We start from the raw sequence: 60,520 nt of genomic DNA, 5'->3' as shown, positions 1-60,520 counted from the left end.
CCACCACCGCCCTCAGTGCCATCACCGCCAACAGCAGCTGAGTGGGTCGCCTTCCTGGCGCCCGGCCCAGGCTCCTACAGACACAAGCTCCTCCTAAGCATTGACCGTGAGGTCACCTTCGTGTGGGGCAGCAGCCCAAACCCTCCCCCGTACCGGCCACGCGACACCCTCTGGGCCAGCATCCTCGGAACCTTAGGAAATCACGCTTCCTAAAACGAGCCGGGAGGAAGGGTCAAGAGTCACATGTCGCCCTGCGCTGAACGCGCTGCTCCCCACGCCGCAAGGGCCCCTCTCCGGTGGAACCACAGCCGCACGGCGGACCACAGGGCCCCACTTCGTCTCCTATTGGCTCAGCCCGTGGCAGGCGGGTGTGGCCCCTACTGAGCAGCCAAAACGCCTTTCTCCAGGGCGATCCCCGTGAGCAAAGGCCGGCGCATCGGCAGGCACCGACACTGTGGGGTTGAAACTCCCTCCTGCCTGCCCTCTCCTCCCCCCTCTGCGGGTTCCCCTAATCCCTGTCCTTGATGGTCTTTCTGAGCCCAACTCACGTTCGAGATGTTCTTGCACCATCTGGGGACACTGTCCACAGACAACGCGCGTTTGGGGTGCCCGTTGCTGCCTAAATGCCAAAGGGCCACGCCCCGGTCTACGTTCCAGACCTTTCTGAGCTCCTGGTCTACATTCCAGACCTTTCTGAGCCCCAAACAGAATGTCGGACTCCTCGCCGGCCGCCTCTGCGGTGGCGGGAGAAATCCCTCCACCCTCAGGGACCTGTCAGCTGGTTTAACAATGAAGTAGACGGGAGGCAGGTCAGCACCATGAAATAACCAGATTTAGTACCTGCGTGTGCCCGGGAACCCCGCGCACAGGGGAGAGACCCCGCATGAGAGGGGGAGACAGAGAGGAAGCAGGGCTTTATGAAGACGCACTGAGCGAGGGACGTGCTAGGTGGTCTGGGGCTGCACAGGGCCCGTGCGGGGTGATAAGACAGATGTTTGCTAACTGGGTCCAAGGAGGCCAGCTCTTGTGCTGGGCACGGACTCCAATTCCAGCTCTTCTTGGGAGTTAAGGGGGGGCGGAGGGATCGCAGCTAAAGTTGCCTTCAGCTCAGGGGAGTGGTGGGAGCCGGGGCTCTCAAACTCAGCGGGACTCGCTCTGTGAAATCCTTCCTGTGCTAAGTCCAGAGCCTCCGCACAGGCCGGCCCGAGGCAGACGGCTCCGGGGCCCCTGCCCAGTAGCGCTGGTGTCGCCGGGAGGACATCTTCCATCAGGGGGTTGAGCTCCTGCTTTCAGGAAGAGAGAGGGGCGGCCAGAGCACCCCTCACAAGGGCTGTTGTTTTTTTTTAAAAAATATATTTTATTGATTTTTTTACAGAGAGGAAGGGAGAGGGATAGAGAGTTAGAAACATCGATCAGCTGCCTCCTGCACACTCCCTACTGGGGATGTGCCCGCAACCAGGGTACATGCCCTTGACTGGAATCGAACCTGGGACCTTTCAGTCCGCACGCAGGCTGACGCTCTATCCACTGAGCCAAACCGGTTACGGCTTGTTTTTTAAGCGTCTTAAGCTCAAAGGAACCTGACGCCGAGGGCACATTTGGGAGTGGCGGGTCCTGGCACCGTTCCGCAGCGATTTCTAACACATTGTACAGAACACGGACTGTGACATGTTGGCAACAAAGCGAAACCGTCTGGTCCGCCCGCCCAGGGACGGTGGGAAGCGCTGAGCCCAGCTGCAGAGGCGCCGGGCAGGGGGGCCGGGCCTCGGGGCCTTGGGAGAACCAAGAGCCGGTCCCTCCAGCTGAGAACTGTGTCCCCGGAGAGGCAGTACTGCGGTGCTGGCCCTTGAGAGAGAGGACTGGGAAAGTAAATAAAGAGAGGCACGGCCCGTGTTGGACAGAGAAGCAGCCACGGCGCCCGAGGGGCCGTTATAAAGAGCAAAGGCGGGCAAAGGCGGGCGCTCCCATTCCATTCCCAAGCCCGATAGGATGAGCACAAGACGGGGGGCGAGGAAGCCCTGGCCCTCCCTGCCCCCCGCACCGCCCCCCCCAGCCCGGCCACCGCCCTCCCCTCCGGGCAGGGCCGCGCCGGGCTTGCACTCAAATGAGACTGAAGTTCTTCCCTTTACACGTCTCATTAAGGATGCGGATCTCAGTTCAGAACGCCCTGTGCTGTGCCGGGGACTCTGCTGCCTCAGGCTCCCCTCTTTGTATTTTGGGCAGGTGCTGGGGTCCAATCCCAGCAGGTCCAGGGGTCCCCAAAGGTGTGGACGGAGTCGGTGAAGAAGGAATGACACGAAGACAGCCTTCAGTTGATCAGCAGCCTAGTCAGGACCTATAGCCAGGATCTCCAGCCAAAGTTCTGGTCGGAGTTCTGGTTAGGATCTGATGAGGATCTGATGTTTATTGTCTTGTTACATCCGTATTTATACCAGCCGATTTTAATCCTGTCAATTTCTATTACAAAGGTTAAGGTGTTTCTCATCTCCATTCCAGGGAGTAAAGACCATGTAGCTTAACTACCCGCCTGGCACTTAATTAAGGGGTTGTATCCCCTCCCTAACCTCAGGGAAAGATCCCCACCTGGGGAAACAACCTTTCTCGGAGAGGTGACCTTGGTTAAAACACATGGCGCTAAAGGGAGCAAACATATTAAGAACAATATGCTATATATGCCAGGTCCATTGAAACATATGCTGTGTAGATGTTTCTTTCCTGCAGCGACTGTGTCAAGCAGCAAGGATGGACCGGCTTCCGGCAGGCAGGAGGCGGCCGACACCCTAAATCCGACGGGGCCCCTGTGAATGAACCCGGCGTGGCCAGCTCTGCACACCTGCCTCCGTAGGGGAGGAGAGGAGGCGAGTCCCCCAGGAGCTCTGCACCCCCCAGGCGGGCGGGAGGACAGCCCTGAGCACCCGGGACAGCACCGTTGGGTGCGGACCTGGTGCCACAGGGGCCCCGAGCAGCACCTGCTCTGCCTTCAGGCGAAGGAGGGACCCGCCTGGGCGCAGGGAGGCTCCTGTGCAGGCCGGGCTGGGGGAGGGGTTGGGGGAGGTGCTGGGAGGGGCTGGGGGAGGGTAAGTGAGTTGCTTGTTCTGCTTTCTGGCTGGAAGGCTGGGAAAGAACATAACCGTGTAGCAGGGCTGGGCCGGAATGACCAAGGGCTTCTTGGGCAATGACTGTGCGGGGAGTGACTCAGTCCCTATCTCAGCGCTATTTACACCCCGAAGGGTTATAAACCGAGGCAAAGAGCAGTAGGTGTTGCCCATAATTGCGGTAAATCATGATAAGGAACCGTGAGGATAAGCCAGCCGGGTGATAAGGCTGTGGCCGCAGCGGTGACAGCGCACAGAGGAGAAGCAGGGCCTCTGCTCATCCAAGGAGAACAGTGTCACCCGGACACACAGGGAGACGCAGCTCCTGCCGGCATGTGGGAGGGGCGGGGGCAGGGGCCGCCCTGCCTGCCTGGTCCCCGCACCTGCCGCTCCCCTCCCGGGTGCCCCCAGCAGAGAAAGGAGTGGGCGGCTGAGGCAGAGCTGGCTCCTGTGCCCCCAGCAGAGACCCTGGGCAGCAGCCTGCACGGCGGACCCGAGCCTGTAACATCACCGGGTTTCTTTCTGGAACACTCTCTTGCCTCCCTCTGTTCAGACGCTCAAACTCTTATTGTGGGGACAAGGCTAGGAGGATATTTTTCATCTACAGAAACCCCCATGGGGCCAGACCTGCACATCACCAGGTGCCCCCAGCTCCCTCTGGCTCAGCCTCAGCCTGGCCGCTCCCACGGGAGGTGGGGAGCCCGTGTTCTTTCTCATCCACGTGGCAGGGGCCAGTGTGGTATCAGCACAACCCGTCGCCCCGAGAGCCGCTGCTCACCTGCCCCTCGTCTCCCTCCCGCGCGTTCTCTCCCCTGGCCCGGCTGGAGGCCCAGGCATTCCGGCACCTTCCTTCTCGTTTGCTCTCCTCCCCTCGTCACCACCTACTCCCCGCGATCTGATCGATCACCAGTCTCCCTCCGCCTCAGCTCCCGCAGCCGCCGGTGAGAAATGTGGGCGCCTGGGGGCTACGGGCGCCGGCTGAGCGTTGCACCAGCCCCTCGGCTTGGCTGTGAGTCGGGATGTTTCTAAACCAGAAAGTGAAATTGAACAAAAGAGAAATAACTCTTCTCAGATTGGTCCCTCTGCTCCGCCACTTCTAACCCAGACGCCCAGCACCTCTCGCCAGGATGTCTCCTCTGCAGGCCCTTCACCCCCTGGCCCTGCCCCCCAGGACTCCGAGCCTCCGTCCGCTCCGACCAACCGCCTGCAGCCTCACAGCCGTTCCCCCTCGGCGCTGGATGCAGATGGCGGCAAGGTTTCCTCCGGCTCACAACAGTGCACATGGCTTTTCACGGAAGGAGCTCTAGGATGTGGGACACAGAGGGGCACTCGGCCGAGCCTGCCTCAGCCAGGGCTGGGGGGCACCTGGCTCTTGTCCTAGCGCCGCTTCCCTGCGAGCCAGCCAGGCGGGAGGGCAGGTCCGTGAGAAGGAAATACACAGAAGGGCGCCAGCCCTGGGCCCGTGCCTTCCCTTCCAGGGAGATCTGAACACCAGGACCCCTTTGCTCGAGTCTCCAAACAGACCCGGGGGCCCAGGGAGGGCGTGTTGGCCCGTTGTTCCACCCCGTTCCCGGGCGGCAGTGGAATGAGCACCGTGCCCGTCCCCCTCCCCGGGGAAGGCTGACACACGTCTGGCTCCAGCAGATCACCGACCTGATCGCCACGGGCTCGAGTCTGACGCACGTGCCAACGCCAACGCCGCGGAGACGCGAGAAGCTGTGCCGGAGAAAGGCGGGCGCGGGTGCCGCCGACGCAGGAGGATGTGTGTTTAGGGGGCGTCTTTGGAGCCGTGCGACGGAAAAGGACGGGCTCCTGGGAACAGCAGCCTGAAGCTGGCAGAGGCGAGCTGCTCCGCCCCAAGAGATTCTTAGTAGGAAGAGGAAGTCAGGGGAGCGGCTGCAGAAAACACTTGTTCGCTATCAGGAGCAGCAAAAAGAGCCTTTCTCTCTGCATCCTTCCCATGGCCCTGATGGACAGGGGGCCCTCTTCCTTGGCCCGCGGCCCCTCCTCCACCTTCAGGGCCAGCAATGGTGGGCAGTCTTCCCCCTCACCCCCCTCGTCTGTCCCCACCGTCACGTTGGGCCCCTGGGGAAGGTCAGTAGATAGCCCACCTTTTTCTTACGAACACACTTGAATTCCTTTTATTCTAAACACTGACTTTGGTTACACGGTGCGCGAGACACATACTTCCGTCTGCGGCTTCTCTCTTCTGCTTCGTTGATGATGTCTTTGGAAACACGGGATTTTTACATTCCAAAGCCAACTCCATCAACCTTTTATTTTATGTGTTTTGAAGCGAATGAAACCCTCCCGTATTCAAAGGTCTTCTACTCACGTACCCTTCTATGTTTTTAAGAGCATGTTAAAGGCTTGCTGTACGTTTAAATGCCTAATTCCCTGGGGTTTATGTTCCATGTTCGGTGCAGGCCGGGTGTCTCTCTGGCCCTGTGTGCGAGTCTCTCGCCGGCAGGGTGCACGCAGAGGAGCCTCGGAGCTTTGAGAAAACAACACGATTTCTGGGCCTCCAATAGGGGAGAGGGTCAGCAAACTGGTGCGCTGGAACGTTATTTATAAATCATTTATGGAGCCTTATTTGGTGATAAAAACATCTGAGCGATCCAGCTACAAAAAGACCCAGAGGAACAGTAAATACCACTTAGAGGCTTCGCACGGTACGATCCCAACTACGCGACTTTCTGGAAAAGGCAAAAACCACGGAGACAGTAACAAGCGCAGCGGTTGGAGGGGCTGGGCAGGTGGAGGGCTGAGCAGGGAGCGCGGTGGGCGGGTGGGCGGTGAGGCTGCGACAGGGCACCGTGCGTCTGCCGAGGGCAGGGCGTGAACCTGGCCCGGGGAGAACACTCCAGCCCGGGCAGGTGCGCAGCGACGGTGGATTTCATTAACATCTAATCCCAGTCCTTCCAGACTTCCGCATCTTCTTCCCCGTGGCCGTGCTGGCCTGTAATAGCCCCCTGCTGGCAGTTCCGGAACTTCTGCCATCCTCAACAAGGCTACAACGGACACCCTTGCACATGAATCTCCCATCACTTCTCAATGGATTTCTGTGCATTATATTCTGTGCCATGTGGAGGTGAAATGTTAGGTCCCAGAGTCCAGAAATTAAATGCTTTTATGCTTCCAAACAGCCAGCCAAAAGGCCAGGTTAAGCTCAGGCAAGGCTGCAGGAGCTTCTGGTCCCGGAGAACAGACGGAGCCTTTCCGAGCAGCCAGGACAACGGCACCCCCTGCTGGCCGGAGCGCAGCCTGCTAGCACCAGCTTCCTAGGCCGTGGAGGCGTTATTTCCACATTTAGGAATCTCTTCTCAGAAAACAAAGTGAACAAAAGTCATTTACAAAATCATATTCTTCACAGTGTCGTTCGTGTGCGAGTAAAGCAGCATTACGATGCTGCTTATGAAAAACTTCTCATGACTTGGGGAATGGTATATACGCTATAATTTCTTTAAAACTTTTTTGGTGCGGGCCGGTTTGGTCAGTGGTTAGAGCGTCGGCCCACATACCGAAGGGCTGAGGTTCGATCCCGGGTTGGGATGGGGACTGGAGGCAGCCACTGATATGTCTCTCTCACGCTGACATCTCTCTCTCTCTTCCCCTCTTCCCCTCCCCTTCTTCCACTCTCTAAAAAAGATCAATGGGGAAAAAAAATCCTCATGTGAGAATTTCCAAAAAACATACAAACTTTCATGAAAACAGGGAGAACACAAATCTATACACAACATATAATATATGTCAACAACCAACAGGTGAGTATATACATCAACATGTATAAACTCATGTCCACAAAAAAACAGAAAAAAAGGAAGGCGTCCCAAATGTGAACTCCGCTGAGCAGGACTGTATCTTTACTTCCTTAAATTTCTCTCTATTTTTATATTTCAGCCGCGTGTGTCAACTATTTCCTTTCCTGCTCAAGAGAAAATACGAATTCTTTGATGATGGAGGAGCGAGCTGCGTGCAATGGTGTCCGAGGGAGTCGGAAGAGCCGGGGGTTCCACTGGAACAAAGGGTCTGTGAAGTCGCAGTCCGGAGGCCAGGACCCCGGCCCCCCGTCGCCCACCGTGCAGCCGTCACCAGCTGCCAGGCGTTCCTGTCTTTGGGAACCCAGCTCAGGTCACTTCCTACATAGACCTTCTCCGTCGCTCCCGCACCTGGATGGCTGCTCCCTTCCTTGACCTTTTCCCTCTGGTGCCAGTTTAGCTGTGTTTGCGTTTTTTTGTTTTTTGTTTTTTTTTATCCTTTTGGAGTGTAAGGTTCTAGATGTTGCAGTAGGAACTGCATCTTACGTGGCTTGCATCCCTTGTAGCATCTTAAACAAAGTAAGCATTCATTCATTCATTCATTCACTCATTCATTCATTCAAGTGAAATTGGCCGACGGGCTGCTCTGTGCCTGGTGCTGCTGTAGGTGTTCGGGGTATGGAATGAAAGTCTCTGTTTTTATTGAGCTCTTTTGGTGTTAGAATTGCTGCTTTTTTGATTAATGTATTGATTTTAAAAAACAAGTCTAAATTTGGCCTTTCTATTTCACTAGCCAGTGTTACGTGAACTCTATATCTCTGCCTCGCCTCAGGACAAATTGTGTTAATAAAAAGCATGGGGTCCTGAGACCAGGAGGTCTGAGATCTTAGTTCCCTTTAAACTAGGCTCCTCTGACCCCCAAATGCCGTTCAAAATGATGCTTTGTCTCTGGACTCCTATCTAATGTACGCACAGCCTTCTCCAGATTGCTGAACCCTTCCCGATGCTGGAACAAGAACCCCGGCAGCACTTCCGTCTGCGACGTTGCTGTCTGGGGTTCCAGGTGCTGCTTTCTCTCCTGAAATCAAGCAGAGTCACACGCTCTCAACAACGTGGTCACATCACCGTCGCCCCCCTGCCCCCAATCTGTCAGCCGCCCCCGACCCAGCCTGCTCTCTCTGCAGGGGGGTCGCCAGGGCCCCAACCCGCTGAGGGGCTCAGCCTGCTTCTGCTTCTGCCGGGTCAGGCCCACCCCACCTCCTCCGGGTGCTCCTGCCTGCTCCTTAGAGCTGCTGGCCAGGTGGGTGGCCACTGTCCAGCGTTTAGGCTTGGCCACCCCAGGTTCTGTCTGTGCTGATGTTGATGTTGTGACTAAATTCTTCTCACGTGTGCACACAGCCAACAAAGGGGTGCACCAAGAGTGTCCACCTCAGGTAACTGGGGAGGCTGAGCCACTGGGCCCTATAGGACACCTAGCACAGAAAGCCACTCTATCGACACAGCGAAGCATAAAAAAATGCGGAGACAAAGAAACAGGACACAAATGACAGAAATGGAGGAAAGCAAACTACTGGATATAGAGCTCAAAACCACAGTTCTAAGGTTTTTCAAGAATTTTCTAGAAACAGCCGATAAATTTAGTAAGACCCTCAATAAGTCTAGTGAGACCCTCGAGGATATGAAAAACGACCAACTAGAAATTAAGCACACACTGACTGAAATAAAGAATAGTATACAGAGATCCAACAGCAGACTAGAGGATCGCAAGAATCAAGTCAAAGATTTGAAGTATGAAGAAGTAAAAACACCCAACCGGAAAAGCAAAAAGAAAAAAGAATCCAAATATGAAGATAGTGTCAGGAGCCTCTGGGACAACTTCAAGCGTACCAACATCCGAATTATAGGGGTGCCAGAAGAAGAGAGAGAGCAAGATATTGAAAACCTATTTGAAGAAATAATGACAGAAAACTTCCCCTACCTGGTGAAAGAAATAGACTTCCAAGTCCAAGAAGCGCAGAGAACCCCAAACAAAAGGAATCCAAAGAGGACCATGAAAGGGCGAGGGCTAGGCCCTCCACCTTGCCCCAGGGTAAGGGCTAGGCCCTCCACCTTGCCCCAGGGTAAGGGCTACGCCCTCCACCTTGCCCCAGGGTAAGTGCTCCATCTTACCTTGGCCACATGCTTGGCAAGGAGCTTCTTCCCGGAAGTCTAAGCCTCTGCTAGCCACACCCAGGAACAAGACACAGACTTGTGCCTGGCCAGTCGGCAGAGCACAGTCCTTTCTCCTCCCCTTCCTCCAACTCCCCCTATATAACCCGTCTCCACACAGAGTTATCTCTCTCTGCTTCCTGCTGCTGTGTTGGCAAGGTGGGGGAGCCGAGCTAGCTCGAATAAAGACTCTTATGCTTTTGCATCGGACATGGCTGGCTCCCTGATGTGGTTTTTTGGGGATCCTGAAATCTGGGCATAACAGACCACACCAAGACACATCATAATTAAAATGCCAAGAGCAAAAGACAAAGAGAGAATCTTAAAAGCAGCAAGAGAAAGAGACTCAATTACCTACAAGGGAATACCCATACGACTGTCAGCTGATTTCTCAACAGAAACGTTGCAGGCCAGAAGGGAGTGGCAAGAAATATTCAAAGTGATGAATAGCAAGGACCTACAACCAAGATTACTTTACCCAGCAAAGCTATCATTCAGAATTGAAGGTCAGATAAAGAGCTTCACAGATAAGAAAAAGCTAAAGGAGTTCATCACCATCAAACCAGGATTATATGAAATGCTGAAGGATATTCTTTAAGAAAAGGAGGAAGAAGAAAAAGGTAAAGATAAAAATTATGAACAACAAATACATATCTATCAACAAGTGAATCTAAAAATCAAGTGAAAAAAAATCTGATGAACAGAATAAACTGGTGAATATAATAGAATCAGGGGCATAGAACGGGAGTGGACTGACAATTCTGGGGGGGGGGGGAGGAGTGGGGGTGCAGGAAGACACTGGACAAAAATCGTACACCTATGGACGAGGACAGTGGGGGGCGGGTAAGGGCAGAGGGTGGGGTGGGAACTGGGTGGAGGGGAGTTATGAGGGGAAAAAAGAGGAAAAACTGTAATAATCTGAACAATAAAGATTAAAAAATAATAATAAAATAAAGTGGGTCTTCCGTAGATAGCATATGGTTTGATCATAGTTAAAAAAAAATAAATTCTGTCAATCTCTGCCTAAATAAAATAAATAAATAAATAAATATCTGATATGCAGGATGTATTTTCATTGTTACAAATTGAACATCATTAAAGCATGGTGATTAATCACAAACACAATATGTAATTATATATGTGTTTTCCGATGGTCTTAGGCGACCCCTGTGAAGGGTCATTGGATCCCCAAAGGGGTCGCGACCCACAGGTTGAGAACCGCTGCTCTATGGCCTCCAGGGAATGTCCGGCCAGGAGACCCCAGATCCTGCCCAGGACGGCAGCGCTCCATTCAGAGCCTTGGTTATGGGGTCATCCCCGGAGCTGGGAGAGCTGTTCTGTGGAGCCGGCAAGTTCAGGTCCGCCCTGGCCGGTGTGGCCCAGCGGGTAGCGCTTCGGCCCCGGCACCGAGGGCTCCGGGCTGATTCCGTCCCGGCAGGTGGCTGGGCTGCAGGTTTAATCAGCTGGGCACGTGTGGGAGGGTCCTCTCTCCCTCTCTCCCTCTCTCCCTCTCCCCCCCCCCCCCACTAAGAATCAATAGAAAAATGCCCTCAGGTGACGATTAACAACAAAACCACAACAACAACGAAGCCCAGGCTCAGTCTCATGGTGGGTTTACGCAAACAGGCTGGTTTTGTCTGGAAACAGAAACGGAACCGGGACCTCCAGGCCTGGGTCAAAGCAGAATTGGTTACCATGGCGACCCCAACGGAGTCCAAATCAGGGCCCAGAGGGGCTCCCAGTGAGAAGGTCCGGAGCCCCACGAAGCTCCGCCCCCAGGCCTCCCCGCCCCTCGCCCCGCCCCTCGCCCCGCCCCTCGCCCCGCCCCAGGCCAAGTGTCCTCCTCCCGGCACCCGCTCCGCTCCCGGGGCTGCAGCGCCCTCCGCCCGGCCTCCCTGGTCTCCGGCCCGGATTCCTGGAACCTGCCGGTTGGTGCCCTCCTGGCGCCTGGGGCTCCTTGGGGGGAGGCGGGGTCTCAGGAGGAGCCATGCTCTCCGCCCTGAGGGTGTGTTTGACTCATGAAAGGCCGTGGAGGAGGGTGGGGGCGAGGGGCAGAGAGACCAGGTGGAGCCCCTGCGCCCCACCCCCAGTCCCCTACCCCCTGCCCCCACCACAGCCCCCCACCCCCAGCCGCCTCCGCGGGTCCACAGGCCGGGGCTCCGGGTCGGGCTGGGCCCTGACTGCTGAGTGAGCTTGTTTGTCTCCTGGATATTCTGGGTTTTCCCCCCGTACAGTGGGGCCTTGACTTACGAGTTTAATTCGTTCTGTGACGGAGCTCATAGCTCAAATTACTCGTGTGTCAAATCATTAAAGTGAACGAGTGAGACACGTGATGCTGGGCTGATGTGGTGGCGTTCACTGTGACGTTCGCTGCGCCAGCCAGCGGTGGGGTATCTGAAGCTGGCTCGTAACCCGAATTTTACCTCGCAACTCAAAGCAAAAAATCGGCCGAGAGACGGCTCGTATCTCGAAAAACTCGTTAGTGGGGACACTCGTAAGTCAAGGCCCCACTGTATAAGGTGCCCTCACCTGCCAGCAGCGCTTTCCCTTGGCGATTCGCACGCCTTTCCGCTCTCCTTCCGGCCTTACCGACCGGCCGGCTGGGGCTTGGCCTTTTACGCAAGTGGGTGCGGTGCTTTGCGTGGGTCTTTGTTTAAAAGTAGACTTTTTACATTGGTTTTGAGAGAGTGGTGACCTAAAAACCACTGAAACCTGTAAGAATTTCTGTGAGTCTATTGGAGCCAACCTGTCGACACAGGCCGGGAAGCAGAACCTCAACGGATTGAGATAATGCTCCGGAGAGTGGGGGGTTCCACCCGTATTTATACATCCGATCAAAGGAAAGGGACGTGGGTGGGTTCCATGAAATCCATTGGTGATAGACTAGGGAGGCGGGAGAAAGCAAAGGGGGGACCCTGGGATTGGATAAAAGGTAAAATGATGGACACATGCTTAGGTGGGTGCAGGGACAGTAACATGATAATGAAGGAATCTGTGGTCTCTGTCCTCGCCCAGCACATTAGGTTGTGCCCCAGGGGCTCCAGAAAAAGGGAAGTTACATGTTACCCTGACATCTCCAGGCTGTGTTACCATAGACGCACAAAGACAGACAGGCTCAGTTACGGTAAACGCTGACCTTGTCAGTGAAGATCCTGGCCTAGAAGGTGACTGCCCACCATCACTGCTTTAGTTAAAGTTTAATTTCAGACCATCCTTTGTGGTGGCTTTAGGTCTCTGAATTTGCATGGCGGCCACGCAGGCCTCCCCTGAGCTGTCAGGTCAGCATGTGGCCCCTTTCGTCCACACATCCCCCTTTTGGCCATAAATCAATCCAAAGGATGCATTGATGACCAACCGTTTGGTTGAATAATGGAGTCCCACGGTGCCAGGAAGGCTGATTCCTAGGAAGGCTCAGTGTCACCGGATCTTGCTGAACAGCTGGACCACTGAGGATCGGTGGCGTTTAAGGTCTGATTATTGTTATTTTTTAAAAAAAGGGCAGGTAAATGGAGGCAGTCAGACCCTATATGTCCTTGTTGAAAAGGATCTTGGATCATTTCTAATTTTTGAGTTACCGTAATCTAAGTATTTTTGTTGCTTGTCTTTTTTTTTTTGTCTTAAGTTTTGTTTTTCTGCCTCTAGTATCACATTTACATACCAGGAACAAAAGTAATAATAAACCAATAACATCGATCAGGAAGAGAAAATGTCTAATATTTGACAAGGAAGGATCTGAGGGGAACAAGTATCTGCTATTGTCCAGAAGTTCCAATTTTTCTTCTGGGCAGTTAATTTCATCCATTCCTATATTTAGACAATATTCACCTAAAATACTCATCTAGATTAGACCCATATATCATTCTACCGGGGGAATTATTAGGGAAGTGTTCTCGGAGAGGTTTGTCCAAGGTAAGTCCTTTATAATAGATACTAGAGGCCCGGTGTCCCTCAGCCCAGCCCGCACCCTCTCCAATCTGGGATCCCCCTCACAATCCCAGACTGCTGGCTCCCAACCGCTCTCCTGCCTGCCTACCTGATTGCCCCTAACCATGCCCCTGCCAGCCTGATCAATGCCTAACTGCTCCCCTGCTGGCCCGATTGCCCCCAACTGCCCTCCCCTGATGGCCTGATTGCCCCCAACTTCCCTCCACTGCTGGCCCAGTTACTCCTAACTGCCCTCCCTTGGCTGCCCAGTTGCCCCTAACTTCCCTCCCCTGCAGGCCTGGTCCCCCACAATTACCCTCCCCTGCCAGCCATCTTTGACCACATGGGAGCGGCCATCTTATGTGTTGGAGTGATAACAAAATGCATATTACTCTTTTATTATATAGGATTGCCTAAAAAATGTACCAAAGCGGAGCGGGCTACCATCGGCCATGCGGTTGCTGGTGGCCGGGGAGCAGCGCTCGCAGGCGCGTCGCCGGGCTTTTCCAGATGCGATAGAACCTATGAGTTGAAGATGAATGAAGGTTATTATGAATGTTTTCCAAAAACTTGACAGAGGATGACTAAACCCCCAGGAGCACGACTGCATGTAACAAGGTAACTGCAAGTGAATGAACAAGTTCTTAGCTGTGGTGTTTAAAGATTCTTCACTGCCTCAGGTGTTGCCTGTGACATTTTTGGAAGGAAAAACAAAGAATTGGTCAAGAAGATAAGAACTGGAGCAAATGATGAAAAGTAATATTTTATTTAACAATGATCAATAAAATTATATAGAAAATCACAATAAAGTTATTATAGAAAACATGTTTGAATAAATACTTTTAATTGATGGGCATTAAAAAAAAATGTACCAAAGCTTATAATGATAGTAGAAGACCACCAATGTGTGGCCAAAAAAACCCCCAAGACATTAACTATATTATCATAGCTGATCAGAATATCACTGTCTAGTAGGTGGGAATGTTTCATGTCTAATAGGGGAGGGCTCTGGGGAGACAGCTATTGTTTCCACCAGGAAACCACAAGGAGGATAACGGCCGCATAAAATCACTTTACATTCATTCAGTCATAACAATGAGGGGACGTAAGAACAAGGTTGAGCAGCATCCACTGTGAGCACACAGGCCTGTGGGCGTCTTGGGCTGGCTGGGTGCCTCCTCCACTGAGCCGCACCGGCCAGGGCTCCACACTTTTTAAATAGACACGATTGCAATATTTTAGGCAGCGCCCGGCCCCTGTTCCTGCGCCGATGCCCCGTGTGTGTGCGTGTGCGTGTGCCTGTGGGAGTGTGCGTGTGTGAGCACCTGCACGGTGGGTGCACACGGAGCCTTAAACTTGGTGGCCGCGCCCTCCGAGCCGATGGCCAGACTTGGTATCCATGTTCTTGTTGTCTGCCCCCTCCCCCCCACCCCCGCTCCCATTCGGGGTCACGTCTGTGCTCCGTTCCTTGAAATAAAGGAGCACACACATTGCCTGGTGTCTTCCTGGGGGGTTCTGGGAACGAGGGCTCTCCTGGGGCGGACCCCGTGCCAGCTGGGCGCTGTCTGGGGCTGGAGGGTCTGGGCCCCGAGGATGGGGGGGCGGGGCAGGAGGGGGCACTGAGCCGCAGGCCCACCTGTGAGGCGAAGGCCAGGAGGCAGGACGGAGGGTGTGGGCGCCCCTCCCGCCGAAGGTACAAGTGAGAAATCTGGGCTGGGAGCCGGGGCGCCGGTCCTGGGAGAGCCCGGCAGCCCCCGAGGGCGCACCTGCCGCTCCCGCAGCCGGACACGCGGGGAGGAACAGGGAGGGGCAGTGGGGCTTGGTGACTCCTCGCAGGGGCGGGAGGCTTGGCGGCTACAAAAGGGGTGCGGACCGGCCTCACTCACCATCCAGCCCGCACCGGGCGGGGAGGGCGGGCCAGCGGCGAAGTCGAAGTGCGGAGGCGCCAGTGGCTGTAAGAGGCCGGAGGGAGCAGAGGGGGGCGGACCAGGAGGCGGGGGTTGGAGGCGCCCCGCCCGGCTGACCGTCCAGAAAACGGGCTGATCGCGGTTGCGTCCCGTCTTACCGTCCTGCGCCCCCTGGACCCCAAGGAGCCCCATGGCGGGGATGTGGTCTGTTCTGTCGCCGCCGCTGCTGCTGCTGCTCCTCGGGACACCGGTGGGTGCCCGGCGGGGCTCGGGGAGGGAAGACCCCGCCGGCCAGGAGGGGGCCAGGCGAGGGCAGAACGGAGTCTGAGTTCCAGAGTCCGGAGGGCGAGCTGCACCCGCACCCCAGGCCCCCGCAGGGCATCCGTGGCTGAGCCGAGCGCGGGGACAGCGCAGGCCCCGCGGCCCCTGCCCCGGGCTCTCTGGTGACCGGATGGTGACCCCGGGGGCTGGGCGGGCATGGCCATCCCCCGTCCTCCCACCGCGCTGTGGATACGGAATTGATGGAATTGGCGCGGAAGAGACAGTTGGACTCTGAGGTTTCAGGAAAAGCGTTCATTCAAAGAGCTGCCTGTCCAGGGACCCTAAGATCCAGATCCTGAGCCCCTTGGACAGTGAGATGTTCGCCTCATGTATTCCTGAGCCTCTGTTCCCCAACCCCCAGCTTCTGTAGGGGCTCTACTCCTCCCCCCCCCCCCCCCCGCAGCTTCTGTAAGGACTCTACTCCCCCCCCCCAGCTTCTGTAGGGACTCTACTCCCCACCCCCAGCTTCTGTAGGGACTCTACGCCCCCCCCCCAGCTTCTGTAGGGACTCTACTCCCCCCCCCAGCTTCTGTAAGGACTCTACTCCCCCCCCCCAGCTTCTGTAGGGACTCTACGCCCCCCCCCCAGCTTCTGTAGGGACTCTACTCCCCCCCCCAGCTTCTGTAGGGACTCTACGCCCCCCCCCCAGCTTCTGTAGGGACTCTACTCCCCCCCCCAGCTTCTGTAAGGACTCTACTCCCCCCCCCCAGCTTCTGTAGGGACTCTACTCCCCACCCCCAGCTTCTGTAGGGACTCTACGCCCCCCCCCCCCAGCTTCTGTAGGGACTCTACTCCCCCCCCCCCAGCTTCTGTAGGGACTCTACTCCCCACCCCCAGCTTCTGTAGGGACTCTACTCCCCCCCCCCAGCTTCTGTAGGGACTCTACTCCCCCCCCCCCAGCTTCTGTAGGGACTCTACTCCCCACCCCCAGCTTCTGTAGGGACTCTACTCCCCCCCCCCCCCAGCTTCTGTAGGGACTCTACTCCCCACCCCCAGCTTCTGTAGGGACTCTACGCCCCCCCCCCAGCTTCTGTAGGGACTCTACTCCCCCCCCCAGCTTCTGTAGGGACTCTACTCCCCCCCCCAGCTTCTGTAGGGACTCTACTCCCCCCCCCCAGCTTCTGTAGGGACTCTACTCCCCCCCCCAGCTTCTGTAGGGACTCTACTCCCCACCCCCCAGCTTCTGTAGGGACTCTACTCCCCCCCCCAGCTTCTGTAGGGACTCTACTCCCTCCCCCAGCTTCTGTAGGGACTCTACTCCCTCCCCCAGCTTCTATAGGGACTCTACTCCCCCCCCCAGCTTCTGTAGGGACTCTACTCCCCCCCCCAGCTTCTGTAGGGACTCTACTCCCCCCCCCAGCTTCTATAGGGACTCTACTCCCCCCCCAGCTTCTGTAGGGACTCTACTCCCCCCCCCCAGCTTCTGTAGGGACTCTACTCCCCACCCCCAGCTTCTGTAGGGACTCTACTCCCCACCCCCAGCTTCTGTAGGGACTCTACTCCCCCCCCCCCAGCTTCTATAGGGACTCTACTCCCCACCCCCCAGCTTCTGTAGGGACTCTACTCCCCACCCCCAGCTTCCGTAGGGACTCTACTCCCCCCCCCCCCCAGCGTCTGTAGGGACTCTACTCCCCACCCCCAGCTTCTGTAGGGACTCTACGCCCCCCCCCCAGCTTCTGTAGGGACTCTACGCCCCCCCCCCAGCTTCTGTAGGGACTCTACTCCCCCCCCAGCTTCTGTAGGGACTCTACTCGCCCCCAGCTTCTGTAGGGACTCTACTCCCCCCCAGCTTCTGTGGGGACTCTACTCCCCCCCAGCTTCTGTGGGGACTCTACTCCCCCCCAGCTTCTGTAGGGACTCTACTCCCCCCTCCGCCCAGCTTCTGTAGGGACTCTACTCCCCCCTCCGCCCAGCTTCTGTAGGGGCTCTACTCCCCCCCAGCTTCTGTAGGGACTCTACTCCCCCCCCAGCTTCTGTAGGGACTCTACTCGCCCCCAGCTTCTGTAGGGGCTCTACTCCCCCCCAGCTTCTGTAGGGACTCTACTCCCCCCCCAGCTTCTGTAGGGACTCTACTCGCCCCCAGCTTCTGTAGGGGCTCTACTCCCCCCCAGCTTCTGTAGGGACTCTACTCCCCCCCCAGCTTCTGTAGGGACTCTACTCCCCCCCAGCTTCTGTGGGGACTCTACTCCCCCCCAGCTTCTGTGGGGACTCTACTCCCCCCTCTGCCCAGCTTCTGTAGGGACTCTACTCCCCCCCACCCCCAGCTTCTGTAGGGACTCTACTCCCCCAGCCTGGAGAGTCAGATGGTTAGCTTAGATTGTAGCTAATTCCATCCTGGAGGGCGCCCTGACCTCCCTCCAGCTAAGCCAGTGGTTCTCAACCTTCCTAACGCCGCGACCCTTTAATACAGTTCCTCATGTTGTGGTGACCCCCAACCATAAAATTATTTTCGTTGCTACTTCATAACTGTAACTTTGCTACTGTTATGAATCGTCATGTAAATGTCTGATATGCAGGATGTATTTTCATTGTTACAAATTGAACATAATGAAAGCATAGTGATTAATCACAAAAACAATATGTAATTATATAGGTGTTTTCCGTTGGTCTTAGGCGACCCCTGTGAAAGGGTCGTTCGACCCCCAAAGGGGTTGAGACTCACAGGTTGAGAACCGCTGAGCTGAGCTGTAACATCCCGAGTTCAGGGCCATCCCGCGGATTGGGCACAGTTAGGTAAACAGGCTCTTGGGAGACCAGATGGGGACGGAGGTGGCCTTGACCCAGAATGTACACTTGGGACGCTAAGAGGTACAAGGTCAGGCGCTAGCCTCCTATTTTTGTTTATCACAAATGGAGTTAATTATCAGCTCGCAAGATTGCGCAGTAGCGAGCAGGTTACTGGGATAAATTCAGATTGCCAGCCCCCCAAAATGTCTTATGCTCCCCATCCCGGGGGCCGCGATGCTGGTGGGAGGCCATGGTAATGATTTCTTTTTCTTTTTCATAATGTTTTTCTTTATTGATTCAGGTATTACATGTGTCCTTATCCCCCCTTGCCCCGCTGTAATGATTTCTTTTTCTTTTTAAAAAACATATTTTGTTGATTTTTTTACAAAGAGGAAGGGAGAGGGATAGAGAGTTAGAAACATCAATGACAGAGAAACATCAATCAGTTGCCTCCTGCACACCCCGTACTGGGGATCGAGCCTGCAACCTGGGCATGTGCCTTTGGCCGGAATCGAACCTGGGACCCTTGAGTCCACAGGCTGACGCTCTATCCACTGAGCCAAACCAATTAGGGCCTTTTTCTTTTTTTTAAAATATATTTTATTGATTTTTTACAGAGAGGAGGGGAGAGAGATAGAGAGTTAGAAACATCGATGAGAGAGAAACATCGATCAGCTGCCTCCTGCACATCTCCTACTGGGGATGTGCCCGCAACCCAGGTACATGCCCTTGACTGGAATCGAACTTGGGACCTTTCAGTCCGCAAGCCGACGCTCTATCCACTGAGCCAAACCATTTTCGGCTCTTTTTTTATATATATAATTTTTTTTCTTTATTGATTCAGGTATTACATGTGTCCTATCACCCTTTGCCCCGCTGTGTTGATTTGTTTTCAGGTGGGGGACGGTGTTGTAACAGCTTCATTGAGGAGTAATCAGTAGGTTTACAGTGTGGAGTTAAGTGCCGGCCGCCTCGCAGGTGCACACACTCGCCCGCCCCTCTCCCCACCAGCTGGCACCTCTGCCTGTGCAGGGCCTGCTCCGCCGTGGGCAAGCCCCGGGGGCAGGTTCCTTTACTCAGGATTCTGTCGCCAGGAACATGCCAGGTGGCCCCTCCTGGGCGCCTGTGTTTCTGGACCCTCTAGGCCAGTGGTTCTCAACCTTCTGGCCCTTTAAATACCGTTCCTCATGTTGTGGTGACCCCCAACCATAAATTATCTTCGTTGCTACTTCATCACTGTCATGTTGCTACTGTGATGAATCGTCATGTAAATATCTGATATGCAGGATGGTCTCAGGCAACCCCTGTGAAAGGGTCGTTCGACTGCCAAAGGGGTCGCGACCCACAGGTTGAGAACTGCTGTTAAACCAAAGAGCCTGTGTGGGGGGCTGGGGTACCCCCTCGACCAGAGTGCTGTGGGTGCACCAGGCACACACCCCCCCCCCCCGTCGCCTGCACGTGTGTCGATTGCAGGGGGACCGACTGGGGGGGAGGGAGGGTCACTGCGGCTGGGCCGAGGCCACAGGGGTCTGGGCTCTGTCTACACTGGGTGCTGGGGCCTGGCCGGCGCCCACCCGATGTCTACGACTGAGTGGCAGTGGGGTCCCTGCCTGGCGCCCACCTGAGAGCCTGCGGAGCCCCTCGGAGGAGGTGCTCGTCCTGGTCCCACCCCGCATGCCCCACGCAGCGCCCGCAGCCGCCCGGACACACGCGGTGGCCACAGCTCCTCCGGCCAGGACGCCCTCTCCACGCGCACCCACCCCGGGATCCCCATACACTTTTTTTAAAAATATTTTTTTCTTGATTTCAGAGAGGGAAGGAGAGGGAGAGAGAGATGGAAACATCAAGGATGAAAGGGAATCATTGATTGGCTGCCTCCTGCACGCCCCACACTGGGGATGGAGCCTGCAACCCGGCCACGTGCCCTTGACTGGAATCCAACCCGGGACCCTTGAGTCCGCAGGTCGACGCTCTGTCCACTGAGCCACACCAGCCAGGGCGCCATACGCTTTCTTTATTCATAGACTTGTGTCCCGCTCCAGCCCCGACCTGGGATCAGTAACTTCCTTGTCTGGCTTCGCGGAGGCTCCTCCGTGTCTGTGCTCAGGTGGTCTGTGAGCGTCTTTCAGGAAATGGTTCTTTTATATGATTCCTCCTGGAATTTGTTCTAATAAATCTTTCTATCATGTGGCCAAAGAAAAGTGTGCAGGTTGGCGTTTTGACATGTGTTCATGGTGCGGGAAACCATCCCCACAGGAGAGAGGGTGCAGCCCTCACCCCCAAAAGTGTCCCCCACGTCCCCCCCTCGCCGGCCGGCCCCCAGGGAGCTGGCTCCCACAGGTTCCTCACCAAAGCAAGAGAGCAGGGTCCAGAGTCTTTTAAAATCGATAGAAACCACAGCTTCTTCCTGTTTGTCTGTGTCGGGCGCTGAGCCCTCAGCTGGGAACAGTTGCACGAAACCTGCACCTTGGCTGACCGTGGGCCCCGGGGCCTGTGCCTGGTGTGAGGGGCTCGGTCCTGGGGTTTAGAACATCGTTGCCTTTTGTCGTGTCTGCTTTGGAGGGAGACGAATTTAACATTCCATTTGCGCATACACATCTGGCCTCGCACGACTTACAGTGAGACGACCGCGCTGAAATGGACATTTTTTAAAGCACTCGAAAGGGAACGGGCTGCGGTGTTGGCTTCCACGTGCCTGTTCCTCCTCACCCATTTTCCCCCGACTTTCAGCGGGAGTGGGAGGGAAGACGGGGAGGGAGGCATGCATCCATTGGTTGCCTCCTGCACGCGCCCAGACCAGGGCCGGGGATTGAGTTGGACTCGAACCCGGGACCCTTCAGTCCACAGGCCGGTGCTCTGTCCGAACCAGCAGGGCCCATCGCCCCACCTCTCACCTCTGTGCGCATTTGGACGCAGAGTGAGTCTCTCGCAGGCATCGTGCGGCGGCTCATGTGTTCACCCCATTCGGCCATCTCTGTCCCATGGGAGTTGGATGCATTTGCATGTAAAGTAGTTACTGTGGAGGAGGGACTTCCGTCTGCGACGTTGCTGTCTGGGGTTCCAGGTGCTGCTTTCTCTCCTGAAATCAAGCAGAGTCACACGCCCTCAACAATGTGGTCACATCACCGTCGCCGCCCTGCCCCCCAATCTGTCAGCCGCCCCCGACCCAGCCTGCTCTCTCTGCATGGGGGTCACCAGGGCCCCGACCCGCTGAGGGGCTCAGCCTGCCTCTGCTTCTGCCGGGTCAGGCCCACCCCACCTCCTCTGGGCACCCTGCCTGCTCCTTAGAGCTGCTGGCCGGATGGGTGGCCACTGTCCAGCGTTTAGGCTTGGCCACCCCAGGTTCTGTCTGTGCTGATGTTGATGTTGTGACTAAATTCTTCTCCCGTGTGAATCCTGTGCGTGGTAACAGCCCCCCCCAGAGATGGGACGAGAAGGCCGCTGGCCCCGCCTGTGGAGCCAATACGCACGGGACCCCGGTTCCTGGGCCCCCAGCTCGGGGAGCCCCTGGCTGCCTTGTTCCTGAGGCTGCTACATGCAGAGCCGCGCACCCTAACTCTCCTGTTCCAGGGCGGTCCATGCTCCGCGTGGACGGGGCGTGCTGTGGACCCTGCCGGGGTGACAGTGGGAGGGATGGGGGGCGAGAACGCGGTGAAACACGGTTCCCATCTTTGCAGCTGACCCTCAGCACCTCGAGCAACCTGTCATCTGAGCCGAGCGCAGCAAACTGGAGCCCGGGCAGCAGGTGCGGGCCCGGCGAGTACTGGTCTGGCAGGCGCTGCTGCCAGCGCTGCCCCGCAGGTGAGTGGGGGCGGGTTCTGTCCGCTGGGCCCGCACTAAATGCACGTCGAGCCATGGCTCTGTCGGGCGGCAGGGAGGAAGCGGCCGGGCACCGTGCTGGCCAGCAGAGCACGTGTCCACCTCGGGGCCTTCCGGGCTGGGCCCTGGGACCCCCATGGCGACCTGGACACTGGCCTGCACCCGGGCAGCTGGTGGCGAGCCCTGGGCTGGGAGGCGAAGCACTGGGCTGGGGTCCTGCCACCTTGACTGACCCTGGACCACAGGCGCGTCCTGGGGGGGCCTCAGAGGTGTGTCCTTGGTGGGGGTGGGGGTCGGGGTCCCGGGTGCCCCATCACACAGCTGTCGGGGAGCGATTGCTTCGTCATTTCCACGACCCGGTAACAGGCAGAGATCACTCCAATGCTAACGCCCAGGGACAGGGATTGGCATTTTCTCCCCGGAGAGGCCAGCCCAGGGCCTGGCGTGGAGGCCGCACAGCGGGGCGCCGGGCGTGCCTGGTGGGTCTGACCGCACCCCGACCTCTTGCACAGGCCAGTATGTCGAAGAGCCATGCAGCAGCCCCCACACCCGGAGCGAGTGTGAGGCGTGTGACAATGGGACCTACACGGGACACGCCAACGGCCTTCGGTCCTGCCTGCTGTGCACCACCTGCCGCGAGGGTGAGTCCCGGACCCTCGAGTCTTGACCTTGACCCTGAAGCCCTTTTTTTAAATTTTTAAAAAATATATTTATTTTTTATTTTTTAAATATTTTTAATGATTTTTAGGGAGTAAGGGAGAGGGATAGAGAGATAGAAACATCGATGAGAGAGAATCATCGATTGGCTGCCTCCTGCACGTCCCCTACTGGGGGTTGAGTCCACAACCCTGGGCCTGTGCCTTTGGCCGGAATTGAACCTGGGACCCTTCAGTCCACAGGCCGACGTTCTATCCACTGAGCCAAACCAGCCAGGGCTATTTTTATTTTTTTTAAATATATTTTATTGCCCTAACCGGTTTGGCTCAGTGGATAGAGCATCAGCCTGCGGACTCAAGGGTCCCAGGTTCGATTCCGGTCAAAGGCATGTACCTTGGCTGCGGGCACGTCCCCAGTGGGAGGCGTGCGGGGGGCAGCTGATCGATGTTTCTCGCTCATTGATGTTTCTAACTCTCTATCCCTCTCCCTTCCTCTGTGTAAAAAATCAATAAAAATATATTTAATATATATATATATAATTGATTTCAGAGAGGAAGGGAGAGGGAGAGAGAGAGAAACATCAATGATTAGAAAGAATCATGGATCGGCTGCCTCCTGCACATCCCACACTGGGGATCGAGCCCACAACTCGGGCCTGTGCCCTTTACCTGAATCGGACCTGAGACCCTTCAGTCCACAAGTTGATGCTCTATCCACCGAACCGCACCAGCCAGGGCAAGAATATATATATTTTTCTTAATTAAAAAAAAAGTGTTTTCCAAAGATCTAAACTTGAAGATAATTCAAAAAAGATAAATCAAGGGAAAAATATCCGGGAGTGATGATTAACCAAATAAATAAAGAGATAAATAAGTGAATAAATATGTAAAATCAATAAAAATATAATTAAGAAAGAAAAAGAAAGGGTCTCTGAGAGGGAAGAGGTGGACCGTCTTACGTCCGCCAGAGCCGGTGCCGCACGTGGGGCGCAGGGCAGTGGGGATCCTGGCCCGACAGGAGACGGGGGGTCAGTGCCAGCCTCGGAGGAAACACTGGGTGTAGTGGGTGACGTTCCCACGGGCCTACCCCACTCCCCCCCGCCCGCCCGCCTCCGTCTGGACCGGGGCCCGCTCCCCCCCGTGTGTCAGAGCCCGGCCTGTGTGCAGTGGCCTCACCGGGAGCCTCCCATGTCCACTGGCAGAGAAGGCGGGCAAAGCGACATGTGACTTCGCACAGTGCCCCCCACGGAGATCAGCCCGGACGGACAACAGGAGTGAGCCCAGCGCCAGCCCAGAGGCGTGTGCACGGGGGTCCCTCGGGGCCACACTGCACCCGTGGCCGGGGGTGAAGTCACAGATGCTGACTCTGGGGTGGGATCGGGGCCGCAGGCGAGTGGGTGACAGGTTTGGTCTCGGGCTGGGCTGGGGCCCCACCTTAGTCCCATCTCACCTGCAGTTCAGACGCTGGGCAGGGGGGGTCTGAGGGCCCGCCCCCTCGATGGAGCTGTGCACCCCTCGAGGCTTCAGGGCCCGGCCTTGGCGGCCATCGGGCGGGCTGTGGGGTGACCGCCGAGCTGACCGCCAGCAGGTGGGGCCAGGGGCTCTCTGCGGCCCCATTCGCTGTCTGCTGTGTCACTCACAGCTGCCTCCTGCACCCCCACACTGGGGGTGTTGGCCTGCCCTTTAGGGGGCAAACACGATGAAAGGGATAATTTGGGGGTATCTCTGAGGACAGAGCTGGCTTTGTCCTCCAAGCCCACATCGCAAGGGCACCTGCTGCCCCGTCCACAGACACCCCAGGTTTCCAGGCCCCCTCTGGCCCGTCCACAGACAGCCCAGGTTTCAGGGCCCCCCTCTGGCCCGTCCACAGACACCGAAGGTTTCAGGGCCCCCTCTGGCCCGTCCACAGACACCCCAGGTTTGAGGGTCCTCCCCTGGCCTGTCCACAGACACCCCGATGCTGGAAATAGAGTCTAGTTGTCACCTCGTCGTCTGTCAGTGTGAGGAGGGAGGGAGATTGTGGATTCGGTGCCTGTGACTGGGCAGCAGGAGGGGCCGGTATGGGTGGGATGGAGTCCCAGCCCTGGTGCCTGACCCAGCCTCCCCTCCCCCCGCAGACCAGGAGATGGTGAGTGACTGCACCCCGAAACGGAACCGGCGGTGCCAGTGCAAGACCGGGGAGTTCTACTGCGACTCTGAGGACTGCCTGGAGAGCTGCTACCGCTGCACCAGGTACGGCCTCGGGGCGCGGGCAGACTCGCAACCTGGGTCCCCCCCCGCCCCTCCACCCCCCACCCCGTGGCGTGTCTGCCTCGGGTTCTGCCGCTGCCCCTCGGTTCTCCCCTCTGTGACCTGGTAGCACCTGCCACGTGGAGGCGCCTGCAGATGAAATCCAACCAGTCCTGGCTGTTCCCACCGGGGGCCGCCCTGGGGCCAGGGCTCTGTCCACCCAGAGCCACGACCCGCTCATCCCACCAAAGACCCCGTGGAGTCGGCACAGAAGCCGAAGCACAGAACCTGCCTGGGTCCCCGAGGGGTGGAGGGCGGGGGCTTGGGAGACGTAGAGGCCGGAGGAGGGAGGGAAGTGGGAGCCATAGACGGTTCGAGAGGAGGCGGCTCCGGGCAGAGGAAGAGCCGTGAGCCCCGCGCCCTGTCCCAGCTGCAAGGCCGTCCCCGCAGCAGGGCCCTGGTTCTGTCACAGGCGACAGTCGTGGCAGCTTCACAAACCTCGGGAATAATTCTCTCCAGGCCTGCAGCCCGGGAGCCCGAAACCCCGGTGTGGGCAGGGCCGGCCCCGCAGGCTCCTGGAGGACCCTCCTGCCTCCTGGGCTCTGGGTGGCGGCGCCCCTGGCGCTCCTCCTAGACCTGCTGCTGCGGCCTCTGCTCTGTCCACCATCGCGCCGCCTCCTGTCTGCGTCTCTGTGCTGCTCCCTGCGAACGGGCTCCCCTTAGGAGGACGCTGGTCACGGGAGGCCCGGCTCCTCCGAGATGGCCTCCCTTTAGCGCCATCACACGCACAGATTTCCTAAGAAGGTTCATCCTGAGGTCCCGGGTAGCCTCAATGGGGTACCTTCGGGGAGACATGACAGCGGTGAAAACCCTGGCAAAATAGCTCCCTTTTTAAAAGAAATGGATTTTTCTTGATGTCAGAGAGGAAGGGAGAGGGAGAGAGAGGAACGTCAATGATGAGAGAGAATCGTAGATCGGCTGCCTCCTGCACGCCCCCGACCGGGGATGGAGCCCGAAACCCGGGCCTGTGCCCTGACCGGGAATCGCACCGGGACCTCCTGGTTCGGGGGTTGACGCTCAGCCACTGAGCCCGCCGGCTGGGCTGCAGGTGTTTCACGCTGTGACCCTGGAGTGTGGGGTCTCAGAACCAGCCTCCCGCGCTCAGACAGAAGCTGGGGAACCGGCGATGGTGGAAGGCGAGGGGCCGGTGACCTAGAGGTCCCTCCGGGTCCCCCCTCAGGTGGGCAGAGAGCTGTGAGCACGTGCGGCCTGCGCAAGCGAGCATGGTCCTGGGTCTAAACACGCCTCCCTGTGACCTCGGAACACGTGACAATGACCAGCCCCTAACTTTGCGACCACGAGGAAGGACACCTGAGGGCCGAGCCTCTCACACCAGGACAGACCCCCGCTCCCCGCTCCCAGGCCTGCACACGAGGCGAGCAGGTTCCCTGGAGGGACCTCCGTGGCTCCCCCCTGGGATGAGGGCCATGACCTCTGAGAGGCTGGTTGTGGGGTGGGCGCTGGGCTGTGCGTGCCCTGGGCCCTCGTGGGCCTCGGCTCAGGCACACGGTGCTCCCGCGGCGGGTGAGGGAGCTCTCCGCGGGAGCCGCCCCGGAGCCCACCTTCTGCCGCTGACAGCGCCCCTGGGCCCGGGGCCCTGGGAGACGTGGAGGGAGGAACAGTGTGGCGTCTCCTCCCCAGGTGCCCCGAGGGGAAGGTCGTCCTGCAGACGTGCAACGCCACGGCGGACACCCTGTGCGGCCCGCCCGGCCCGGGTAAGAGGGTCCCTGTCGGCCCAACGTGTATGTTCTGGAGACGAGAACCATGTCAGAAAATTTATTTATTATTTTTTAAATATACTTTTATTGATTTCAGAGAGGAAAGGAGTGGTAGAGAGATAGAAACATCAATGATGAGAGAGAATCATGGATCAGCTGCCTTCTGCTCGCCCCACATGGGGATCACGCCCGAAACCAGGAATCGAACCATGACCTCTGGTTCATAGGGCCACGCTCAACCACTGACCCACACCGGCTGGGCTCCGGTGAACAGTTCAGGGGCTCTTAGCACCCACCTCTGTGTCTCCCCGAAACATTCACATCCGCCCATTAAACAGCAGCTCTCCTGTCCCCCCTCCCCCACCCCCCGCCCCCAGCAGGCCCTGATTTGCTTGCGGTGACAGATCTCCCCATTCCGGACACGTCACAGACACGGGGGCGTGGGCCTGTGGCCTGCGTGTCTGGCTCCTTCCCTTCAGGAGCGTGTCCTCCAGACCCTCCCTATTGTGGGACCTGTGAGAGCGCCTGGCGGCTGAGTCACACTCACGGATGTGGACTAGGCCACGTCCTGTCAGTCGTTCATCTGCTGGTGAACTTAGGCCGGAATTCCAAACACATCAGCCCTCGAGGCGAGACCGTTGTGTGGAAAGGACAGTGTTTCAAACGATGCTGTTGGGGAGACCGGAGGAAAATTAACTCGCCACGAACCACAGACCAAACTCAGACCCGAAGCTCTGGAACTCCTAGAGAAACGAGACCGCCTGGCCGGCGTGGCTCTGGGCGGAGCCTCGACCGATGACCCCGGAGGTCGCGGTTCGATTCCAGTCAGGACACAGGCCTGAGCTGTGGGCTCCATCCCCCGTGGGGGCCGTGCAGGAGGCAGCCGATCAGTGACTCTCTCCGGTCATTGATGATTCTGTCGGTCTCTCCCTCTCGCTCTCAGAAATTAATAAAAATGTCCACTTTGTGAAAAAAAGAGGAGAAAGCGGAGGGAAATGTCATGACGTCAGATTTGGGTCCCGCGGGTCAGCGGGGACCTGGCCTGACACAGGACGTCCCTTCAGGGTGGACGTCAGAGCACCACGTCCTCACACACTCACGTGGCCCGTGAACCACCTGAGACCCGGCACCTGGGCCCCACGTGGGGGCAGGGTCAGCGCTACCTGCCCTGGGGGTGCCGGCCCCCCAGGAAGGCTGGGCAGGCTGCACGGGCCGCCTCCAGGCCTCTCCCCAGGGGTCCCTGTGCTGGGCCAGTGAGAGGAGATGCCGTTCGATTGTCCCCCTTTTCTCTGAGTTTGTTTTGTCTTCAGGGTCCACATCACAGGGAGTGAGATCCCGCAGGGTCTGTCTCCCCGTCTGACATCACTGAGCGCAGTGCCTCCAGGCCATTCACGTTCTTACAAAGGCAGGAAGCCCTTCAGGTTAAGGGTGAATACTGTTCCCATGTGCATGTGTGTGCATGCATATGTGTGGTGCATGTGTGTGCATGCATGTGCACACGTGTGTTTGCTACACGTAACTTTCTATACTTCCTCAGCCCACGAGCACTGGGGGTGTCGGTGCCGTGGCCCCGTGGACACGGGGTGCCGACCTCCTCAGCCTCGTGTTTGCATGTCCCTCAAGCATCTTCCCAGGCTCAGCGCTGGTCTGGGGGCCTTGGTCCGTGGCTGCTGGGACCGGCGGGTGTGGCTGCTGAGGCGCTGTCTGTCCGCAGGGCCAGGGAGGCGACACCGGTTCTGGTGGATGGCGGGCTGGCTCTTTGCCGCGGTGGTCGGGGCCCTCGTCATTCTCTGCGTCAGGAAACCCGGAGACGGAGGCGGCCAGGCGGCCTGCTGCTGTCCCCATGCAGGTGAGCACCGAGCTGGAGCCAGGGGACGGGAGGCCGTGACAACCGGGCCGGTCCGGGGCCTGAGGGAGGACAGGGCTGGGCCTTAGCTGGCCGGTGCCTGGGGCTGGGGGACGGGCCTGGCTAGAGAGGGGGTCCCTCAGGCGTCATTGACGGGTGCCAGCTCCATCTCCCAGCGGCAGCCCTGGCCGAGGCCAGGGTGTGGGCAGGTCTGTGGGGGCAGAGCCCGGGCTACTGAGCTCGGGACGCTGGGCTCCTGGCAGGTTCTGGAAGCTGTGCAACCAGGAAACAGGGGCGAGGCACAGTGGCCCCTTCCTGGAGCTCCCTGATCTGGGGTGAGGGGTGGGGGGCTGTGATCGCTTCTGGAACCGCCTCAGCTCAGAGGAACCTCCTGGCACCTTCCGGTAACCCCCTGCCGTCTGTCTCCCAGGACCTGTGTCCACAGGACGCCCTTACAGAAGAGACAGCCCAGTGAGTGCTCCGGGCCAGGCCAGCCCCGGGCTGGGAGGGGGGGGACCCACTCCAGCTGCAGCGAGCCCCTCGCTGCCCGAGCTCAGCCGAACACGAGCCGAGGGCCTGAGCTGGATGCGCCTTAGACTCTGGAGCAGCGATTCTCAGCCTGTGGGTCGCGACCCCTTTGGTGGTCGAACGACCCTTTCACAGGGGTCGCCTAAGACCATCCTGCATATCAGATATTTACATGACGATTCATCACAGTAGCAACATTACAGCTATGAAGTAGCAACAACAATAATTTTATGGTTGGGTCACAACATGAGGAACTGTATTGAAAGGGCCAAAAGGTTGAGAACCACTGTTCTGGAGGGTCTGATCCACATGGGGAAACTGAGGCACCGAGGCCAGTGGAGCCAGCCGTGAGGGCAGAGCCGAGACCAGAGCCGGCCCGGCCCCACTGAGCGTAGGGTCTACAGGCCCCTGTCCTCATGCGGGGGCACCCAGGCTGAACCCCAGACTCCAGACGCCTCTTGCTTTTCAGGAGAGCTCAGTGGCCTTGGTGTCATCACCTGAGACCCCAGATGCAGATGCTCCGCTCCCCACAACGGGGGCCCTCCACCTGCCTGAAGACCGCCTGGACGAGGCGTCCGAGCCCCTGATCCTCCCCGGGACCCCGGAGAGCCCGGCGGGAGGCGGCCGGCGGCTGGAGGTGGAGGCAGGTGACGAGGCCGGGCTCCAGGCTGGTCTCCAAGGCCTGACCCCTCTGAGGGTCCGGCTGAGGTCCTGAGGGATCTGGTGGACACAAAGGGGCCACCTGCTGCCGCTGAGGAGCTCGGGAGGCCTGCGAGGCCGCCTTACCGCCTTGGAGACCAGGTGACCACACAGGATGGTCTGAAATCAATACTTTCCTTGCCTGGACAGCATGGCTCAGTGGTTAGCGTGTCGGACTGTGCACGGAAGGGTCAGAAGTTTCATTTCCGGTCCAGGCCTCAGACCTGGGTTGCAGGTTGACGCCCCACCAGTCTGAGACCCTGCGTGCGACAACCAGTCGATGAGTCTCTCTCACGGCAATGTTTTTCTCTCTCTCGCCCCCCTCCCTCCATCCCTTATACCCCCTTTGGAGACTCCATGTAAAGCGTATCCTCAAAGGAGGATTAACAAAATAAAACAACTTTGTCCCCGGCCGGTGGGGCTCAGTGGTGAGGCATCGACCTAGGAACCAGGAGGTCACGATTTGATCTCCCGTCGGGGCACGTGCCTGGGTTGTGCGCTGGATCCCCGGCGTGGGGCGCGCAGGAGGCAGCCGATCAGTGGTTCTCTCTCATCACAGAAGTTTCTATCTCTCCCTCTCCCTTCCTCTCTGAAATCAATAAAGATTTCTTTTTAAAAAGGAGTGGACGCGTCCGTTGCAGCAACAAGTGCGTAAGCGGCCTGGGCCGCAGCTGCAGACGGCCCGTCCGACGTGCGCGGGGTCGTCATAAACGGAGGAAAGAAGGCCGAGCGGAGCGGCGGCTGCCTGTGGCCCGCAGGGCAGAGTCCGGACTGGACCGGTGTCAGCGAGAGGAGCCCAACCATCCAGGCCGCCGCAATCATGCTTTTCTGTGTGTGTGTGTGTGTGTGTGTGTGTGCCTGTGTGAGTGAGAGTGTGAGTGTGTGAGAGTGAGTGTGTGTGTGAGTGTGTGTGTATGTGTGAGTGTGTGAGTGTGTGTGTGTGTGAGTGTGTGTGTGAGTGTGTGTGTATGTGTGAGTGTGTTTATGTGTGAGTGTGTGAGTGTGTGTGTGTGTGTGTGAGTGTGTGTGTGAGAGTGTGTGTGTGAGAGTGTGTGAGTGTGAGTGTGTGTGAGTGTGTGTGTGAGAGTGTGTGTGTGAGTGTGTGTGTGTGTGAGAGTGTGTGTGTGAGTGTGTGAGTGTGTGAGAGTGTGTGTGAGTGTGTGTGTGAGTGTGTGTGTGAGTGTGTGTGTATGAGAGTGTGTGTGTGTGTGAGTGTGTGTGTATGAGAGTGTGTGTGAGTGTGTGTGTGTGTGTGAGTGTGAGTGTGTGTGTGTGAGTTGTGTATGTGAGTGTGTGTATGTGTGTGTATAAGTTGGCGATGTGTTAAAATACATTTGAGTTGTATTATTTATTTTAAAAATACCTGTGACAGGATAAAGGGCCAAGAATGAGAAGAGCAGGGAGGCCCTCCCAGGCCCAGGGTCTCCCACAGCCCGCAGCTGGGACGGGTCTGGAAGGAGCCACAGGCAGCCCCGCCCAGAGCCCGCCCAGGGCCCGCAAGGACCCCGCTGCCCGGGAGTGACGCAGAGGGCAGGCTGCGTCCACACGGGTGCCGGGCCAGCTGGGTGTTCTGGGAGAAATAAAGGGTGTCCCAAAATTCACGCAATATTTGAGTTTTGCATGAGCATTAAGAATAACAAAAAAATAAATAAAAGCCTAATTTTACTTGGTTTATTGAATCAGATTCTAATATCTGTTGCCCTTTGATTTCAATCCCTTCAATCTGATAAGCATTACCAAGTACCAATTATGGCCCAGGAGCAGGGACAATGAAGACCAAGGAAGACCACGGCTTTGCGTCTGTGCCAGCAAAGCCATGGAGGCCATTTACCCGATATCCTATTCCATACATAACCCTATACTGTATACTTTATGAATCAATAAAAAATTTATAATTTTTAATTATAAACCTGTGTTTTCTATCAAAATTATTTCTTGCGTGAATTTTGGGACACCCTTTACAATCCGCCCGGCCAGTGTCGCTCTGTGGCTGAGCGCCCATCTGTGAACCTGGAGGTCAGGGTTCGATTCCCGGTCTGGGCACAGGCCCGGGGTGCGGGCTCCATCCCCAGTAGGGGGCGTGCAGGAGGCAGCCGATCCATGATTCTCTCTCATCATTGATGTTTCTCTCTCCTCTGAAATCAATAAAAGTATACTTTTTCTACTTCACACTGTACAGAAAACCCCAGGTCGATCACAGCCGGAAATGGTAAAAAAGCCTTTAACTTTGAGAAGAATTTACTGGAAAAGGCACCTGTACACGCGGGTGAGGAAGGAGGCCTAAAGGAGACACAAGAGGAAGACGGAGGGACATTCAGGTCCGTGACTAAAGCGACTGAGTGTGGGAACACACATGGACGTCGCCTCCACTGCGACCGACAGGAGGCTGTCCGTGCGGGGAAGTGGCCAACGTGCCCGTTGTTCCCGGCGTCATACCCAGGACCCTCACCCACACGCACACGCACACACACACACACACGCACTCACACACACATGCACACGCACACTCACACACACGCGTGCACACACTCACGCGCACACGCACTCACACACACACGCACATGCACACGCGCACACACACATGCACACGCGCACACGCACACACACACATTCACACACACACGCACGCACCCCTCCCCGTGCTGCTGCTTCTGAGTCGTCTGCTTTTCACCACGTTTTTGAAATGTCTGTACAAATCTCTCGCCATTTGAGGTGGTTCTCGGTCTCTCCCGTGGGACTCGGTCCGTGGCACCTTCTGTGAAGGGGAACCCTGAGCTGAGGGACCCAACCTGTTCACCTGCTGAGCTGAGGGCGCTGGGCCTCAGGGTGCCTCCCACGGCCGGCCCCCGCGAGGGCGGCTCCGTTTCCCATGAGCCCCCGGGCCGTTTCCCATGAGCCCCCGGGCCGTTTCCCATGAGCCCCCGGGCCGTTTCCCATGAGCCCCCGGGCCACTTGCTGTCCGGCCGCGTGTTTCCTCTGTGGCCTCCGGGGATGTCCGGCCAGGAGACCCCAGATCCCGCCTGGGACGGGGTAGCGCTCCATTCAGAGCCTTGGTTATGGGGTCATCCCCGGAGCTGGGAGAGCTGTTCTGTGGAGCCGGCAAGGTCAGGTCCGCCCTGGCCGGTGTGGCTCAGCGGGTAGCGCTTCGGCCCCGGCACCGAGGGCCCCGGGCTGATCCCGTCCCGGCAGGTGGCTGGGCTGCAGGTTTAATCAGCCGGGCACGTGTGGGAGGGTCCTCTCTCCCTCTCTCCCTCTCTCCCTCTCTCTCCCCCCCCCCCCACTAAGAATCAATAGAAAAATGCCCTCAGGTGACGATTAACAACAAAACCACAGAAACAACAACGAAGTCCAGGCTCAGTCTCATTGTGGGTTTTCGCAAACAGGCTGGTTTTGCCTAGAAACAGAAACGGAACCGGGACCTCCAGGCCTGGGACCAAAGCAGAATTGGTTACCATGGCGACCCAAATGGAGTCCAAATCAGGGCCTGAGAGGGGCTCCCAGTGAGAAGGTCCGGAGCCCCACGAAGCTCCGCCCCCAGGCCTCCCCGCCCCTCGCCCCGCCCCTCACCCAGCCCCTCACCCCGCCCCAGGGGGGCCCCTCACCCCGCCACGGCCACGTGTCCTCCTCCCGGCACCCGCTCCCGGGGCTGCAGCGCCCTCCGCCCGGCCTCCCTGGTCTCCGGCCCGGATTCCTGGAACCTGCCGGTTGGTGCCCTCCTGGCGCCTGGGGCTCCTTGGGGGGAGGCGGGGTCTCAGGAGGAGCCATGCTCTCCGCCCTGAGGGTGTGTTTGACTCATGAAAGGCCGTGGAGGAGGGTGGGGGGCGAGGGGCAGAGAGACCAGGCGGAACCCCAGCCCGCTACCCCCCGCCCGCCACCCCCCGCCCCTCACCCCCTGCCCCCCACCCCTGCCCCGCACCCCCTGCCCCGCACCCCCTGCCCCCCACCCCCAGCCCCCCACGCCCTGCCCCTCACCCCTGCCCCTCACCCCTGCCCCCCACCCCCTGCCCCTCACCCCTGCCCCCCACCCCCTGCCCCCCACCCCAGCCCGCTCGGCCTCCACCAGGTCCGTCCAGGGACCTGCCCCGCTGGCCCCGCACAAGCTGCGCCCCAGGCCTGTTTCTGGGTCCAGGGCCCCTGGGGGACTGTGAGCCGCTGCCAGGCCGCCTGGGCGGGTCCACAGGCCGGGGGTCCGGTCCGGCTGGGCCCTGACTGCTGAGTGAGCTTGTTTGTGTCCTGGATGTTCTGGGTTTCCCCGCAGAAGGTGCCCTCACCTGCCAGCAGCGCTCTCCCTTGGCGATTCGCACGCCTTTCCGCTCTCCTTCCGGCCTCACCGACCGGCCGGCTGGGGCTTGGCCTTTTACGCAAGTGGGTGCGGTGCTTTGCGTGGGTCTTTGTTTAAAAGTAGACTTTTTACATTGGTTTTGAGAGAGTGGTGACCTAAAAACCACTGAAACCTGTAAGAATTTCTGTGAGTTTATTGGAGCCAAACTGTCGACACAGGCCGGGAAGCAGAACCTCAAGGGATTGAGATAATGCTCCGGAGAGTGGGGGGTTCCACCCGTATTTACACGTCCGATCGAAGGAAAGGGACGTGGGTGGGTTCCATGAAATCCATTGGTGATAGACTAGGGAGGCGGGAGAAAGCAAAGGGGGGAGACCCTGGGATTGGATAAAAGGTAAAATGATGGACAGATGCGTAGGTGGTGCAGGGACAGTAACATGATAATGAAGGAATCTGTGGTCTCTGTCCTCGCCTGAGTATCACTGGCAGACGCCCCACAGGGAACCATCGCTTTGGCTTGCCCGGTGACCCCGACTGGACACCTGCCCCCCCTGAGAGTTTCCTGTTTGAACTTGGCTCTGAATCTTTGCAGGTTCCTTTCTGAAGCAGACTGAAATTCCTATAACACGGATTTCAACAAAATATATGTATATAAATAGAACAGTTATTAATTTTTATTTGACAAAGCTTCCCATGTAATGTCAAGTATATTACATCGGCCTAATTTAGTTCAAAATATTTTTTTAGAAGAAAGAATAAATCCCGAGTCATTCCAGGGCCGTGGGAATGTCCCAAAGCTATCTCTCGGTTAAAGTCTCAAAATTTAACTTGGAAGGACTGTTAAATATACACAACCCAAAGATTACATCACACACTCTTTGTAATTATTCTAAACACATCAGTTAAGCTTAGACCGGTTTTAATATTAAAAATATGGTTTGGCTCTGACCTGTTTGGCTCAGTGGATAGAGCATCGGCCTGTGGACTGAAGGGTCCCGGGTTCGATTCCGGTCAGGGGCACGCACCTTGGTTGGGTGCACGTCATGGTTGTTTCTAACTCTCTATCCCTCTCCCTTCCTCTCTGTAAAAAAAAGAATCAATAAAATATATTTTTTAAAAATTTTGGTTTGGACTATAGAATTAATCCCCCTGCACCACTTTTTTAGGCCAATAAAATATTATATTCTAGGTTGAAATTTTACCACAGGTAGTTCACAGACACAGATAAACATAAAGACTATAATATATTTTGAACTACTAATTTTTGAGAGAAAATGCAAGAATTATTCTCCTCAAAAATGAATTTCCATACTTCATGCCTTCTGTTATCGCAACCATGTAATTTCTCCCAACTTAGTCTGAACTTTTAGCTCCTGGAGGCCTCAAGTTTTTAGGTGGCAAGTTAAATTCGTAGCATTTCTCAGATTAGTAATACTTTCAATTTTTAAGGATATATTTCAAATAAAATACAAGACATATTTCATTAATAGATTCAAATCTATCCTCTAGGTTTTTCATAGGAGGCAAACTCAGATGAATATTTCAGTATTGTGTTATTTCAAGATACCTAGATATTTAATAATTTTTATTTTTTAATTCAGCAAACTTCAAAGTTTGAAGTTACCGAAGACTTTGGAAAACTAGGTGTAGGCATATATGTCATTACCGCTGAAAAGGTGTTTTTTTTACCAAATACTCTTCATTTTAGTGATGTATTTTTGCCTTAACAACTTAGAGACTTTAAAGCCAATTATTCCCTAAAGCATTTCCGCGCCCAGTTTTGTAACGGGGGTCGCTCAGCAGCCTTCGGCGCGTTAATGTGCGAGCGCGGTTCTGGCTCCGGTAGAACCGCCGGGGGCGCGGGGGGCGCGGGGGGCGGTGGAGAAGGAACAGAAGGAGCAGCAGGAGCAGCAGCAGCTGGCGGCGTGACGTAGCGAGACGTGAGGCGGGGCGTGGTGTGACGTGAGGCGGGGGCGTGAGGCGACGTAACGGCGGGGCGGGGCGGGGCGGGAGTGACGTGCGGCGGGGGCGGGGCGTGACGTAAGGCGGGGGCGGGGCGTAGCGTGGCGGCGCGGGGAATAGAAAGTGAAAAACTTTGTCCGGCTCCACGTGTCCCGGCGCCGCCCCCACGCGCGCCGTCGGCCCCGGAAGACGTGCGACACGCGCTGAGCCGCCGCGGCCTCTGCAGCTGAACGAGCGGGACTCGCGGGACCCCGACGGGCCGATCTCCTCTCTCTCCGTCTCCGTCTCCGTCTCCGTCTCTGTCTCTCTCCTCCTGGAATTTATGGGGGAGACACCGGTTGAACACACTCGGGTTTTAAATAAAATAAAAAATGAATGAAAGTTTGCTGTGACCCCACCCGCGGATGTGGAGAGAGGGGAGGGGGGAGGAGAGGCGGCGCCGATCGGATCAGGCAGGTCGCCGGCCGCCCGGGTGGGTGCCCCGCGCCCCGGACCCTCGACCCGCGGACGCTCTGCCGAGAAGGAGGCGCCTCTGCAGGTTTTTGTTTTTTTAAGGAAGCGTCCACTTCCTTTTTTTGGTTTATTCTCTGCAGATTTTTGCTTCGTCATCGGGGAATCGCAGGGGATGGGAGTCGCCGCCGACCCGCCAACGTCCGGGGTGTCTAACCCACCAGCCCGGCCCCCACTTCGCCCGGCGCCATGGGGCTCGCGCAGTGGCTGCTCCTGCTGCTCCCGCTGCTGCGGGTCCGGGTGAGGCGCCCCGATGGCGCGGGGACCGGGGTGTAGCGGGCCCGGGAGGGAAACTCTTCCCCGGGCGGCGCGGCATCAGGGCGGCTGGCGGGGGTGGGGTCCGGGGGGCGGGGGGTGCAGGCGCCCCGGTGGACGTGCGGCCCCGGGGCGGGCAGGTGGCCTCCGTGAGTGTCTCTAAAGCCGCCTTTTTAACTGTTTTTATTCCGTCTGAGAGGAAGGGGCGGAGGGAGCCGGGACGGGGGTGCGAGCCGTGGACCCACAGCTGCCCCTGCCGCCCGGCCCGCGATCCGGCCCGCAGCCCGGCTGGTGCGCTGACGGGGGTGGGCTCTGGGTCTGGGGGTCGCCCGCCCCCCCGAGACACGCCGGGGGCTGGACCCGGCTCCGGGGCAGCTGGAGATCGGGCCCAACTCGGGGCCTTCCCGTGGCGGTGCCGCCGGGCCGCGCGCCCCCTCGCCCCTGGCGGGGCCCCCGGAGGCGGCGGCCGGTGGGCAGGACCGCAGGGGCCGGAGGGGGCGAGGGTAGGACCCCAGTGGCTGGAGGGGCCGAGACAGGAGAGAAGGAACCCCGCTCCTCCCCCGGCCTCACTCGGAAAGGGTTCCCCCAGGCGCCGTCTCACTGCTTTCCATCCTCCCTCCCCCCCCTTCCTTTTCCCTTCCCCTTCCTTTCTTCCTTCCTTCCTTCCTTCCTTCCTTCCTTCCTTCCTTCCTTCCTTCCTTCCTTTCTTTAAAAAAAAATATATATATTTTATTGACCTTTACAGAGAGGGAGGGAGAGGGATAGAGAGTTAGAAATATCGATGAGAGAGAAACATCGATCAGCCTCCTCCTGCACACCCCCTACTGGGGATGTGCCTGCAACCCAGGTACATGCCCTTTACCGGAATCGAACTTGGGATCCTTTAGTCCGCAGGCCGACGCTCTATCCACTGAGCCAAACGGTTAGGGCTTCCTTTCCTTTCCTTTCCTTTCCTTTCCTTTTTCCTTTCCTTTTTCCTTTCCTTTTTCCTTTCCTTTTTTTTTCCTTTCCTTTTTCCTTTCCTTTTTCCTTTCCTTTTTCCTTTCCTTTTTCCTTTCCTTTTTCCTTTCCTTTTTCCTTTCCTTTGCTTTCCTTTCCTTTCCTTTCCTTTCCTTTCTCTCAATCTCTCTCTCTCCCTTTCTTCTTTTCTTCCTTTCTTTCTTTCTTCCTCCCCTCCCCTCCCCTCCCCTCCCCATAAAAAGCACTGCTCACAGGCTCACTACCTAGCACATCAGCTGGCCCGACAGAGCGCCATGGCCTGGAGGTCCTCGCTGCTGCTGCTGCCGCCGGGAAAAGGGGCAAGCCGGGGGCAGAACGGAGTCTGAGTTTGAGAGTGGGGAGAACAAGCTGCACCCGCACCCCAGGCCCCAGCAGCTTGGGAGCAGCTTGGGGAGACCTCTCCAAGGCTGAGCGGGAGCACGGGGACAGCCCAGTGGCGGCCCCTGCCCCGGGCTCAGCCTGCCTCTGCTTCTGCCGGGTCAGGCCTACCCCACCTCCTCCGGGCACCCTGCCTGCTCCTTAGAGCTGCTGGCCGGGTGGGTGGCCACTGTCCAGCGTTTAGGCTTGGCCACCCCAGGTTCTGTCTGTGCTGATGTTGATGTTGTGACTAAATTCTTCTCCCGTGTGAATCCTGTGCGTGGTAACAGCTCCCCCGCCCCAGAGATGGGACGAGAAGGCCGCTGGCCCCGCCTGTGAGGCCAATGCGCACGGGACCCCCGGTTCCTGGGCCCCAGGCTTGGGGAGCCCCTGGCTGCCTTGTTCCTGAGGCTGCTACATGCAGAGCCGTGCACCCTGACCCTCCCGTTCCAGGGCGGCGGCCCAGGCAGTGCTCCGCGTGGACGGGGCGTGCTGTGGACCCTGCAGGGGTGACAGTGGGAGGGATGGGGGGCGAGAACGAGGTGAAACAAGGTTCCGATCTTTGCAGCTGACCCTGAACCCCTCGAGCAACCTGTCATCCGAGCCGAGCGTGGTGAGCCTGAGCCCAGGCAGCAGGTGTGGGCCCCACGAGTACGAGTACCAGTCTGGCAGGCGCTGCTGCCAGCGCTGCCCCGCAGGTGAGTGGGGGCGGGTTCTGTCCGCTGGGCCCGCACTAAATGCACGTCGAGCCATGGCTCTGTCGGGCGGCAGGGAGGAAGCGGCCGGGCACCGTGCTGGCCAACGGAGCACGTGTCCACCTCGGGGCCTTCCAGGCTGGGCCCTGGGACCCCCATGGCGACCTGGACACTGGGCTGCGCCCGGGCAGCTGGTGGCGAGCCCTGGGCCGGGAGGCAGAGCCCTGAGCCCTGAGGCGGAGCCCTGGGCCGGGAGGCAGAGCGCTGGGCTGGGGTCCTGCCACCTTGACTGACCCTGGACCAGAGGCGCGTCCTGGGGGCCTCAGAGGTGTGTCCTGGGTGGGGGTCGGGTCCCGGGTGCCCCACCACACAGCTGTCAGGGAGCGATTGCTTCGTCATTTCCACGACCCGGTAACAGGCAGAGATCACTCCAATGCTAACGCCCAGGGACAGGGATTGGCATTTTCTCCCCGGAGAGGCCAGCCCAGGGCCTGGCGTGGAGGCCGCACAGCGGGGCGCCGGGCGTGCCTGGTGGGTCTGACCGCACCCCGGCCTCTTGCACAGGCCACTATGTCAGCAAGCCGTGCAGCAGCCCCCACACCCAGAGCGAGTGCGAGGTGTGTGACACAGGGATGTACACGGAACACGCCAACGGCCTGCCGTCCTGCCTGCCGTGCACCACCTGCCGCAAGGGTGAGTCCCGGCCCCTTGAGTCTTGACCTTGACCCTGAAGTCCCCTTTTTTTAAACATATTTTTATTGATGTCAGAGAGGAAGGGTGAGAAAGAGAGAGAAACATCCATGATGAGAGAGAATCATGGATCAGCTGCCTCTTGCACACCCCCAACTGGGGATCGAGCCTGCAACCCCGGGCATGTGTCCTTTACCCGATTTGAACCCCGGACCCGTCAGACCGCAGGCTGACGCTCTATCCACCCAGCCAACCAGCCAGGGCAAGAATATTTTTTCTTAAATTAAAAAAAAGTGTTTTCTGAAGGTCTAAACTTGAAGATAATTCACAAAAGAAAAATCAATGGGAGAAATACCCTGGAGTGATGATTAACCAAATAAACAAATAGATAAATAGATAAATAAATAAAATCAATACAAATATAATTAAAGAAAAAGAAAGCGTCTCTGAGAGTGAAGAGGCGGACCGTCCTACGTCCGCCAGAGCCGGTGCCGCACGTGGGGCGCAGGGCAGTGGGGATCCTGGCCCGACGGGAGACGGGGGGGTCAGTGCCAGCCTCGGAGGAAACACTGGGTGTAGTGGGTGACGTTCCCACGGGCAGACCCCACTCCCCACCACCCGCCTCCGTCTGGACCGGGGCCCACTCCCCCCGTGTGTCAGAGCCCAGCCGGTGTGCAGTGGCGTCACCGGGAGCCTCCCATGTCCACTGGCAGAGTCCCAGCCCTGGTGCCTGACCCAGCCTCCCCTCCCCCCGCAGACCAGGAGATGGTGAGTGACTGCACCCCGAAACAGGACCGGAAGTGCCAGTGCAAGACCGGGGAGTTCTACTGTGACTCTGAGAACTGCCCGGAGAACTGCTACCGCTGCACCAGGTACGGCCTCGGGGCGCGGGCAGCCACGCAGCCTGGGTCCCGCCCCGACCCCTGCCCTCCTCCCCCGTGGCATGTCTGCCTCAGGTTCTGCCGCTGCCCCTCGGTTTTCCCATCAGTAACCTGGTAGCACCTGCCACATGGAGGCGCTTGCAGATGAAATCCAACCAGTGGCCTGGCTGTTCCCACCGGGGGCCGCCCTGGGGCCAGGCTCCGTCCACCCAGAGCCACGACCCACTCATCCCACCAAAGCCCCCGTGGAGTCGGCACAGAAGTCGAAGCACAGAACCTGCCCGGGTCCCCGAGGGGTGGAGGGCAGAGCTGTGGGAGACGGCAGAGGCCTGAGGAGGGAGGGCAGGTGGGAGCCATAGACGGTTCCAGCGGAGGTGGCTCCGGTCAGAGGAAGAGCCGTGAGCCCCGCGCCCTGTCCCAGCTGCAAGGCCGTCCCCGCACAGGGCCCTGGTTCTGTCACAGGCGCCGGTCCTGGCGGCTTCACAAACCTCGGGAATAATTCTCCCCAGGCCCGCAGCCCGGGAGCCCGAAACCCGGGTGTGGGCAGGGCCGGCCCCGCGGGCTCTGGGAGGACCCTCCTGCCTCCTGGGCTCTGGGTGGCGGCGCCCCTGGCGCTCCTCCTAGACCTGCTGCTGCGGCCTCTGCTCTGGCCGCCATCGCGCTGCCTCCTGTCTGCGTCTCTGTGCTGCTCCCTGCGAACGGGCTCCCCTTAGGAGGACGCTGGTCACGGGAGGCCCGGCTCCTCCGCGATGGCCTCCCTTTAGCGCCATCACACGCACAGATTTCCTAAGAAGGTTCATCCTGAGTCCCGGGTGGGCTCGATGAGGGACCTTCGGGGAGACATGACAGCGGTGAAACCCCTGGCAAAATAGCTCCCTTTTAAAAGAAATGGATTTTTATTGAAGTCAGAGAGGAGGGGAGAGGGAGAGAAACGGCAATGATGAGAGAGAATCCTGGATCGGCTGCCTCCTGCACGCCCCCGTCCGGGGATGGAGCCCGCAACCTGGGCCTGTGCCCTGACCGGGAATCGCACCGTGACCTCCTGGTTCCTAGGCCGACGCTCATCCCCTGAGCCCCCCGGCGGGCAGAGCAGCGCATTTTGTGAGGCGCGTGTGGGCCCTTCAGTGCAACTCAGACCATGTGAACTGTGGCCCTGGGACCTGTCAAGTCCAAAGTAGGGGCCGCCTGCAGGTCCGGTTCGATCAGGGCTCTGCTTCTCTCGACTCGCTTGCCTGCCCGTCTCCATGGGCTTCCTCTCGGGGCTGCTCCCTCTCGGTGCAGCTGTGGCTCCAGCAGGTGCAGTCCTCAGAGCCGCACCCCAGGGACCCCGAACTCCCTCGCTGTGCTCTCAGCGGTCCCGGAGCCGGGTGGCCGATGGTCTGGGAAAGCCCGGCACAGGCTGCCGGAGCCCGGGGCCCTCCGGGGCGAGGGCCGGCCTGGCCGGGAAGTGATGCTCGGGGTCCTTCACTCCTTCCTCTCAGCTGTCCCGGCGCCACCCTGCAGACCTGCAACGCCACGAGGAACACCGAGTGCGCCCCAGCAGCCCGGCCAGAGCCAGGTAAGCGGCCCCGCCTCCTCCACGGCAGCCAGCCTGTGCACAGAGGGCGCCAACCGGCTCTGGGCCGGGGTCCGTGCTCAGCTCTGCCCCGTAGAAAAGAGGCGGCAGGCAGGAAGTGGTGGGTGTGCGTGGCCGGGTGCCAAGAAAACGCTATTTCTTTTCTAATATATTTCTATTGATGTCAGAGAGGGAGGGAGAGGGAGGGAGGGAAACATCCATGATGAGAGAATCATGGACCGGCCACCTCCTGCACGCCCCACACTGGGGATCGAACCCGCAACCTGGGCCTGTGCCCTGAGAGGGAATCGAACCCTGACCTCCTGGTTCATAGGTTGATGCTCAACCACTGAGCCAGGCCGGCCGGGCTTAAAGCACATTTAATGCCCATCCCCCCACAAAAAGAACATAGTTAGGACCTAATCTGTGATTAAACACAGTGGTCAGAGCCCTGGCTGGGTTGGGTCAGTGGTTAGAGCCTCAGCCCGTGGATCAAAGGCTGGTGGGTTCGATTCCCAGTCAAGGGCACGTACCTGAGTTGCAGGCTCAATCCCTAACCCGGTCGGGGGGTGCAGCAGCCCATCAATGTGTCCCTCACACTTTCACATCCACGCCTCTCTCTCTGTCTCTCCCTCTCCTCCCTCCCCTCCACTCTCTCTAAAAAAATCAATGGGAAAATGTTGTCGGGCGAGGATTCACGAGAAATAAATGCACTTCAGGAAGCTGTTAGAGGAGCAGGCCCCGTGGCAGGGTCACTGCTGTCCCTCTGCCTCCTGGGCTCACCCGGCGCTGGGGCCACAGCTCTGATGGGCCTGCCCTCGCCCGGGTCCCTGTGGTGGCTCCGCTGGGTGCTGTAATGTCACCCGGGGGAGACCAGCCCCCGAGCGGCCTCAGCAGTTGGCTCCTGGGTGGCCCTGCCCGGTCCCTCTGGCCGCCTGGCCGGGCCTTCCCGCAGTCACCATGGGCTCCTCTCCCTCGTCCCCACCTTCGGGGGAGGGGGGGCTTCCTTCCGGTCCGGGAGTCCGTGACGCTCGCCCCAGAGCCCCACCCAGGGCCCCGGACCTTCGCCCTCTTCTGGGAGGGCGGACCCTGCGGGCAGCGAGTCCTTCCGCGAGGGACGTGCTTCCCCGCTACCGCGCTCTGTGCCCCCAGGACCCCCAGCCGGTTCCCTGGCTGTCAGCGCCTTGGTTGTGTCTGTGGTTGCCATTGTCATCACCATCGCCATCGCCATCGCCATCGCCATCGGCATCGCCATCGCCATCGCCTGGTGGAGAAGACGAGGTAAGCGGAGGAGAGCGCTCCGGACGGGAGAGCAGCAGCCCGGCCGGGGTCCCGGCAGGCTCTTGACCAGCGTTTTCCATTTAAAATACAGCTGCGCTCACTTCCTATTCATTTTTAATATATTTTTATTGATGTCAGAGAGGAAGGGAGAGGGAGAGGGAGGCATCAATGATGAGAGAGAATCATGGATCGGCTGCCTCCTGCACGCCCCACACTGGGGATGGAGCCCGCAACTGGGGCCTGTGCCCTGACCGGGAATCGAACCCTGACCTCCTGGTTCCTAGGTCGAAGCTCAGCCACTGAGTCATGCGGCCAGGCCGGGCTCACTTTCTCACTCGGGGCCCCTGTGCCGTGTGCTTTGTGCCGCTGACCAGGTGCAGGCCTGCAGAGCTCAGCCCCGCAGTGGCTGCAGATGGCGCACATGGGGGGGGGGGGGGGCATGTTGGGGAAGCAGGGAGAGCCCGGGGCTGCAGCCCAGGGTCGGGGGGCAGGGGAGTGCACCGAGAACACACGTCCCTCCGTGTGCCCACAGGGGTGCTGCTTCCCCAGTGGCTGTGCCGTTTCAGGACAGGTAAGCGCTTTCCCTGCTGTGAATCCCAGGCCTTGGCCTCAGAAGTCCGCGTGCGGTTCATGTCAGTGGCAGCCCCGTGCCCTGTGGGTCGTATTTTGGATCTCTCCCACTTCTCCCCGCGCCCCCAGGCCTTCACTGTGGTTGTTCACTGTTCCCCAGTATCCGGGGGTGCGTGCCTTTATCTGCCACATGTCTGCCCGACTGGCTGTGCGGGCGGTTTGCTCGCACCGGCATCGCCAGGAGCAGGCCTGTGCCGAGTGGTGGCCCCAGGACGCGATCGTGTCACTAGTGATGGGAGTCCAGCTGCCCTGCCCTCTGGGGGGGTCAGGTCCGGACAGGTGGCCCGTCAGTGACCGACGGCATCGAGCGCGATGACCGTGTGTTCACTTGCTTTTCTTCTGTCTGATTTTCAGCGACGTCGGGGGAGCCAGGCAGCCATGTAAGTGTCTCCCTGGGCTGCTCCCGGTGGGGGCGTCGGGCCGGGAGGGCAGGGGCGACAGCAGGGTCGGGGAGGCCGCCGGGCCCCGTCTGCATGCACAGCTCAGCTTCCGGGGCGGCGTCTGCACCCCTTTACCCTGAGCCCCGAATGTCAGCTGGAAAGAGACTTTCACTCCCCTGGTCGGGCCCGGGTGGGATCGGAGGCGCAGGGGCCAAGGGCTTTGTACGGGTTTCCCGGGGCTTAAAAACCGCAACTTACTGTCCCTGACCCGGGGCCCAGAAGCCCACAACGCAGGGACCGGGGGGGTGGGCTCCCTGGGAGGCTCTGGGGGGGTTCCTCCGCCCCTGCCCGCCTCCCCTGGGGGTGCTGCCATCCGGGGCGCTCCTCGGCCTCCGCACTCACCTGGCCTCCTCCAGGCATCGCTCTGAGCAGTCCTCACAGGGACACTCGGCCGTCACTGGGTTTGGGGCGCTCTCACCCGGTGGGGCCTCTGCCACAAAGACCCCATTTCCAAATGAGGCCCCTTCACAGGGGGGTAGGACGGGGACATGTCTTTCTGGGTCACCATTCAGCCCTGTCTTTTAAGAAATAATGTTCCTATTGATTTCAGAGAGAGGAGGAGTAGGAGGAGGAGAGAGAGAGAGAAAGAGAGAGAAGCATCGATGATGCCCTGGCCGGTGTTGCTCAGGGGATAGAGCGTCGGCGGGCAGTCTGAAGGGTCCCAGGTTCGATTCTGGTCAAGGGCAGGTACCTGGGTTGCAGGCTCCCACTGGCCGGGCCCTGATCAGGCTCGTGCAGGAGGCACCTAATCCATGTGTTTCTCTCACATCAGTGTTTCTCTCTGTCTCTCCCTCTCTCTTCCACTCTCTCTGAAAATCAATGGAAACATATCCTCGGGTGAGGCTTAAAAATAAAAAAAAAAGGTGGAAGCGTCAGTGATGACAGAGAATCATGGACCGGCTGCCTCCTGCACATCCCCCACTGGGGATGGAGCCCACAACCCGGGCCTGTGCCCTGACCTGGAATCCAACCTGACCTGGTTCATAAGTTGATGCTCAACCACTGAGCCACGCCGGCCGGGCGCCACCCTTGTCTTGGGCCAGAGCTGGAACCTGAGCCCATGAAGTGTTTTTCTCTCAACGCACAGCCCAGGGTGACCCTCAGGCATCGCGGCCTGTCCCCCCCTCACCCCCACCCCAGAGTGGCTTCCGGGGGGGCTGTGGGGGAGCTGTGCTGCGGCTCCTGTCACCACAGGAATGGCTTTGTCCTTTAGGCGATACTGCAACCCACGGGCCCTGTGAGGGGCCTCCCGGTCCCCGGCGCAGAGATAACGCTGCTGTTGCCGGAGGAGGCCGATGCCCCGACGCCCAGAGCCCAGAACCACTCGCGACCCTCAGCTGACCCCGACCCCGGGGCAGGAGTGGAGCTGCAGGTGGAGGTGACGGGAGACGGCCGGGTAGCCCCAGAGCCCACGCCCCCGACTCCTGCTGCCGCTGCCCTGGGGGCCCAGGCCCAGGCTGTGGCAGAAGAGGCCTCTGTCATCGAGCAGGTGAGGGGCCGGGGCGGGGGGTGGGGGGCGGTGGCGAGGGGGGCAGTGAGGCTCGCTTTGTGAGCACCTGCTGAGTGCGCTCCGTTAGGGCTCTTGTCAGTGCTTGTCTGCGCCTCCCGGGCCGCCCCAGCCCAGGCCACGGCCCAGCCGCTGGAACCACAGACTGTCTCCCGGCCCTGGAGGCCATGGCTGAGGTCACGGCGTCCGTGGGCCGATTCCCCCCGGGGCTGTGAGGGGCCTTGGCCTCCTGCTGCTCATGGTGTCGGGCGATCTGTGGGCTTCCTGGGCGTGTGGAAGTCCCCCGAATCCGCCCTGCAGTTCACGCTGCGTCCTACTGCCAGCCTGTCTGTCCATCAGCGGGACCCGTCCTGCTGGACCAGGGCCTCCCGTTCACTCCTTCCACCTGCGGCCTCCTCTCTCCACATCCGGCCGCGTCCACCTCTCTGGGTCAGGACCCCAATGTCTTTGGGGACAGGACTCAACCCATTGCAGTCCCCCCCAACCTCCTGTCCACGGGGACAGTGACCCCGAGGGGCACTGAGACTCAGCGAGTGTGCCCGCCTGGTGCCGCCCCTGGGAGCCACCGCTGCGCCCCCACGAGGCCGCCAGGGCTGTCCTGGGACAACGCTCTCTTCTCTCCTCAGGGTCATAAATGAGGATTTTGTGACGGACACGCCCCGCCCTGACGGTGAGTCGTCCGGGTTCTTGCTCCGCGGTGATGTCCAGGCTGAAGGCGGGACTTTCTGTGGCCTCAGCACTCGCTCACCTTCTCCGATGACCTTGGGGAAATGGGCCTTCTTCCCGGATAAGTTTTGGTCCTAAAGGAAGGTCGAGGTGCTGGGTGTGAGCACGCTCGCGCCTTTCTGAGGAAACCACGCGTGGCTGGTAGGGATGCTCTGTCACCTCGGCCAGCAGGGCCCTCCTGGCTGTGGGCTGCTCTGACTGGTGTGAGAGTAAGGACTTCTTTTTAAACATAAATTTTATTGGTTTCAGAGAGGAAGAGAGAGGGAAACCATCAATGATGAGAGAGAATCATGGATCGGCTCCCTCCTGCACGCCCCACACTGGGGATCGAGCCTGAAACCCAGCCGTGTGCCTCTACGGGGAATAGGACCTCACCTCCTGGTGCCTAGATCGATGCTGAACCACTGAGCCACACCTTCCAGGCTGCCAGGTGCTTTCTGGAACCCCATCCTCTCGGGCAGCTCTGGGAGGTCTCCCCACGTCACAGGTCAAAGTTCCGGCAGCCCGAGCCCATGAGGCTGCAGAACTCGCCCAGGCCTCCATCCCAGCCAGGCTCCCTGGCCGCAGCCTCATCTGTCCTGCGGCCCCAAAACCTCTGGGAGCCGGAGAGCAAGCGCAGGGCCAACCTCCGCACACCCATCGCCTGCCCCCAGGGCTGCTGCCTCCCCGGGTCCTGGGTCCCTTCTCCAGGGTCATGGGCTCCAGGACAAATGAGCTGCAGGCAGGTCAGGAGCCACGCCGGGTCCTGGCTACACGAACCTTCCGGAAATGTGAGTCCGTCTTCCTCTGGTTTCCTTTTTCAACTACCAAGAGGCTGATTGTGAACTCGGACATGAGGTCCCGGGGCGGGACTGGAAGAAGCTTATGACATCAGTCGGGCTGGAAGAAAATGGCTTCGAGATGCGAGACCAAGGAAGCCCCAGATCCCGCGGCCCCGCGTGGTAGTGCGATGCTGCTCGGCCGGAAGGACCCGCTGGGGAGGGAGCGAGCCGTTCGCGCTCCTGGCGGCCTCCACACCACGGACTATCCCAGACCTATTGGTCAGAGGAAACCTCTCAGGTCGGCCCTGGCCAGTGTCGCTCAGTGGACAGAGGATCAGCCTGCGAACTGAAAGGCCCCAGGTTAGATTCTGGCCGAGGGCACATGCCCGGGTTGCGGGCTCCATCCCCAGTGGGGGCGGTGCAGGAGCCGCTGATCAGTGATTCTCTCTGATCATTGATGTCTCTCTCTCCCTCTCCCTTCCTCTCTGAAATCAATAAAAAATATATATATTTTTAAAAACCTCTTACCTCAGGCCCTAACTGGTTTGGCTCAGTGGATAGAGCGTCGGCCTGCGGACTGAAAGGTCCCAGGTTTGATTCCGGTCAAGGGCATGTATCTTGGTTGTGGGCACATCCCCAGTGGGGGGTGTGCAGGAGGCAGCTGATCGATGTTTCTCTCTCATCGATGTTTCTAACTTTCTATCCTTCTTCCTTCCTCTCTGTAAAAAATCAATAAAATATATTTTTAAAAAGAAAAATCTCTTATATCGGCTTTCGGGTGGGGCCCACACGAGGGAAGGCCTGGCCCTGCCGTGACCTTGGCGGGTGTCAGAGGTCACAGCACCCAGTTTCTCTCCGGGGTCCATCCCTTTGGTGCCTCCGGGAACCCCAGGTGGGCCGAGCGCCTCCTGCTCTGAGGAGAGTCACTGTAAAGCTTCCCCGGGGGGAGGGGGGGGTCAGGGCAGGCAGGAGCGTCACTGCCTGGGTCCCAGGGGCCCTGAGCTGGTGGGCGGGACCCACAGAGGGTGCTGGGTGGCCCCGTCCCCCAGGCTCTTCCCAGGCGCTGCACCCCGCGGGCTGGAGGGTTGTCTCTCTGCCCCCAGCCCCCTCCCCGGCTCCTCGGTCTCTGAGTCCTGGGATGCCCCCTTGGCCAGGAGCCGGGTGTGGCATGAACTGGGTGACATGTATGAGCAAGTGCAGGACAGGCACCCAGTGGCCACTCTGAGCTGTCATTTCTTCAGCTGGACGAGGCCTTTCTTTTTCCTTTTTCCTTTTTTTGTTAATCTTCACCTGAGGATAGATTTTTGGCGAGAGCAAGAGGGAGAGGGAAGGAGGGAGAGAGAAACATGGATGGGCTGCCACTTGCATGTGTCCCAATTGGGGCCAGAGATTGAACCTGCGACAAGGCATGAGCCTTGACCAGGAATCAAACCCGAGACCCTTTGGTGTGCAGGCTGGCGCTCTACCCACAGAGCAACACGGGCCAGGGCTCAGAGACGTGGGTTTTGTTTTGTTTTTTATTGATTTCAGAGAGGGAGAGAGAGAAACATCCATGATGAGAGAGAATCACTGACCAGCTGCCTCCTGCACACCCCCTACTGGGGACCGAGCCCACAACCGGGGCATGTGCCCTTGAACAGAATCGAACCCGGGACCCTTCAGGCCACAGGCTAACGCTCCATCCTCTGAGCCAAACGGGCCAGGGTCAGGGACCATTTTTAAGTGCCTCCTAAGATGTTCTTCTAGCCAAAGGCTGTGTGACCTAATACATCCTTCGATACCTGAAACTCCAATGAGAAAGAATGTGCGCAGCCCTACGTTCAGAGCAAGTGCCCTCAGCAGACGGGTGGGTAAAGCCGGGCACGTTCTGCCTGGAGAACATGCAGCCGTCAGAAAGGAGGGTCTCTGACCCTTCTCGACAGACGGAGGGACCTGAAGCGGATTCTGCTGAGCGCAAGAAGCCGGTCAGAGAAAGACAAGTATCACGTGATCTCACTCATGTGGAATCTAACGAACAAAATAAACTGATGAACACGTAGATCCAGAGCCATGGGAGCAGGGACCAGACTGAGGCCTCTCAGAGGGAGGGGGGTGGGGGGGTGGGGGGGTGGGTGGGAGGGAAGAGACCAACCTAAGGCCTGTATCAGTGAATCATGCTTTCCCATCAGAAGTGAGGTGCATTGAATTCGCCCCTCCAGCCCCCAGAGCAGTAGTTCTCAACCTTCTGACCCCTTAAATACAGTTCCTCATGTTGTGACCCAACCATAGAATTATTTTCGTTGCTACTTCATAACTGTCATGTTGCTACTGTTATGAATCCTGACATAAATATCTGATATGCAGGATGGTCTTAGGCGACCCCTGTGAAAGGGTCGTTCGACCGCCAAAGGGGTCGCGACCCACAGGTTGAGAACCGCCGCCCCAGAGGAAGCCCTGTTCTGACCATTCTTATGTACAGCCCATGTCTCTTTACTGTTTAATCTATAAATAAACACTTTAAAAACAAAAAGGACACGGAATGTGACAATTTAACAAAAAGGAAGGAAAATGTACAGGAAAAATGTTCACCGGACAATCCCCTGAGGCGTTAACAGGGAAACTGACTCAGGGGCGCATTCTCTCTCTAGTTTTCACCTGAGTGACTTGTGACTCATCGTACAGGTTCCTGCATGAAAGGGTTTTCAGGTGGAGAAGCGAATTGTTCAGATGGGAGACGGTGCAGCCTGCGGTTCCACTGTCACTGGGTCTGCTGTGCCCTGGGTCGGGTGGTCTGAGCTCTGCCCTCTGGTTGGGGAGGAGAAGGGCCGACCGTTCGCTCCTAAGTGTCCGTGGTTGAGGGACGATGGGGTTGAGGTGGCTGCAGCCGCTTGGCATCTAGTCTTTGTAGCTGCAAACGCTGGTTCCCTGTCTGCTTGTTCCCTGTCCCCTGGACCGGCTCTGCCCGTGTCTCCCGCCCTCAGAGCGGCCTCGCCTCCCTGCAGCCTGGCGCTCTGCCCAGCACCCAGCGTGTCCTGGGGACGCCCCTCCAGGGCGCTATGGGGTGGGGGGGGCTCTGGCTGGATGGCGTCCCCTCCCCCTGAGCAGCACTGCCCCCGCCCACGGACACCCTCTGGCCCCGCAGCCACAGCCCCTGGGACCCCCGGAAGGACTTGGCCCAGTGTGAGCAGGACGGGGCTCTGCGCGCCCCGCAGCGGGAGAACCGGCCCCCCAGGCCGTCGGGGGGGGGGGGGCAGCCCAGGGCGCAGGCGCCAGGTCAGCACCCAGGACCCTGCTGGGGCGCCCTCAGCAGCGAGGGGGGCAGTCAGGCTGCTCCACCCGCCTGGCCTCCTCTCTGCCCCCTGCCTGTCGCCCTCTCCCCCCCCAGCAGGGCCCCCTGTGGGCCGCGCCGTGTCCCCTGTCCGGGGGACCCGAGGCGCCGGGGCTGGTAGGACACTCGGTGCCCACGGGCCCCAGGGCGCCCTCAGGGGTGAGCGCCCGGTCCCTTCCCGGGGAGGACACTGAGCTCGGGGACCGGCCGGGGCGGGAGGGGCAGCAGGTGCCGATGCGGGGCCCGGAGGGCGGCGGGAGGGGGGAGGGCGGGAGGCCGGGCTTTCTGAGCGGCGTCTGCGGGGCCTCCGCGGTGCCAAATGGGTCCTGGACAGCGGAGCGCTGCAGGCTCCCCGCGCTGAACCGGGCCCAGCAGGAAGATTCCCGGGGGTGGGGGTGGGGTGGGGGGCTCCTAGCCCAGGGTGCCGGTGAGAGCTCCACCCAGCCAATCCTATGCCTCTCACTCCGCCAGCAGCCAATAGTTGGGCAGGAAGGGCGGGACCTCCCGGTGCTATAAAAGGCGGAACCCGCCCTCCTGACCGCAGAGGGGCGGCATGACGCCCTGGTCTTCTGTTCCGTGTCCTTTGCTGCTGCTCCGCCTCCTCGGGACTCAGGTGTGTGCGCGGCGGAGCTCGGGGGAGGGAAGGCCCCCAGCCGGCAGGGGCTCGAGGCGGGGCGGGACCGAGTCTGACTTTGGGAGTCGCGCGCCCCTAGGGCGCTGCCCAGGCCCCGCGCAGCTCGCGGGGGGCGCGCCCCGCCCCCCCCCCCCCCCCCCCCCCAAGCGCCAGGCCGGGCGCACCGGGCAGCCCTCCGCCAGCGTGAGTGCGCGGGGCTGTGCGCAGGTCCCCGGCCTCCCCTGCCCCAGGCTCCCCGATGACTGATGGGACCCCAGGGCCGGGGAGGGCACGGCCAGACCCGCCTTCCCCTCACCAGGGCCGCGCAGCTCACTGCGGTCCCGGTCCCCGGCGGTGGGGCGAGAGGCGATTGTAGTTTCCCTTTAGCTGGAGGCGGATGTACAGCGTATGGAGGCGCATGTAGTTGGCACACAACGAGCGCCCCAGGCTTAAAGTGTGCAGCTTGCTGTTTGGACCTGTGTTCACGGTGCGGGAAACCACCCCCGCAGGAGAGTGGGCGCAGCCCTCACCCCCAAAAATGCCCTCCGTTCCCAGAGGTTGCTCACCAAAGCGTGAGAGCAGGGTACAGAGTCTTTTAAAATCGTCAGAAACCACAAACTTCTTCCTGTTTGTCTGTGTCGGCGCTGAGCCCTCAGCTGGGAACAGTTGCATGAAACCTGCACCTTGGCTGACCGTGGGCCCCGGGGCCTGTGCCTGGTGTGAGGGGCTCGGTCCTGGGGTTTAGAACATCGTTGCCTTTCGTCGTGTCTGCTTTGGAGGGAGGAGAATTCAACATTCCATTTGCGCACACACACCTGGCCTCGCACGACTTACAGTGAGACGACCGCGCTGAAATGGACATTTTTTAAAGCACTCGAAAGGGAACGGGCTGCGGCTGTTTTTGGTACCGGTAAGGTTTCAGAGGGAGCTGATCTGAAACTTTAATGCCTTTTTTTTTGTTATTAAGTCTCACCCAAGGATATTTTCCATTGATTTTTAGGGAGAGTGGGAGAGAGAGGGAAAGACAGAGAGAAACATGGATATGAGAGAAACATGTCTATTGGTTGCCTCCTGCGTGCCCGTGACCAGAATCGAACCCGGGACCCTTTGGTCGGCAGGCTCATGCTCTATCCACTGAGCCAAACAGGCCAGGGCTTTAATGCCATTTTAAGATGCAGAGAAGACGCAGTAACACAGGGATTCCAAAAGCTGGTCACTCCCCAGACCAGCTGCTCAGCTCCCAGCGCACCCCGGAGAGGAAACAGTCCTTCCAGAGGCGCTGCCCTGCCTCAGGCCACCCAGAGACGCATCGTCCAGACTGTGCAGGTGCCAGGAGCCAGCCCCGCGAGCAGGGAGGACGGGGTTCTGAGCGGGATCAGAGCTCCCTGGACTCAGGCAGGGAAGGCGTGGGAAAGAGGATGTGAGATTCCCGAAGCAAATAGCCGGCCTCCTGGTGAGCAGAGGTCGGCATGAAAAGGCCCACGCCAGGCACAGGGATGCAATGGGCTTCCTTTTTCTTCTAATAAGTTTTTATTGATCTCCGAGAGGGAGAGAGAAACATCAATGATGAGAGAGAATCACGGACCTGCTGCCTCCTACACGACCCCACTGGGGATGGAGCCCACAACCTGGGCATGTGCCCTGACCAGGAATTGAGCCATGACCTCCAGGTTCATAGTTGGACGCTCAGCCACTGAGCGACGCTGGCCGGGCCGGAGGCCTCTCTGGCTAAGCCCGTCTCCCTGGCTGATTGCAGGCGGCCCTGGCAGCCGGCTCGGAACTGGGTGACCCCAACCCGAATGCAGCCGGGAGCCCCTCCAGCAACCTCTGTGAGGCTGGTGAGTGAGCGTCCCCATCTTCCCGAGCCTTCGCCTTTGGCTCACCTGACCCAGAGGCCTCAGCCCTGGTGCAGAGCTGCGGGCGCCCGGGGCCCTGGGGGGTGGGGGAGCCTGGTGGGCGGCCCCTCCCAGCAGGAACCTGGCACTGGATGCTTACCCCCCCTCCTCCCCCCTCCTGGGCTCTCTCCTGACAGAGGGACTATGTGCTTACTCAGATGGAAGTGGGGGGCGTGCCCAGGCTCGATGCTCCCCAGGAACTTCTTGTCAGGAGCCCGTCCCCTCAGGGCGGGGATAGGGACACCCAGGCTCATTCACTCTCAGGAGGAGGCTCTGAACCAGCCCCCAGAGCAGCCGGGAGCCCCAGCTTCCAGGGCCTGTTCTGCCCGCCCTCCAACCGCCCCCTCCTGGCCAGTCCCCGCCAGAACCCTGGCCCCTGTGGAGCCTGGTCACCCTGCAGCCCCCACGCCAGGACCCTCCACACCTGCACACAGACAGGGGCGCACACATCGTGAACCTGCCTTCAGGGGTCCCCTCTTTGTAGGGGCCGACCTCACCTGCTCCCATCACCCTCCACCCCCACTCACCCCACCCCCACCCCACACACGCCTCCTGTCAGCCAGGAGCTTCCTGGGCTCCAGCTCAGGGACTGAATCCCCAGCCCCAGCCCCGGACCACGCACCTGCCCTCCCCCGGCACACACGCCATGCACACCCGGCACCGTCCCGCGTCCGCACATCTGTGCGCGCACCCGCAGGAATGACGGAGACACAGCTGCCCACACGCAGCCTGAGGGGCTGGGCGCCTGCAGGGACGTGTGGCTCTGCCCCAGGACAGCCTTTGTGGGGGGCGCGGGGCCAGGCGGGCTCCTGTAGGCATGGGTGGGCTTCTTGCTCGCTTTCCGGGCTGCCCTGGCGAGTGGCCCGGGAGGTGCTGAGCAGCCCGGTGCCTGGCGCGGGGTAGAGGCGGGGTCGGCGGGCCCCAGTGTGCACACCCACCCCCTCTGAGCCGAGCTGTGGGATCCGTAAAGGCCGAGGGGGAGGCAGGTCCCCAGTTCCTGGGACACATGGAGCCAAGGCTCAGTCCAGAACGTTCCAAGGAGACAGAGGCGAGGGTTGGTGCTGTGCAGGGGCCTGGCCTCGGGGCCCCACCTCACCTCTGTGCCACCCCTGCCCAGGCCACTACGTCAGCGCGGACTGCACCATGGGCCAGGCCGTAAAGTGCTGTCCGTGCCCCCCTGACTCCTTCCTGGCCCACCCCAACAGGGCACAGTCCTGCATGCCGTGCACCAAGTGCCGGGAAGGTAAGTGGACGCTGTCGGGCGGGGGGGTGGGGTCTGTGTCGTGTAAAGCAGCCTCCCGGACCTGCCTGGGGGAGTCGCCCCGAAGGCAGTGATGACAGGGGCCCAGGCACTGAGCCATGGACGCCATCACGGGGCCGCGTGCTTGCCGAGCGCAGGAAGCGAAGCCGCGATGGGGAGTGTGAGGGCGCGGCAACGCACAGCCTCGCTCCCAGGACACACAGGGGCCTGGCCCTCAGCGCTAGGAAGGTTCCACTGAGCTAAAATCATAGCAATAATAGTAACAATGATAATAAAATAACCTGCAGTGGAGAGAGGCGCAGGCATGGCAGGGAGGACGAGGCCTCAGGGGTGGACGTGCCTACAAGGAGCCCTGAGGTCCTTGGTGTGCAGGGCTCTGTGCTTGGGCGTCGCCCCGTGGAGCAGGGTCAGGGCACGTGTCTAGGTCGCTGGTACAATCCCCAGTCGAGAGCGGGAGGAGGCAGCCGGTCAGTGTTTCTCAATCATCGACTTTCTCTCCCCCTCCCCCTCCCCCTCCCCCTCCCCCTCCCCCTCCCCCTCCCCCTCTCCCTTCTCTCGGAAGATCAGTGAGAACACCCTGGTCGGTTTGGCTCAGTGGGTGCGGGTCAGCCGGGGGCTGAGGGGTGCAGGCTGCACACCCCTCATGGCGGGCTCAGGCCCTGGCCGCAGTTGGGTTGTGGGAGGGAGGCTCTCATCACTGTCTGTCTCTCTCACACGTCGATGTTTCTCTCTCTGTCTCTCCCCTTCCCTCCACTCTCTCCAAAAACATCAGGGGGGCCCGGCCGGCTTGGCTCAGTGGTTGAGCATCAACCTGAGGACCAGGAGGTCAGGGTTCCATTCCCTGTCGGGGCATTCGCCCAGGTCTCGAATCCCCAGTAGGGGGCGTGCAGGAGGCAGCCGATCAATGATTGTGTCATCATTGCTGTCTCTCTCTCTCCCTCTCCCTTCCTCTCTGATATCAATAAGAATATATATATATATATTAAAACATTTAAAAAAGCATTTTCTAAAGGTCTAAATTTAAAGATTTTAAAAAATATATCAATAGGGAAAAATATCCTCAGGTGAAGCTTAAATGAATAAATAAGTAAAATCAATAAAATATAATTAAGAAAGAAAAAGAAATGGTCTCTGAGGAGTGAAGAGATGGACCGTCCTACGTCCACCAGAGCTGGTGCCGCACGTGGGGGCGCAGGGCAGTGGGGATCCTGGCCCGACAGGAGACGGGGGGTCAGTGCCAGCCTCGGAGGAAACACTGGGTGTAGTGGGTGACATTCCCACGGGCCTACCCCAGTCCCCACCGTCCGCCCGCCTCCGTCTGGACCGGGGCCCGCTCCCCCCGTGTGTCAGAGCCCGGCCGGTGTGCAGTGGCGTCACCGGGAGCCCCCCATGTCCACTGGCAGAGAAGGCGGGAAAAGCGACATGTGGGATCAGGGCTGCTGGCGAGTGGGTGACGGGCTTGGTCTCGGGCTGGGCTATGGCCCCACCTTAGTCCCATCTCACCTGCAGTTCAGACGCTGGGCAGAGGGGGTCTGAGGGCCCGCCCCCTCGATGGAGCCGTGCACCCCGAGAGGCTTCAGGGCCCGGCCTTGGCGGCCATCGGGCGGGCTGTGGGGTGACCGCCGAGCTGACCGCCAGCAGGTGGGGCCAGGGGCTCTCTGCGGCCCCATTCGCTATCTGCTGTGTCACTCACAGCTGCCTCCTGCACCCCCACACTGGGGGTGTTGACCTGCCCTTTAGGGGGCAAACACGATGAAAGGGATAATTGGGGGGTATCTCTGAGGACAGCGCTGGCTTTGTCCTCCCAGCCCACATTGCAAGGGCACCTGCTGCCCCGTCCACAGACACCCCAGGTTTCAGGGCCCCCTCTGGCCCCTCCACAAACACCCCAGGTTTCAGGGCCCCCTCTGGCCCATCCACAGACACCCCAGGTTTCAGGGTCCCCTCTGGCCCGTCCACAGACACCCCAGGTTTAAGGGCCCCCTCTGGCCGGTCCACAGACACCCCGATACTGGAAATAGAGTCTAGTTGTCACCTCGTCGTCTGTCAGTGTGAGGAGGGAGGGAGACTGTGGATTCGGTGCCTGTGACTCGGCAGCAGGAGGGGCCGGTATGGGTGGGATGGAGTCCCAGCCCTGGTGCCTGACCCAGCCTCCCCTCCCCCCGCAGACCAGGAGATGGTGAGTGACTGCACCCCGAAACAAAACCGGCAGTGCCAGTGCAAGACCGGGAAGTTCTACTGCGACTCTGAGGACTGCCTGGAGGGCTGCCACCCCTGCACCAGGTACGGCCTCCGGCGCAGGCAGACTCGCAGCCTGGGTCCCCCTCACCTCCTCCCTGCAGTGTCTGCCTCGGGTTCTGCCGCTGCCCCTCGGTTCTCCATCTGTGACCTGGTAGCACCTGCCACATGGAAGCGCCTGCAGATGAAATCCAACCAGTGTCCTGGCTGTTCCCACCGGGGGCTGCCCTGGGGCCAGGCTCCGTCCACCCAGAGCCACGACCCGCTCATCCCACCAAAGCCCCGTGGAGTCGGCACAGAAGCCAAAGCACAGAACCTGCCCGGGTCCCCGAGGGGTGGAGGGCGGGGGCTTGGGAGACGGCAGAGGCCTGAGGAGGGAGGGCAGGTGGGAGCCACAGACGGTTCCAGAGGAGGCGGCTCCGGGCAGAGGAAGAGCCGTGAGCCCCGCGCCCTGTCCCAGCTGCAAGGCCGTCCCCACACAGGGCCCTGGTTCTGTCACAGGCGCCGGTCCTGGCGGCTTCACAAACCTCGGGAATAATTCTCTCCAGGCCCGCAGCCTGGGAGCCCGAAACCCGGGTGTGGGCAGGGCCGGCCCTGCGGGCTCCTGGAGGACCCTCCTGCCTCCTGGGCTCTGGGTGGCGGCGCCCCTGGCGCTCCTCCTAGACCTGCTGCTGCGGCCTCTGCTCTCTCCGCCATCGCGCCGCCTCCTGTCTGCGTCTCTGTGCTGCTCCCTGCGAACGGGCTCCCCTTAGGAGGACGCTGGTCACGGGAGGCCCGGCTCCTCCGCGATGGCCTCCCTTTAGCGCCGTCACACGCACAGATTTCCTAAGAAGGTTCATCCTGAGTCCCGGGTGGGCTCGATGGGGGACCTTCGGGGAGACATGACAGCGGTGAACCCCCTGGCAAAATAGCTCCCTTTTTAAAAGAAATGGACTTTTCTTGATGTCAGATAGGAAGGGAGAGGGAGAGAGAGGAACAGCAATGATGAGAGAGAATCGTGGATCGGCTGCCTCCTGCACGCCCCCGACCGGGGATGGAGCCCGCAACCCGGGCCCGTGCCATGACCGGGAATCGCACCGTGACCGCCTGGTTCCTAGGCCGACGCTCAGCCACTGAGCCCGCCAGCTGGGCTGCAGGTGTTTCACGCTGTGACCCTGGAGTGTGGGGTCTCAGAACCAGCCTCCCGCGCTCAGACAGAAGCTGGGGAACCGGCGATGGTGGAAGGCGAGGGGCCGGTGGCCTAGAGGTGCCTCCGGGTCCCCCCTCAGGTGGGCAGAGAGCTGTGAGCACGTGAGGTCTGCGCAAGCGAGCATGGTCCTGGGTCTAAACACGCCTCCCTGTGACCTCGGAACACGTGACAAACAATGACCAGCCCCTAACTTTGCGACCACGAGGAAGGACACCTGAGGGCCGAGCCTCTCACACCAGGACAGACCCCCGCTCCCCGCTCCCAGGCCTGCACACGAGGCCGAGCAGGTTCCCTGGAGGGACCTCCGTGGCTCCCCCCTGGGATGTGGGCCATGACCTCTGAGAGGCTGGTTGTGGGGTGGGCGCTGGGCTGTGCGTGCCCTGGGCCCTCGTGGGCCTCGGCTCGGGCACACGGTGCTCCCGCGGCGGGTGAGGGAGCTCTCCGCGGGAGCCGCCCCGGAGCCCACCTTCTGCCGCTGACAGCGCCCCTGGGCCCGGGGCCCTGGGAGACGTGGAGGGAGGAACAGTGTGGCGTCTCCTCCCCAGGTGCCCCGAGGGGAAGGTCGTCCTGCAGACGTGCAACGCCACGGCGGACACCCTGTGCGGCCCGCCCGGCCCAGGTAAGAGGGTCCCTGTCGGGTCTGAGGTGTATGTTCTGGAGACGAGAACCACGTTATAGAAAATTCACCATTTTATGGTGAACAAGTTATTTATTATTTTTTAAATATATTTTTAGTGGTTTCAGGGAGGAAGGGAGGGGAAGAGAGAGAGAAACATCAATGATGAGAGAGAATCATTGACCAGCTGCCTTCTGCTCGCCCCCCACCGGGTTTGAGCCTTAAACCAGGAATGGAACCATGACCTCCTGGTTCACAGGGCCACGCTCGACCACTGACCCACACCGGCTGGGCTACGGTGAGCAGTTCAGGGGCTCTTAGCACCCACCTCTGTGTCTCCCCGAAACATTCACATCTGCCCATTAAACAGCAGATCTCCCGCCCGCCCCCAACGCCCCCAGCAGGCCCTGATTTGCTTGCGGTGACAGATCTCCCCATTCCGGACACGTCACAGACACGGGGGCGTGGGCCTGTGGCCTGCGTGTCTGGCTCCTTCCCCTCAGGAGCGTGTCCTCCAGACCCTCCCTATTGTGGGACCTGTGAGAGCGCCTGGCGACTGAGTCACACTCACCAATGTGGACTAGGCCACGTCCTGTCAGTCGTTCATCTGCTGGTGAACTTAGGCCGGAATTCCAAACACATCAGCCCTCGAGGCGAGACCGTTGTGTGGAAAGGACAGTGTTTCAAACGATGCTGTTGGGGAGACCGGAGGAAAATTAACTCGCCACGAACCACAGACCGAACTCAGACCCGAAGCTCTGGAACTCCTAGAGGAAACGGGACCGCCCGGCCGGCGTGGCTCAGGGCGGAGCCTCGACCTATGACCCCGGAGGTCACGGTTCGATTCCAGTCAGGACACAGGCCTGAGCTGTGGGCTCCATCCCCCGTGGGGGCCGTGCAGGAGGCAGCCGATCAGTGACTCTCTCCGGTCATTGATGATTCTGTCGGTCTCTCCCTCTCGCTCTCAGAAATTAATAAAAATGTCCACTTTGTGAAAAAAAGAGGAGAAAGCGGAGGGAAATGTCATGACGTCAGATTTGGGTCCCGAGGGTCAGCAGGGACCCGGCCTGACACAGGACGTCCCTTCAGGGTGGACGTCAGAGCACCACGTCCTCACACACTCACGTGGCCCGTGAACCACCTGAGACCCGGCACCTGGGCCCCGTGTGGGGGCGGGGTCAGCGCTACCTGCCCTGGGGGTGCCAGCCCCCCAGGAAGGCTGGGCAGGCTGCATGGGCCGCCCCCAGGCCTCTTCCCAGGGGGTCCCTGTGCTGGGCCAGTGAGAGGAGATGCCGTTCGATTGTCCCCCTTTTCTCTGAGTTTGTTTTGTCTTCAGGGTCCACATCACAGGGAGTGAGATCCCGCAGGGTCTGTCCCCCCGTCTGACATCCCTGAGCCCAGTGCCTCCAGGCCATTCACGTTCTTACAAAGGCAGGAAGCCCTTCAGGTTAAGGGTGAATAATGTTCCCGTGTGCATATGTGTGCGTGCATATGTGATGCGTGTGCATGCATACGCGCACACATGTGTGGTACGTGTGTGCATGCATGTGTGCACATGTGTGTGTGCTACACGTAACTTTCTATACTTCCTCCGTCCACGAGCACTGGGGGTGGCAGGGCCGTGGCCCCGTGGACACGGGGTGCCGACCTCCTCAGCCTCGTGTTTGCATGTCCCTCAAGCATCTTCCCAGGCTCAGCGCTGGTCTGGGGGCCTTGGTCCGTGGCTGCTGGGACCGGCGGGTGTGGCTGCTGAGGCGCTGTCTGTCCGCAGGGCCAGGGAGCCGACAGTGGTTGTGGTGGATGGCGGGCTGGCTCTTTGCCACGGTGGTCGGGGCCCTCGTCATTCTCTGCGTCAGGAAACCCGGAGACGGAGGCTGCCGGGCGGCCTGCTGCTGTCCCCATGCAGGTGAGCACCGAGCTGGAGCCAGGGGACGGGAGGCCGTGACAACCGGGCCGGTCCGGGGCCTGAGGGAGGACAGGGCTGGGCCTTAGCTGGCCGGTGCCTGGGGCTGGGGGACGGGCCTGGCTAGAGAGGGGGTCCCTCAGGCGTCATTGACGGGTGCCAGCTCCATCTCCCAGTGGCAGCCCTGGCCGAGGCCAGGGTGTGGGCAGGTCTGTGGGGCAGAGCCCGGGCTGCTGAGCTCGGGACGCTGGGCTCCTGGCAGGTTCTGGAAGCTGTGCAACCAGGAAACAGGGGCGAGGCACAGTGGCCCCTTCCTGGAGCTCCCTGATCTGGGGTGAGGGGTGGGGGGCTGTGATCGCTTCTGGAACCGCCTCAGCTCAGAGGAACCTCCTGGCACCTTCCGGTAACCCCCTGCCGTCTGTCTCCCAGGACCTGTGTCCACAGGACGCCCTTACAGAAGAGACAGCCTGGT

At 59.5% G+C, this 60,520-nt stretch overlaps 3 protein-coding genes across 4 annotated transcripts in view; all 3 read left to right on the top strand.

Annotated features, from left to right (window-relative positions):
• Positions 1-15,062: 15,062 nt before the first annotated feature.
• On the top strand, positions 15,063-30,398 carry LOC139017759 (tumor necrosis factor receptor superfamily member 22-like). Its single transcript, XM_070426356.1, has 8 exons — positions 15,063-15,142; positions 21,618-21,741; positions 22,272-22,400; positions 24,533-24,647; positions 26,346-26,419; positions 28,137-28,271; positions 28,699-28,739; positions 29,266-30,398. The coding sequence occupies exons 1-8, from the start codon at positions 15,083-15,085 to the stop codon at positions 29,509-29,511; spliced, it is 924 nt and encodes a 307-aa protein (XP_070282457.1). The 5' UTR covers positions 15,063-15,082; the 3' UTR covers positions 29,512-30,398.
• Positions 30,399-36,009: 5,611 nt separating this feature from the next.
• LOC139017758 (tumor necrosis factor receptor superfamily member 26-like) lies at positions 36,010-47,736 on the top strand. Of its 2 annotated transcripts, XM_070426354.1 has the most exons (11): positions 36,010-36,489; positions 38,429-38,558; positions 39,120-39,248; positions 40,003-40,117; positions 41,608-41,684; positions 42,834-42,962; positions 43,495-43,533; positions 43,947-43,972; positions 45,246-45,521; positions 46,166-46,209; positions 46,515-47,736. In XM_070426354.1, the coding sequence occupies exons 1-10, from the start codon at positions 36,439-36,441 to the stop codon at positions 46,175-46,177; spliced, it is 984 nt and encodes a 327-aa protein (XP_070282455.1). In that variant the 5' UTR covers positions 36,010-36,438; the 3' UTR covers positions 46,178-46,209; positions 46,515-47,736. The 2 variants fall into 2 exon arrangements, with proteins under 2 accessions (XP_070282455.1, XP_070282456.1); XM_070426355.1 differs by lacking the exon at positions 39,120-39,248.
• A 4,067-nt stretch (positions 47,737-51,803) lies between these two features.
• LOC139018606 (tumor necrosis factor receptor superfamily member 25-like) overlaps positions 51,804-60,520 on the top strand; it is a 10,231-nt gene continuing 1,514 nt past the window's right edge. Inside the window, exons 1-7 of the mRNA XM_070427198.1 lie at positions 51,804-51,856; positions 52,703-52,784; positions 53,959-54,084; positions 56,271-56,385; positions 58,075-58,148; positions 59,917-60,051; positions 60,478-60,518. Of these exons, the coding sequence (XP_070283299.1) occupies positions 53,985-54,084; positions 56,271-56,385; positions 58,075-58,148; positions 59,917-60,051; positions 60,478-60,518 (465 nt within the window). The 5' untranslated portion in view covers positions 51,804-51,856; positions 52,703-52,784; positions 53,959-53,984. The remainder of the gene's footprint in view (positions 51,857-52,702; positions 52,785-53,958; positions 54,085-56,270; positions 56,386-58,074; positions 58,149-59,916; positions 60,052-60,477; positions 60,519-60,520) is intronic.

The sequence above is a fragment of the Myotis yumanensis genome, unplaced genomic scaffold (genome assembly GCF_028538775.1).
Source record: "Myotis yumanensis isolate MYYU_CA2020_CCGP unplaced genomic scaffold, mMyoYum1.0.hap1 SCAF_10, whole genome shotgun sequence".
Classification (NCBI taxonomy): domain Eukaryota; kingdom Metazoa; phylum Chordata; class Mammalia; order Chiroptera; family Vespertilionidae; genus Myotis; species Myotis yumanensis.
The sequence above is the reverse complement of the archived record's forward strand: the minus strand, read 5'-3'. Positions and strand labels throughout refer to the sequence as shown.

Bases quoted from the DNA above. Each gene is read 5' to 3' on its own strand.
- LOC139017758 (XM_070426354.1), top strand. From the start codon at position 36,439: ATGGGGCTCGCGCAGTGGCTGCTCCTGCTGCTCCCGCTGCTGCGGGTC. The intron at 38,559-39,119 runs GTGAGTGGGGGC...CCTCTTGCACAG, and splicing joins CTGCCAGCGCTGCCCCGCAG to GCCACTATGTCAGCAAGCCG. The intron at 40,118-41,607 runs GTACGGCCTCGG...CCTTCCTCTCAG, and splicing joins AACTGCTACCGCTGCACCAG to CTGTCCCGGCGCCACCCTGC.
- LOC139017759 (XM_070426356.1), top strand. From the start codon at position 15,083: ATGGCGGGGATGTGGTCTGTTCTGTCGCCGCCGCTGCTGCTGCTGCTC. The intron at 21,742-22,271 runs GTGAGTGGGGGC...CCTCTTGCACAG, and splicing joins CTGCCAGCGCTGCCCCGCAG to GCCAGTATGTCGAAGAGCCA. The intron at 28,740-29,265 runs GTGAGTGCTCCG...CTTGCTTTTCAG, and splicing joins CTTACAGAAGAGACAGCCCA to GAGAGCTCAGTGGCCTTGGT.